The sequence below is a fragment of the Saccostrea echinata genome, unplaced genomic scaffold (genome assembly GCF_033153115.1).
Source record: "Saccostrea echinata isolate AGI-Se365-2 ecotype Australia unplaced genomic scaffold, CSIRO_AGI_Sech_v1 ptg000002l, whole genome shotgun sequence".
Taxonomy (NCBI): domain Eukaryota; kingdom Metazoa; phylum Mollusca; class Bivalvia; order Ostreida; family Ostreidae; genus Saccostrea; species Saccostrea echinata.
Window position 1 is genome coordinate 28656528 of NW_026889751.1, and position 72089 is coordinate 28728616.

At 34.0% G+C, this 72089-nt stretch overlaps 8 protein-coding genes across 9 annotated transcripts; 7 read left to right on the top strand and 1 right to left on the bottom strand.

Moving 5' to 3' along the window:
* Positions 1 to 3001: 3001 nt before the first annotated feature.
* Positions 3002 to 6213, top strand: LOC133176492 (inter-alpha-trypsin inhibitor heavy chain H3-like). The gene has a single exon (XM_061311614.1). It carries the CDS (start codon positions 3248 to 3250, stop codon positions 5234 to 5236), a length of 1989 nt encoding a protein of 662 aa, XP_061167598.1. The 5' UTR covers positions 3002 to 3247; the 3' UTR covers positions 5237 to 6213.
* Positions 6214 to 14297: 8084 nt separating this feature from the next.
* LOC133202377 (H2.0-like homeobox protein) lies at positions 14298 to 19420 on the top strand. The gene is made up of 4 exons (XM_061338195.1): positions 14298 to 14770; positions 14909 to 15076; positions 18357 to 18544; positions 19208 to 19420. Exons 1-4 carry the CDS (start codon positions 14392 to 14394, stop codon positions 19406 to 19408), a joined length of 936 nt encoding a protein of 311 aa, XP_061194179.1. The 5' UTR covers positions 14298 to 14391; the 3' UTR covers positions 19409 to 19420.
* A 5853-nt stretch (positions 19421 to 25273) lies between these two features.
* On the top strand, positions 25274 to 28046 carry LOC133202388 (galactose mutarotase-like). Its single transcript, XM_061338207.1, has 8 exons — positions 25274 to 25390; positions 25501 to 25631; positions 25876 to 26051; positions 26441 to 26650; positions 26781 to 26868; positions 27057 to 27201; positions 27350 to 27524; positions 27907 to 28046. Exons 1-8 carry the CDS (start codon positions 25320 to 25322, stop codon positions 27988 to 27990), a joined length of 1080 nt encoding a protein of 359 aa, XP_061194191.1. The 5' UTR covers positions 25274 to 25319; the 3' UTR covers positions 27991 to 28046.
* Positions 28047 to 29671: 1625 nt separating this feature from the next.
* On the top strand, positions 29672 to 33417 carry LOC133202398 (galactose mutarotase-like). The gene is made up of 8 exons (XM_061338218.1): positions 29672 to 29775; positions 29873 to 30003; positions 30099 to 30253; positions 30467 to 30676; positions 30763 to 30850; positions 31662 to 31809; positions 31948 to 32122; positions 32796 to 33417. The coding sequence occupies exons 1-8, from the start codon at positions 29705 to 29707 to the stop codon at positions 32877 to 32879; spliced, it is 1062 nt and encodes a 353-aa protein (XP_061194202.1). The 5' UTR covers positions 29672 to 29704; the 3' UTR covers positions 32880 to 33417.
* A 972-nt stretch (positions 33418 to 34389) lies between these two features.
* Positions 34390 to 38172, top strand: LOC133178229 (uncharacterized). Its single transcript, XM_061312975.1, has 2 exons — positions 34390 to 34393; positions 36154 to 38172. The coding sequence occupies exons 1-2, from the start codon at positions 34390 to 34392 to the stop codon at positions 38112 to 38114; spliced, it is 1965 nt and encodes a 654-aa protein (XP_061168959.1). The 3' UTR covers positions 38115 to 38172.
* A 2752-nt stretch (positions 38173 to 40924) lies between these two features.
* Positions 40925 to 44442, top strand: LOC133178230 (uncharacterized). The gene is made up of 2 exons (XM_061312976.1): positions 40925 to 40928; positions 42446 to 44442. Exons 1-2 carry the CDS (start codon positions 40925 to 40927, stop codon positions 44440 to 44442), a joined length of 2001 nt encoding a protein of 666 aa, XP_061168960.1.
* A 2933-nt stretch (positions 44443 to 47375) lies between these two features.
* LOC133178231 (uncharacterized) lies at positions 47376 to 49628 on the bottom strand. The gene has a single exon (XM_061312977.1). It carries the CDS (start codon positions 49293 to 49295, stop codon positions 47481 to 47483), a length of 1815 nt encoding a protein of 604 aa, XP_061168961.1. The 5' UTR covers positions 49296 to 49628; the 3' UTR covers positions 47376 to 47480.
* A 4342-nt stretch (positions 49629 to 53970) lies between these two features.
* Positions 53971 to 63426, top strand: LOC133176504 (cap-specific mRNA (nucleoside-2'-O-)-methyltransferase 1-like). 2 transcript variants are annotated; one of them, XM_061311631.1, is made up of 23 exons: positions 53971 to 54031; positions 54269 to 54402; positions 54745 to 54906; positions 55135 to 55227; positions 55355 to 55426; positions 55749 to 55843; positions 56095 to 56167; positions 56286 to 56478; positions 56624 to 56742; positions 56940 to 57036; positions 57177 to 57309; positions 57592 to 57777; positions 57943 to 57999; positions 58100 to 58157; positions 58258 to 58326; positions 58601 to 58741; positions 58851 to 58952; positions 59290 to 59319; positions 59623 to 59714; positions 59891 to 60007; positions 60247 to 60365; positions 60682 to 60790; positions 63140 to 63426. In XM_061311631.1, exons 1-23 carry the CDS (start codon positions 54010 to 54012, stop codon positions 63276 to 63278), a joined length of 2412 nt encoding a protein of 803 aa, XP_061167615.1. In that variant the 5' UTR covers positions 53971 to 54009; the 3' UTR covers positions 63279 to 63426. The 2 variants fall into 2 exon arrangements, with proteins under 2 accessions (XP_061167615.1, XP_061167607.1); XM_061311623.1 differs by lacking the exon at positions 59290 to 59319 and having other exon boundaries at positions 58851 to 58982.
* Positions 63427 to 72089: the final 8663 nt, after the last annotated feature.

Here is a 72089-nt window from a genome sequence, read left to right on the forward strand (position 1 = left end):
TCAGAATATCAATGAAAGTGTTCCTATTAACTCGCTCACTGAAATAAAGATTTATGAAAAACAAATTGTTACATGTATTCAGCCTCAAGTCATGAACCGGAACGGAAATCGACAAGCCTTTTGTAGAGAAAAAAACAAGCCCGGCCCTATAGGTCAGATCCATATTTATATAGAAGTGAACCTTTCGTGATTTCAAATTTTTTAAAAGGAACTATTTAAAAATTTTCTAAAAGGAACATTTATAAACATATTCTCAAGAACAGCAGGGTTGTAAAAAGTGATATTCTCGGCTAGTGCAGATTCAAGTTTGTTCAAATCTGGGGCTGGGGTAGGGTTGGACCAATACAGGACAGCAGTTATTTTGTTCAAGTCATGGCTATCTAGGGTATGGTGAGACAAAATAAGGGATCAGTGTTTTACATAGGAATATATCTGTATAAATTAAATCTTTTTTTAAAATCCTCTCGATAACAGCAGGACCATGATTAGTATTATTAATACTAGTGGGTTGAGTAGACAAATTTCATCAAATGATAGCACGGAGTTGGGGTGAGGCTACAATAGGGTATCGGATTTTTACAAGTGAAATTTTAGGAATTAATTTTTACCAAAGTTAATGGAACACACACATTAAAACGCCAACATTCCTAACTTTTGTAAACCCCCTTATTTAAAAAAAAGGCCAGGGGGTCAGGATGAGGAGAAAAGTTACATTATGCATTTTTGTTTTTCATGGATTCAAATTAACTACTTTGATCGTTGATGTATGAATTAAACATTCTACATATAATTGGGGGAAGGGCTGAGTATGTGGATTGATCGTAAAGACCCAAGTCTCTCTGTGATATGCTACAGGTATCATAAATGCAGAAGCTTTCAAGACACTTTATAAGGGAAAAAAATATATATTCGAATGCACAAGATTATAGCAAATGTTGTGTAGATTTTCTATTATTGCTATACCTTTACAGTGTTAATATTTGGGACTTTTTAATTGCATGATGTTTGAAATAAACATTAAAATTTTCTGCAATGATTAACGACTGTGTATGAGAAGGGGAATATTATCTTGGTAGACAGAGATTTATTACACAGTATCAGTTGATGTTATACTCCAAATCTGTTGACTTTTCATGGCTAATATTTTTGTTTTATTGCTAAGATTGTGTGCCCCCTTCTTGTGCGTTCTCAGTTGTTTATTCCTTTAATATAAACTCATTTAATCGAGAGTTCTTACAGATGTTCATAAATCATTCAGCTTTATTCCGCCGTAGTCTTTGAAATATTCCAAACGTTGACTCAGTACCGGCTGAGGATCATGTAAACATTATCATCAATTTTCCTGTCATTAGTCAGACCTGTAAACTGGTAGCCCCGCCGGCGGACGGAGACGATACCAGGCAGTAGCCATCCGAAATGGTTCCGTCAACAAGGCCACCAATCAAATCGGGAGATGATTAATTAGTTGTTGAACAGTGCTTTAATTTAGCACGGGATAGCACTTATAGCATCTTTTATTACCCGTGTACAAGATTTCTCGTCAATTTAACGATAATGACGTTCTAATGGGATTTCGTGATAGAGATGTGCGTTTCCTGTATCATTTAAACTATTTTATATATATTATTACAAAGGAATATTGCGACCGAGTAAACTTTTTTACAATCTCAAAATTTGTCTTTCCTTTAATTAAACATTCCAATAAAATGAACTACTTTATTATGCTTTGTTGAATGAAAAGTAAAAACATCGAAAGGAACCATGAAATCATATTGTAGGGGTGCGGGGGTAAATGATGAGCCGAAACCGAGGACTGTATTTTGATTCGATTTTTAAAAAAAAAAACACAACTTGAGGATGTGTAGACATAGCGCATTTCATTTGAAAGGCATCTTCGCGCACTCTAGTAGTGATTTCTTAAATACATTTTTTTAACCAAAATTTTATCATTCAATCTTAGTTTATACATGTATAAATTCAAACTACACAATAGTGATATTTAAATGTTAATAATTCCCTTATATGATAAATATGAAAATCATCGAGTTTGTATGGAATATATAGTAAATATAGAGGTATCCTCCTAACGATGACAAACTTTCGCCAACGACCACCCTTAACCAGAAAAAAAAAAAAAAAACTTTTGAATAATTTTATTTGGATACGACTGCACTTCATTTCATTTAGATAGTCTTGAAAAAATGGTGAACATATATATTCAGTTTTTCTTGTCGTATTATCTTAAGATTTAGCAAGTCGCTTTAATTAATCCATTCAACATCAATGACTCCGTGGCGCAGTGGTATGATTGCTTAAATGTAATGTGGTGATTCCGAGTTCGAGCCCAACATTTTCCATTTGTGCCTTTTAATTTTGTTTTCTTTGTGTATATTTTCCACGTTTTTTTTAATTATCTTTTATAATAAAATTTCAGAAAGCTATAATATACGCATTACACTTAGAAAGTATCTGGGGGAAAAGACAGTCTTAAACTATTTCATTAAATTTTACGTATTCATAGCAACTTGTTTTATATTCATTGATTTTCTAAATCTTTTGTCTCGGAATTAGAGTACTGAACATGTAAAATGATTATCATATGACCTACTTGCAACTATGAAAATATAACACTCGTCCACAAATGATATTACATAGGTTGATCTTGAATTGAAAAAGTGTATCTATAAATAGGAACAGGTGATTTCCTTTTGTTTTCTTGAGTCGACCGTCTCATCGGTAAGGCAGCTATATAGCTCTTTATTATAAAGTAACAATGTTAGGAGGAATTTTAATCGGTATTGCAGATACAGTACATTTGTACAAAACGTAACATATTTTCATTGAATTTATTTAGTTGAACTTTTATTTCCATGCGATGAAAATTTCTACATTTCAGTGAGGCCACATAACAGTTTAGGTATTCCGGAAGAAGAGGAGTTTACCCACCAAACCTTACATTTTATAAACAAAAATCAATACAGCGCTAGACAATTTTTCACTCGTCATATATTTTTAGATTGGCTTGACAGGACTAAACACCTATATTTTGTTGTGTATTTCTGCTTGCTACACAGTACTCTCTATATGCCATGAACAACACTGTGCACATTCTTATGTGGACTAACTACACCTCGGTTTATAAAGGAATGTGAAAACGAAAGTAGAAGTTCCATTGCGTTTCTTCTTGTAAACAAGGGGTATCCTATGTAAACAAGAGGTATACACCTGTAAAAGATTCATTAAAATTATGTGGCTGTGGAATTTCTTCACTTTCTTTGCTTTTCATCTTTATGTATTCGGTGAAGACAGTATCGCGTTGCCTCCTCAAATAACAGAAATGGCCATTGTCGCCAAGACTTTTGCACGTTTTAGCGAAGTGACTGTCACAACAGTGGTAAAAAACACTAACAACAAGAGTCATGAGGTGATGTTTGCCGTTCAGGTTCCCATGTCGGGTTTTATTTCTGGATTTCAAATGACAACAAACAACAAAACCTTGCGAGGTCTTGTGCAAGAGAAGTCTGTAGCAGACAAATCCTATGACCAGGCCAAAACATCTGGCACTTCTGCTGGTAAAATCAGTCAGACTCCATCTATTCCTGGCCGAGAAATGGAGAATTTTGCCGTCTACATAAATGTAGCAGCAAATTCCACCGCTATGTTTCAGCTTACTTATCAAGAAGTAATAAAGAGGAAACTTGGACAATTTCAGCAAAAAATCCACGTGGAACCGATGCAGATTGTTCCCAATTTGTCGCTTTCTTATACAGTCGAGGAACCAGAAGGGATTCGGGCCTTAACTTACATCCTTCCAAATCAAACACAGCAAAGAGACAGCTCCTCGTCTGCAGTCGACATAAGAGCCACGCCAAAGAAGAGGGAGATAGAGTTCCGACCCACTATAGAACAACAGCGAACATTTAACAAGGGGAAGGGGATCATGGGAGACTTCGTTATATCGTATGATGTCAATCATCAAGATGATGGTGGTATTGTTTTGGTTCATAATGGTTATTTTGTTCATTATTTCTCACCAAGTGGGCTTGAAACGTTGCCCAAGAATATTATCTTTGTCATTGATATTAGTGGCTCAATGGGTGGATTCAAAATAGCAAAAGTCGGCGAAGTGATGCATATTATTTTAGGAAAACTTCGAAAGAAAGACTACTTTAACATTTTGTTGTTCGACGACAGAATAACGTTGTGGCAAAGTAAACCACAAAAAGCAACAGCCTCAAATATTGAAGTAGCGCGAGGGTACGCTAAGGAGACTCTTGTTGCCAGGGGCAGTACGAATATTAACTCAGCTTTACTTGACGCTGTTGATCTTTTGTTGAATTTACAAGATACCCAAGATAGTAGAGGGAAGATAATCGTGTTTTTAACCGACGGTCACCCGACTGCAGGAGAAACTAATCCCAAAAATATCCAACTAAACGTAAAGAGAAAGAACGAAGGTTTGGCGTCCATTTTTGCCTTAGGATTCGGTCATAATGTTGATATGTCTTTTCTAGAGGGGTTAGCGTATGAAAATGGGGGATTTGCTCGAAAGATCTATGAAGAACGTGACGCAGCTGAACAGCTGGAGACTTTTTACGAGGAGATCTCAACTCCCCTACTAGTGGATGTCCAAATGGAATATACACCCACAGTAGTTCTGGACGGTGACGTCACAGAAAGAAAGTTCCCACAATATTTTAATGGCTCTGAGCTTGTCGTGGCAGGAAAACTACGAAAGAACTCACCTGCCGAATGGCAGGCCAAGGTGATAGCAGAAGGCGAAAGCGGACAAAGTTCTGGGCGTCTAGAATTTATTACTACGCCAAAGAATCTGCTGAACATACCGGGGGTTACCACTGACTTTGCCGAGAGATACTGGGCATTTTCAAGAATTAAAGAACTTTTAAAAATGGAACTAGTGGCTGAAAACGAAATGCAGAAAAACCATTATCACGACCTGGCTTTAAATTTGTCCTTGTCGTACCAGTTTGTGACACCACTTACATCAATGGTAGTGTCCGAGTCCGTGCACGCACGTGAGGAAAGTTTGACAGAAAAGTCTCTAATGATGGATGCTTTTGCTTTAAGTCCCAATCGGAAGGTCCCTGGAGGTAAAGTGCATGTTTATGCACAGAGTGTTGATTCATCCGGACAGTTGACTTACCGTTTTGATGCCACAGTACTTTGTTTGATTTTTGTCGTGATTACAAGAAGTTTTGCTCTAAGATTTGTTTAACTCTGTTTAATTTTTAATCCATTTCGTATACGATCAAAAGAGATGATGACAAAAACATATTCGATTTTAACAGTTAAATTCATCTTTTACTGTGATAAAAAAATGGGTTGTTTTCGTTGTCTTACTGTCCTCATTGTCTGTGTAATAACTTACTGATGTAACCTCAAGCCAAAAAATGGAGAAATTTGAATTTTATTATTTTAACCTGTACTGCAATATCATATTTGGTATAACATTTTAATGGGGATTTTTTTAAGTGAATAGGAAGTATTAACAAATATACATTTTGATAGGGAAACCCAAACACTAACCTGATACAGTATGTATTGTTGACTTACTTTAAAAAGAGATCCTTTAAATTTAGATAAATACACATTATTTGCTGAATTTATAGAGACTTTATATTGGTTATCTTTACTGAGGTATAAATTCCCTAGAGATATAGTTTTATTTTCTTTAGTACTTCATAATACATGTACATTACAATGCAATCAGTTGTGAGTGGCTGTAAATTATTTAATTCCTTGTATATTATGTAAATTACCAATTACTGATTTTATAAAACGCTTTGATTGCTAGGTATCTTATAGATTCTGCTAATTTTATTCATCATATTGAACATTATTGGCCGAACATGCCTTCTTCAGAACTCATGAGAGTCGTATATTTATTTTTTCTAATTGAAATATCCAGATCAAGGAAGGTAATGCAATCCACTTCTCAAATGTCAATGTACTAGTAATAAAAACCATGACATGGGAATCGAGTATATCTACATCTACATGTAAACTTTAATGATGAATATAACATGCACACAAAGTGAAAATTTGACCTCAATCTTGATTGGATTTTCACTTTGTATACTTCTTAATTTTTCTTATTTTTGATACAGAAAACAGGTTGATATGTAATTAAGTGGCAAAATTGTTTGTATTTTTTATCGCTTTTTGTTACCAATAAACCTTCTTACAAGATGATTTACATTTCTGAGCGTCTGAGCAAATGTCAACAAATATTTCCATCTCGGAGAGTCATCAGCGAAATTTTATCGTCGTTCATATCATCGTAGACATCATTACTGGCCGTATCTATGTGAAAAGACTTTTATCCCTCAATTTTAATGTGGTAGGGAGGGAAATTTCTTGCTCTCTTGTCAACCTCGAGTAAAACTGACATCAATGCTGTCAGTAACATTTTAGTATTTTGAAAATTTAAATGAGCACGCTGTGCTACGTGTAAAGATACACATTTCTTTGTTGCGCAAGATGAATATACTGGCGAACTTGATTGATATAGTGGGGGATAAAACTACAAGTTGTCGTTTTAATGGGGTACTCGGTGGCTAATTAAATTGTATGTGGATCTTTGCAGGTGCGTTATCTCGCCCCAGAAGTGAGAGTTTTTACGGAGACGTAAACAGCATTGACACGAAGACTCACTTTACATCACGTTTCTGATAGTATTACGACCATAAAATCCACCATTTTGTGCAATTTTCGAACGATATATACTGCAAAGCAAAATGAAGAAAGTTATTTCATCACAAGATGTTTCACGATCCTCAACCCACAAAGTTGGGGGTTAGCGTAGGGTTTACGAAGGAATCATATTTTTATTCGGTCTTTTTGTCCGTCTGAGTAAATGATAGAAAACAATAACATCTCCGCCTAGATTGAGTGGTGTCATAACCTTGATCCAAGGTCATCTGGACAAATTCAAGGTCACCGGCGAAAAAAAAATTGGTAGATAATGGCGAAACATTGGAGACCCATTGAAAAGATAGCTGATGACCTGAGGTGGTAAGATGAGCCTGATTCAAGGTCAGTCATGCAAGGTCACTGGGTAAAAAAAAAGAACAAAGAGCTGCAAGTATTGTGAAACACTTATATTATCCTATGAATTTGAATCAAGATTATAGCGATCTCCTTAAGATATACATATACCTTATAATGGGTATTTTTACGTGGTATAGTAAACTATATCTCTAGTCGATAATCCCAACTTAAAAAAAAAGCTTCCATAATTTAAGAGGGTTTTTATTTTAAGCATGCATGTGCTATTGTTTATTTTTGGGGTACGTCTGAAAGGTTGATTTTAAACCAAATACACTATCGGTATAAATGAAAGTCATTTTAAACATTTCTGCAAAATCTATCGAAAATGCCCGATATAATTCATTTTTGATTACAGATGATTTTGTTGTAACTGTGATTTGGTGTTACGTTCTAAATTAATTGTTGTGTGGTCTAAGTTCCAGTAAAAATGGGACCGGAAGTCAGAGAACGCATCTGGCTGATGGTGGCTCCACCTGTTGCCGAGATTCTATAATCTCGGGCAAGGTCTCGAAATGGCATGTGTTGGTATAGATAGTGTTTAGAAGGTTATAATTTTCTGTGTGGTGCATACCTATTACAATACGGTATCAACCTTTTGCTGGTTCGATATCTTAGCATGATTACCCAATCACGGCTGGATAAGTATTCCCGTGAGAGCCTCACTTTCTAATGAATATAAATAATGGGTATTAATTTACTACCTTTTGTAAACTTCTCTGAGAAATATATTCCAATACGAGCGCATGTATAATTTGTGCTCACATTGAATATACTCGCTTCCTTACAATATGTTTCAAATATTTATTGCATATTAATGTTCATATTTTATTTTATTAATAGTTTGTTTTTCTTGAATTGTAAAGGGGGGTTGATGTTTTGTCATATATATATTCATTTCTCATATAATTTTTGTATGAACGGAGAATTTATTGTTCTGTTTATGTTCAACATAGTTATTAATTAAACTTTATTGGTATTAGTATGTCTGTATATTTGAAGAAAAAATTTAATTACTCGGGTATGTATTGGGGTTTAAACATCAGCAATTATCGAAATTTACAATTAAAATCGATTAGAAACAAGATATTTCACAAAAGAATCAAAAACTTGCGATTTTTAAGCTCATTGAAGAGGGTTCGATATGGAATCAATCTGTCGATCGCCCCTCCAAAACCGTCGGCTCACTCGCTATCTTGATTGCAGATGGGGGTATAAAAACCGGAACAATTCTGGGAGTAGACATTTAACAGAACACTAATTTTGTTTTTATAGTTGCTAAAACTAAATCTTTATCAAAGCATTTAAGATAACATTTCACAGATATTTGAGCAATATGTAAACAAGCTCCTTAATGACTGTTTTAATTGCAGAATCTGTTACAACCCAACACGTGGGGCGAGCGGGATGACCGCTCCGTCGAAATAACAAACAGACCGGATCCAATAGGACAGATTCCGGAGACCGATAAAAATCACTGATAAATTTTAAACGATCATTATGATATCCAACCCACAACCAAATAGCAATTACATTTTTATGACTAAGAATCATGTCAAAGCGGTTTTAATGTGCGTATACACTGCAGAAAGTTTCTGCATTGCGAATAATTCCATTGCCGTTATATGAAATGCATGGCTTTCACAGACGGTTTTCTGTTGTTTTCTTTAATATCCGTATCACTTCAATCATAAAAAAAAAAATTAAGTTAAACCTTCATAAATGGGTAAAGTAATTTTTTTTTATATTATTGCTAATGTTGCTATAACTTAGACACAGTAAATCGAATAATTGGATCGTAAATGAAGCCCCAATAATTAAGACTTTTGAATTAAAAAAAAAACGGGAAGCATTAACATGATTTAAAAATTATTTTTGATTTAACAAAAAGCTTAATAGAAGAGCTCTCTTTCTAGGTCTCTAGAAAAATAAGAGGAAGAAAAGACTTCATATAGATTTCTGCAAACATTTGTTTGTCGGAAAAGACAATTTTTCCCAATAGTAAATTCTTTTTGAAAGTACATGTGTAATGTAGTAAATTATTTTCTATGAATAAAGAACCTGCTTACATATGTATTAACTTAAAATGTTAAGAGTTACACAGCGTCAATTCAAATGGTTAATGACCTTTTTTCTTGGTCCTTTTTACAAAATTATCATTTATTCTTAATTGATTTTGTTTTCTTTTACGAAGATTACTTAATGTTAAAATTCATTCCCCCGAATTCTTTGGAGGAATACTCTAGGAAAACATTTTTCTAGTCTGGGTTTCATCTATTTCATTTAAACAATATTTTACTTCATATAGTGGAAATGCATTAATTCTTTGAAATCTTTTCTGTTCCTGGGTAGTTAGCAGACAAACTAAGTGCATTGGTATGTTATTCTTCCAAAATTGTTAAATTCATGGCCCCTGGGTGAATGATTCTGGTCAGTATAGACGGGGTTCTATTGATCATTTAGTGAAAATACTTAGTTTAATTAAAATCTTTTTTTTCTCTCCCTGTCTATTTAGCAAACAAACTAAGTGTATGGGTATGATGAGCAAGGGTGTCTCTTCCAAAATTGTGAAATTCATGACCCCTGGGTCAGGGGTTCTGGTGTTCTGGCGGGCTCAACTGATCATGGAGTGAAAAGGAATTAATTCTTTGAAAATAATTTTCTCTGCTCCTGAGTATTTAGCAAAAAAGAATGGTTTTGATGAACAGGGGTGCCTCTTGCAAAATTTATGGCCCCCCGGGTAAGGAGTGCTGGTGTTAGGGCGAGGTTCTAGCATGATTTGTTACTGAGTACCAACCACACTACCCGATTGCCCTTTTGCTTGTTTTTGGCAACATATCTTCACCTATCATTTTATTTTGTTTTATTGTATGATTGTAAAACTGCTTGCCATTCTTTGGATCCTGCAGAGGTTGTATCATATTCAGGTGACCATTAAGGCCCCTGGGCTTATTGTTTCATTTCAAGAAATTTCAAAGAGTTATTTTGCTTTACATGTTACATACAAAACATTGAGTTACTTTTTCACTTTCATCCGGAGAATTTGCCGAAACGGCTATAAATTCTTTATCGATGTGAACATTTTTTCCCCTGATTCTATGGAGTGTTTAGAACAGATATTATCAAGCAATCCAAATAAATTCATTGTTACATAATCTTCCAGGGAGGTGTGCATTCTCTTTGATGTCTTTCCAGCGATCTGATTGTCTAAGTTTTCGTGCTTTACCTATGCTATAATATTATCGTTATACATACAAATCAGTTGCTCTCTATTTGTGATGCATTCTTGTCTTGGAATTAAGATAAGAATCGTTACGACGACTATAAGATTATTTAGAAAGGGGAGGGTTATAAATTTTTATTCAATGGTTTTTTTCTTTTCTTTGTTTCTTAGTATATTGAAAAGGAAAAAGAATATCACTGCTTATAAATGTGAGTGCATTTCAATCGTCAAATTTAGAACCCGGAAGCTTAACAACAAAAATGCTGAATATAATTTCGAATCTTTTGACTATATCACAAAAATGTTAGTTTTTACTCTCTAAAAGATATATTTGTATTTTGTCAGTTATGATAATTGTTATGTATTTTATGTATCTGAATAATCATTCTTCACTGCTGATGACGGACGATTTCCAGTCCGCGTTCTTAACTTCTGAGAAGATCCCGAAAATCCCAGAGCCATATGAAGAGGTTGTTGACGTACAAAGACAAGGGCCCGTCTCCCTAATGTATTCATTTCACTTGTGATTGCGGCAATATAAATAATCCGTCAGTAATGGATCTTAATGACAGGAGGAGGCTGATCTGATCGGGTTCGGTAGAATGTACATTACAGCCCGTGTTTACTCTATCCTGTGACATATGGACTCCGAGCTGTTTGATAAATAACAATATAAAGAAAATACTTTTATTGCTTGTTTCAGAGGCTGGAATTGAAAAGAATGTGTTTACATTTGCAAGGTTTCAAAAATCTTACTGCAGTGAAAACTGTGTGAACGACTGCTGTTCTATGTAAGATTTAGTCCAATATTTCAGTTCTCCCCTCTTTTTGTCTTTGATTACGAATGTAAGGATAAACCAACAGTTCGATATTTCGTAACTGTTTATATCTTTTCTTGTCATTGTCACGTTTTTAAAGGTGTTCATGTTGATTATGCTCATTCTCTTCTCATCTGGTTCAGATCTCTGTTTTAAACTGAGGAATTAGTGCGTCTTATATTGTAAAGATGTAAAACCACGTAGATGAGTCAGGGAAGAGTGGTTTTCTATATGTTTGTACAGTATATTTTAAATTTGCACTAATATTAGCACGATGAAATTTCATTTGTTAGTTCTTCGATCGGCCAAGGTTTTTGCGGTACTTATAAGATAATTTTTTATTATTTTTTTTCTCCATTTTCTCTCTCTCCGTTTCTACATGTTCATCATTCTGTGTCCAGCGTACATGTTCATTCTTACATATTGATTTTTAGAATTTTTTCTCACATTTTCTCCATTTTTTTCTTTTTAAAATGTAATTTCCTTCCTTTAAAGTTGTTTTAGCCTGCATTTTTATTCCTCAGAATAAACTATTTCAAGAATATAGCTGGGTTCATATTTCATAATTGGGAGGAAATTAAATAAATCGATGAACCACGGAAACTAATTCTTTTATGAAATAATTTTTCATTTAATACTTTTAAATATGATTTGTGATATTTTGCAAACCTTTTAGGTGTCCGATCCTCAGGTTCTAAAATTCAGCAGTTAAGTAATTGAAAAAGCTCACAAAAATGTATCTGAATTCACAAAGTAATGTGTATTTACACTGTACCTATGGTATTTATTCAAATTTCATAGTATTGTTAATCACATTATTTAGGGAAAATAATCAAATCTCAAATATATTTTCAGGTAATGAATAAAAGCACAAGCTATGCATTTTTATATTAAAATTCATCAGCAAATATACATGTATTTTAGGATTAAAAAAACTATAGGTATCCAGGCAATCAGAGAAAATTGCATGTTTGTATACTTATACTACTGTTTAAAAATACAGAGTGTACATCATTGCAAGACATCACAGATCACTTTTTAATTCATATCGTGCTAATAAACTTTGGTATCAAAGGCGAAATTTCAGGAAATTCGATTTCTTTAAAAATGCATTTATTTTTGTACCTTTATGGGGAACAAATGTTAACTTTTTACAAGACCATTTCTAAGACATCAAAAACCTGTAATTATATTGAGATGCATGAAATAAAAATAGTTGGACGAAAAGATTTCAATTTCAAGCTTCATTTTAAGACTTTTTAAATTTAATGATAATTAAACAATAATTTTAGGATTTATCGTTCCTGACTGAGGAGTGGGAAGTCTTAAATTTATTTGGGGGGGGGGGGTGGTATTTTCAAATACTAAACAAAGGAGGGGCCTCTTGTTAAAATTGACTTAATTTTATTTTATTTTGAACTCCATTGATGTTTCACTGGTTTTGATGACAGGCATTTAGAATTTTCTTTTAAACTTATTTAGAATTTCTTTTATTCTCAGATAATTATGTTTACGAAACATGATATGAATTTATTTGTCAGTATTTGCTGAAAAATAATTCTTAATTAGAGTTAGGGTTGTAAAAATTTGGACATTTATATTATAATTACTCGTAATTCCTGAAGATTTCATTTTATTGCTTGATGCATTACAGGCAGGAACTCGGTTTATTGTTGTAAAATAATGAACGTAGGGAGAAAATTCAAAGTCTATTGGAAATCAAGGCGATAAGCAGATAGGCAATTTCATATTTTCCTAATAAAAATTATGATGTCTATCATAAAATAAAAATTATAATGTCTATGATATAATAAGAATTACAATGTCTATCATATACATAATATAAAAATTATAATATCTATAGGAAATCTTATTTGAATTATGTATCACCCAAGTTTCGTCTTATTCTGACTCTTAAAAAAATGTAATCACACTTTAAAATGGCATGTAGTGATAGGAAGTAGCGTATACATGTAATACAATTTGTTATTTATTTCAGCGTTAACGTTTAACTTGAATGATTTATTAGTAATATTTACCGAAGAAGAATTCTTCTTTCTAAAAAATATAGTATGTTACAAGTCTATACTGTATTTATCCTGATTCGGACATTTTTTAAAAATTATATTTAGCTCTATATTGCCATCTCCTAGGTGTTTAGTGCAGATAAAATGTATCTCTAAAAAAATGTTTTATAAAAAAAAACTACTGATTAAAGCTGAAATGCCTAATTTTTGTTGAAATGCTAACAAGACTCCTAAGATATCATACCTTTAAAAAAGTTGTTTTTACCAAAAAATAAAGTTCATATTTCTGTTGTGATATAATTATAATTTTCCTGATACACTTTTGGCCAATAGGTCCGTAATTGCTGTGTATTTTTATGATGTTCTTTGGCGTTCGTTGTGTGGCGGACTGGAAATGAGGCATGCTATGGGAGGTGAACGTAACGATAAGTACTGTATCTACAGCAGCGATAATCCGCGTACCTCTTCATGTAGTTCTTTATCGCCGGGACTGCTAAAGTAACGAAAGTGACATCTTTATCGGCGCTCAGAGACATGTTAAAATTTTATCCCACACGTGCGCCATTTCCACAGTAGTGCTCACGACTGAAATACAACGAAAAGTTGTTGAATGAATGATACATTGTTTAATATTGCTCAAAAATTGATTTATTGCACACTTGCAAAAAGATTTAATTTTTTTTCTTTGTTATCTATTTTGGTGAAACAAGACGGTTCATTACTCAATGATTTACTTGCACTTTGATCGTCTTCCCACATTTCTAGGGTTTTTACCGAAAGTTATTCATTAACCCTGGTGTTCATTCATTTAAACAATGATAAAATCATCAATAAAATCAATTAAAAACATAAACCAGCATGAAACATTTTATGCTATTTGGTTACAGATGCACATATTTCAAATCTGGATGACACTTTTTATAAAATTTTCAATGAATAAGTCGGTTTGGGTGGTTTTTCTTATCTACTTCCATACCCAAATTTCATTGGTCGAAATAAGCAACACTTGTCGCATTAACACACGCTAACAACCAATCAGAACACAGATTTTATCTCGTTCTTTTGACGAGATAAACAGCATCCCAACTTTCCATTTTCACAGAAAACCTAAAATCTAAATATTGAAACAGGATTTCTGCAGCATTTGACCCCATGTTAGCGATATATTAAAATAAACCAACGGACTTGTTACTTTTTGTCGGAATTATATTCTGATGCCGTGTGCAACATTTTACACTAAGTGGATTTCTTTGGCATGACTATGTTCTCCACAAGTTGTGGCGCTTTTTTGTCCCCTTACCCAGGGGCAATATGGGCGTTCCCCCATCTTAACAGCTCTTTGGCTGCGGTATCAAGAAAGAATCCATCATTTCGAATATCGGACATATTAGATGCCCAAAAACCCCCTCTACCTTTTCCTGTGTACAAAGTTCCTGACACTTCGGTCGGGGGTTCGGGGTGTCGTACCCAGTCCGCACTTGGTCCCCTGCAGGCATTCTGTACCTCTAAAAGCGTCCACAGCTTCGTGTCGGATTCCTTGTCGTCCAGAAATGTGGAACAAAGACCTCCTAAACAACTTAAGTTTGGAATTAATACGATCTTGTCAGAGGACTTCGGAAAGAAATCTGAAAAAGGTAAACCAATCATCCTCAGATACTTTAGTATCGAGTTGAATAAACGATTAGCTTCTTAATCTTTCTTGCCTCAATGAAAGGATTTTCTTTTCACTTTCTGGATGATTTAAGTTTCCAATAAAATGTTAATTTTTGTAGAGGACAAGGCCCCTACTCGCTACCCTGGAGGTGGACCCTGTGGTTGTGAGAGTCAGAGTATTTCCTTCTACCACAGAGGGGGGATGTTCCCGTCCCAGGGGATTCTATCGACCCTGCCCACCCCTTCCTTCTCAATGACCTCCGCCAGTGGCATTGATTCACTACCAGGTAGGTCCTGTTACAGGGGTGGAGACTGTATGACTTTTTAGCTACATTTAATTCTTTATTTTATTCTTTTTATGATTACATAGCATTTCTTGATCCATTATTTACATCATATCCATTGGCTAAATTAATTCATACAGGTCAAATCCATCAATAGATTATATACAAATCTATATGAGAGTTATCTGGTAACATCGTGAACAAGTTGTCTAGAGTGAAAATTAATCGACACTGATCAGAATATTTTTTCAGTGCTCATTAGTGCATTATTCATCAATATATAAAGCAAATCTCAAATAGATATATACTCAAATAAACAGAATACGGGATTTTATGTTATATGTATTTATTGAATTACAATTATTTGAAAAGCAAAGACATGTACATACTGGTAACTAAATTAAATATTTTTAAGAAGATTGTAAAAATTAACCATTTTATTTTTTGGTAATAATCCTTTTTAAAATTCAAAAGTATTCTTGAAGTAACTGCCCTAAAAATAATTTTTCAAGAAATTTTGCATTCTTAATTCCTATAAAGAGTGATAGTAACAAGGAATAATTTTTTTTTATCTTTTAAAAGGCAGATTTAGGTATTTGTTTATAAATCTTGGCGTCACTTTGGATTTCTGATAATACGGAAATAATGAGACGACGACACATTATCTGTTTATTTATAAATCTGTTATCCCGGGTTAAAATCAATCAGTTTCTTTTAGTATCAAAATGAACAGATTAAAATCACTCACTTTATTTAAATAGCAAATCAAAGAGACCAACATAAATAAATAAATAAAATATCTTTATCATTCTAAAATAGTCAATCAATTAGAAAAAAAAGAGAGGAAAGAACATTTTTATAGCATATACACGCAACAAATTTTTTTTCCTCAGTTTCATAAATTTAGAGAATAGTTAAATTGGTGTATAAATTTGTTTTTAGTTGAATTCTGATATATCTATATTAATATGTATATTAAAGAAATTATTTTGATTTTATACCATTGATTTCTCAAAGGACTCAAGAAAAATAAAAAGAAAGGCCTTTTATTTTCGCTTTTTTTTTTTTTTTTTTTTTTTTTTTTTTTTATCAATAATGAAGTTACAAAAGATATAAAATATAAATATTATTTTTTGTTCAAAATATATGTTTTTGGCGAACAAAGAAATATGATAAGTTGAAAAAAAAAACTGCTTCAAGAAAAATAAACTTCATATACCTTTCATACACACCCCCTCCCTAAATTTTTATAAACAGTATCGAAAAGAAAATTAAACGTTTGAAAATTGTATTCCTTAAATATGAAAATAAATTACGTTTAACAAAAAAGATATGATTTATTTTGAAGCATTGTCAATTTAAGACTACAGTATCCCATTTCATATTTCTTGCTTTTTTCACGTTTATTTTTACTTAAGTTATTTATTTTTCATTTATATTTAATATAATTCATGTCAAAGTGTATAATCTGTAACTCCATACGGATCTTGTATTCATAAATTCCTTATTTCTTACCTCTATACTTCAAACTTTTTTTAATCACTAAAAATAATATTTATCCTTCGCCTTTCCTCATTTTTTTAATACAAAATTCAAGATCAACACATTTTATGCAAACACCTATATTTTATAGATTTGTGATTTTTCATTCGATATGATTTAATGTTACTAAATTTAAATATATTTCAATGTTTTGTCACCGCGTCGTGAACGTTTCTCAAAATTTCTCCATTTCTCACACGGTCCATATAGTGCACCGCCCATTTCTTTTTTTTTTTTTTAAGTCTTCATTACACTTGACAGTTTGCTAGCAGTTGTTCGATGAGTAGTATAATCAGAGTTTTCAAATTCTTTATGACCTAACTCTCTTTCACAATTTCCGCAACAGTGATCTGCACATCACTATCCAAAGTAAAAGTTTTATCTGATATGTGTTTATTATTTTATATTTGATAAACTTCAGTTGTTGTTACTAAACAAATCACCGGCTTCTTCCACCTCCCTTGCAGAGCTGTCGTTTGTTCCTCGCTCAGACAACCTCACAATGGGCTCGCGTCAAGATTTTTGACATAAAGTAGTAAACATTATATTTCAAAGATTTTTTTTCAATTTAAACTAATACTTCTTAATCTACTTTGTAAATATCTACCTTAAAAGACAAACATTGGAGCAAGTATTTAATTTCATTGAATTGATACAGACGCACTATTTCTTGTGCTCATCACTGTGATATGCGCGCAAACGACAGAGGTGAACGTATGATCGAGCTGATGGTAGAGAGTGAGGTTTCATCTCTCGGTTTTTACTAATCATCTTCCATGCCAAAATCCGGTGTCCCTTATAAATGTACTGGTATTCAGACAAGATCATAAATATTTATGACGGTCAATTGATGTCAATTCCCGTTTACTTAAACCGCCTATTTTAATCTTATTCATTGAACAATTGCTAACAGCACTTTTTACAAATATTATTGATATGCTAAATAGAATATCAATAAGTTCCGATTGAAAACTGTTGAATACGAATTAACTTGAAATTCTTAAAGATATATTTTGTGCAAAATTACTACAAAACACGAAATTTATAGCTTCTTGACTTTTAAGTTCACAATTATATAACATAAAAGGAAAATAAAAATATACCGTACATCCGGGGGTCATCATAATAACAAATATATATGCAATTTTATTTAAAAAAAAAAAACAAACATTTTGTCTGATTGGTGTAGACAGTCATGTGACAGAGCAAATAAAATACCCCCTTGAGAGCTTCTCGCTTTTTCTTGTATAATAAGATCGGTGCATTATGTTCGGAAGACCCAAGAAAATTCATATTCATAATTTGATTTTTGGTGGATGAATAAATTTTTACATCTCACACTATCATGCAATGCATGTATAAATTATATTGTTATTACGACGCTATGTCTAAGGAACCGGATATGAACTGACTGCTTCACAGTCCATCACAGTCCAATGATGAAAAAAAATGTACATCCTACATTGATAATAGTTTAAACAAAATTGTGTGTGAATTAAGAAATACCAGTGTAATATACAAATAACAAAATGTTATAGTATTATATAAAAGCAGTGAAACCTGTCTAATCCGACATTCCCTGGGAGACAACCGGAATAGACAGGGTATCGGATTATACAGTAAAATGAACATGGAAAATAACAAAATTGGAACGAAAATAACGGTAGGAATTCACAGTGAAACGGATTGAACAGATGTCAATTTAGACAGTTTTCACTGCACAAATTCAAATTTGTTTTAGGACCTTATTCAATCCTGAATGATGACGTCAGTTTGGGACACCATTGTAAGAGGAAGCGGTCTTGGTCACGTGCCGTGTTCTCCAATCTTCAGAGGAAGGGACTCGAGAAAAGATTCGAGGTTCAGAAATACGTCACCAAACCAGACAGACGACAGCTTGCCGCCATGTTGGGTCTCACAGATGCACAGGTAGAGCTACAAGCTCCCGCTTAAAAGAACAATTAATGACAGAAAAATATGCCAATTGTAAAAAAAAAAAGGAAAAGAACACACTTCTTTATTAGAATTGAATTTATGTTATCGAATACCATTTTCTTTTCTCTTTTTAGACCCTTCTTTACTTAACTCTCAAATAAGCGTTTGGTAGGATTTCTGATTTTCTCTTTTTGTATATTCCTATTTTTTATGATAAGAACACAAAAGTCGAACTTTGGGAGGAAAGCTTTGTGTAAATTTTCTGTACAAAACTTGATGAGGCATAGAGGGTGCACTAAGTGTAAAGATTCACGGTATATAATCGGATTCCGTGTTTACTTTTTTATTGTAGGCACATGCAACATGCCTTTCAATTGATAAATGTCTGAATCTAATGTAATAGTCAGCGCGAAATCTCCCAGAATTAAGACATGATAGATACTGTTTCATTAATCTTACCAAATGCACTTCAAGTGTCATTTATATTAAGATTTTACTTGATTCCCATAGCTATTTTTTCCTATCTAAACGAGGAAAAAACTGAATCCCAAATAACTGAAATGAATATTTTGAAATTAATTTCTTTTCAGTTTTGTCGATAATTACTGTCTTTGTCAAGTATTGGGCCTAATCGTTTGTATTTATATAATTATAAAGGTGAAAGTTTGGTTTCAAAATAGAAGAATGAAATGGCGACATGCTCAGCAAACAAAGGAGAAATCGAATTCTGAAGGCACCAGTTCGGAACCTCTCCCAGAAGAACCACTGGTTAATGATGTTGATACTACGGATAGTGATGACGTCAATGATGACATCATCGAAGAGAGACTTGAAGATTGTGATGACAAAGATTCCTAGGGAATCTGCCTATTTTTTGTAATTTCTTAGACTATAATAAAATATTGTTGTTTGTTGTTAGTGCAAGTGTGTTTCTTATTTGTTTGTACTGATCAAGGATTGACTCACACATGAATTAAGGTAGGAATATTTCTTTTCCTATATACATAATGGAACACTGCGATTTCTAGGAATCAAATTTAAAGAAAATTGAACATTTTACTAACTAAATGAAGATTAACTTACAATAGATAATAACGTAACATATCAGTAAATTATTTTTTAAGGGGAGGGGTGGATAACTATTCTGATTATTAAATATATTCCAGTATATGTACATGTAGGACTCGGCCAAACTCTTGCAAAAGTCCGATGGCTTGGGGTCGAAACGGACTCCAAAGTCCGATGGTCACGCCAAAATCCGATGGCCCGTTTCCTATGAGACGCGCTGCGCTAAGTGCGATGGTGCAGAAAAAAAATTCAACGTTTATGACGTCACAATTATCAAACGTCATTTAACGGGAATGAAAGCTTTTGATTGTGATGTCATAATAGAACAATGCATAAACACTATACTTCGTGACGTATTTCATGTAATAAAACTCAACAAAATAAGATGTAAACATCAAACAAAAATGCATAAATATTGCATTAGAATGGGAATAACTATCTTCTCATTTGTCTTGGCGTGGCGCGGCATCTCAATATAAGGGGCAGTAGTAATATGACGTTATACAGGCCCGTAGGAAGCAATTTCAGTTTGGGGGGGTACAGCCATACATTTTTCAGTTGACGTTGAGGGGGCTCTACCAAAAATTTCCTGACAAGCAAAAAAAAAAAAAAAACATTAACTACCAAAATTCCTTAAAAAGCTAAAAAAAAAAAAAAAAGAAAAAAAAAGGTCATCAGACTTTTTTATTGAGGGGGCACAAGCACACATTATCTATGTTTACTATAGTAATCTATATATCGGCAAAATTATTGGGGGGGGGGGGCACGGCCCCCCCGTGCCCCCCCCCCGGTTCCTACGGCCATGTTATAAACGTTGATTGGTTTTTTCCCACACCATCGGACTTAAGTGTGTCAAACCATCAAGGTTTGGCGCAGACCGTCGGACTTGGAGTCCCATCGCACTTTGGAGTCCAACATATACATTATCAAATAAAAGAAGAATTCATCGGGAGGAAGGACTTATATAAGAATAACTTTGATCGTTCGTCTGTTTGTCCGTTTGGGGCTGTTTCTTAGTAACGGAGAAACAGAAGTATATCTATACAAATCGTCACACTGAATGAAGGTCATTTGATAAGGGCTAATGGCACAGTAATCGGGAGTGTAAAATCGTCAAAACTTTATAGTGAAAAAAAACCCTCATTCTAAAATATACAAAAGAAGCTAAAACCGAACAGTTTGTCATGGTCTAAAATAAACGGCGGGCATTAGAGAAAAGTCAAGGTCAGAGGGAAGCGCTGAATATTGCACTGTATAACCTATACTTGGTAAAATGGTACCATGTCAAAGTCATAGGGAACATAAAATCTCATGTCTGAAAGAAAGGTTCCTTATAACTTGATAATGTGATGAACCAAGGGTTTGAAATGTCAAGTGTGTGTTTGACCCTTAAATCAGTAATGGAAAAGTAGTCCATGTTGCTTATGACAGAAGGATCATGACTTTAGATAAAGGTCATTTACCGTATAATAGTTTTATGATACAGTTCTTACATGCAATATTTCAAACATGCATTGCTTTTTATTGGGCCATCTTTAAAAATTTGTTTGGTTGCCCTCTCCCGACCGACTGGATAAAAATGGCCAGACTCAGAACTTTTTTAACCTCCGAGAAACAATTATTTTTTATGCATTCCAGAAAATATATTTTGATTGATTGATTGATTGTATGTTGTTTTACGTCCCATTCGAGAATTTTTCACTCATATAGAGACGTCACCATATACCGATAAGGGGCTTCAAATTTTGACCTTTACTCGGCACTTAGGGCCATTGAGCAGTGAGGGATCTTTATCGTGCCAACGCCTGCCGTGACACGGGGCCTCGGTTTTTAAGGTCTCATCCGAAGAACCCGCAACTTTCACTTCAAAGTGCCGAGCGCATGGCGAAGGAACAGTTGCTACCCATTTTTTATCTACTTAGGCCAGTCGCGGCCGAAATTCGAACTCCCGACCTCCCGATCAAAATATATTTTGAAAATTCAGCATTGATATTGATATTTTCTGAGAAAAAAGAATTTTCCTCCTACCTACCGACCCATTTTTTTCATCCTGAGTCGGGAGAGGGTAAACAAACATTATTTTAAAGTTGGCCTTGCATAACTTCGTGATATTTTTCCTTTTTGCACAGCTCTAGTAAATTTAATATGCAGAATAAAGAATATCCGTCTCGAATATGATACTAGTACATATAATGACGACTAAAAATCCAACAAATGATTTTTTTATGACTAGGTGATATCTTCCTAAAATTTAAAGTTTTTCAGGAAAACAATACTCTCCTTCATGTCCTCTATTATGTTTATATTACAGATAATTTACTCTCCTTTTATGTAATAATAGTGCAGGGTCTTGTGTTCATATTACAGGTAATTTAGTCACCTTTTATGTAATAATAGTGCAGGGTCTTGTGTTGTGTTCATATTACAGGTAATTTAGTCACCTTTTATGTAATAATAGTGCAGGGTCTTGTGTTGTGTTCATATTACAGGTAATTTAGTCAATTTATGTAATAATAGTGCAGGGTCTTGTGTTGTGTTCATATTACAGGTAATTTAGTCACCTTTTATGTAATAATAGTGCAGGGTCTTGTGTTGTGTTCATATTACAGGTAATTTAGTCACCTTTTATGTAATAATAGTGCAGGGTCTTGTGTTCATATTACAGGTAATTTAGTCACCTTTTATGTAATAATAGTACAGGGTCTTGTGTTGTGTTCATATTACAGGTAATTTAGTCACCTTTTATGTAATAATAGTGCAGGGTCTTGTGTTCATATTACAGGTAATTTAGTCACCTTTTATGTAATAATAGTGCAGGGTCTTGTGTTGTGTTCATATTACAGGTAATTTAGTCACCTTTTATGTAATAATAGTGCAGGGTCTTGTGTTCTGTTCATATTACAGGTAAATTAATCTCCTTTATGTAATAATAGTGCAGGGTCTTGTGTTGTGTTCATATTACAGGTAATTTAGTCACCTTTTATGTAATAATAGTGCAGGGTCTTGTGTTCATATTACAGGTAATTTAGTCACCTTTTATGTAATAATAGTGCAGGGTCTTGTGTTGTGTTCATATTACAGGTAATTTAGTCACCTTTTATGTAATAATAGTGCAGGGTCTTGTGTTGTGTTCATATTACAGGTAATTTAGTCACCTTTTATGTAATAATAGTGCAGGGTCTTGTGTTCATATTACAGGTAATTTAGTCACCTTTTATGTAATAATAGTGCAGGGTCTTGTGTTCATATTACAGGTAATTTAGTCACCTTTTATGTAATAATAGTGCAGGGTCTTGTGTTGTGTTCATATTACAGGTAATTTAGTCACCTTTTATGTAATAATAGTGCAGGGTCTTGTGTTGTGTTCATATTACAGGTAATTTAGTCAATTTATGTAATAATAGTGCAGGGTCTTGTGTTGTGTTCATATTACAGGTAAATCACTCTCCTTTATGTAATAATAGTGCAGCTCCTGTGTTTGTGTTCATATTACAGGTAAGTTACTCTCCATTATGTAATGTTAGTGCAGGGTCGTATTACAGGTTAACTTCCACTTCCACCAAAATCGGTAATTTACTCTTTTTCTTGGATTTGCACTGTCTTTCCAATCTCGTTCCACAAGACATTCGGCTCTCTCCGTAAACTCCGACCAGCAGCAGAGTCGGAGTTTACGGAGAAAGCCGAGTTTCGCATGATAGGACTAATTTTAGTAAAATATACTGTTTAAGGTTGTCGCTAAAGACGGCCAAGCTTTTTGAAAAAAAAAAAAACTCTACTTCTTTTCATGATTTTATCAAAAGTAAATTTATACCATGATTACTTAACTAAGCGGAACTCTTTCGCGGTGGAGGTAGGAAACGTCTGTTGGCTGGGGACTACAACTCGAGATTTTTTAAGGTATTCAATGTATAATGAAGGGATTGTGAACAATTTTGAATCATCTCAGACTAGTTAAAAATGCATTGCTAGATAACGATGAAAGTGAGATGAACCAAATTCACATGACAGATAACATGTAAGAAGCCAGTCATTTTGCACCTTAAAAGTTTTTGAAGAGTTGTCTGCTCTTGATGAAAAGAATAAAATTTGAATTTTTTCAAAATATCTATGGTGGATTATTCATTTTATTTCATATTATAATAAAGAGAGAGTTTATGCATATATTCACCAAGAGATTTGTATGAAATTCAAATTAATTTTTACAATATCTTAATAACACATGTGCTGGCCATAGATTTCAATGTCAACTTCAAGGTACAATTAATTGTACAATAATCAAAATTTGGTAATTTCCTTTGGTGGAGTATTTTTGTTTGATAACACCTTCAAAATGCTACCATGATTTAAAAATCGGATCATTCATTTCTTAGGTACAAAAAATGGCCGTTATACATTGAATACCTTAAGCCGGACACAAGTCCATATGATGAACTAATAGGTTTTAATTAGCCAAGTTTTGTAAAACTGTTCTTAAATTATTTCATGCCTGAACTACCTACAATGTAAACATTAAACGATTCTTCTTTTCTTTTTTACAACCGTCAGTACTGTCCATATCAAAGTTCTTTTTGTGGTTCATTATGTTAACTGTTCACATGTTGATTTGTCCAATTGTTAAACTCTTATTGTACTAACATACCCCATGTGGAGGCTTTAGTAAAATAAAAGTTTCAAAGTTTCAAGTGAACATAATAAAACTTGAGAAGAGCGAAGAACTACTACTCATTTGTTACAGTTTTGTTGATATTTTTCACTAAGCTGACTCTTCTAATATAATTCAAACATTTATTTCTTATAGTCGTTACTCTTGGAAACTGATCGACCTAAATTACTTTAAATAATTAAAAACAACCTTCTATATGGAGTTCAACCCTCGGCAATGTATTTTACTTTCGGCGGGTACTGATTGAGAAAAATAGGTAATGATAACGGACAAGTTTTCAAATTTTTTGGTAATGCAATGCAGCCCTAGTTTCAAGTTCCTGGGGCCCTTTTACAAAAGAACTTACGACTAAGACCAAAAACTTCAGTTGATTGTAAAATTTTGCAAAATTAATGATTCTGTTTAAAATTGCTAGAGTAAAAATATATTACTACATTCCTTTTAAAAAGATTAAATCCATTTTCAATATAAAGTAAATTTAAAAAGTTATAAGCAGAATTATATTTTGGTCTTAGTCGTAACACTCTTTAGAAATATATTTCATGTAGGATCCTCTCCCATCGGCACACACCACGTCCAAAATGTAGGATCCTCTTCTATCCTTGCAAACCACGTAAGATACTCTCCCATTCTGAAGCCGTAGAGCAAATATATTCGACACTCCGGACTGTGGCCTGAGACAATGGGAAAAAGTAAATACAATGATTTTCCTAGAAAGGGATCTAAAGTAAGGATACATGTATCATGGTTCAATCTAATGAAAAATGCAAAGATTTAAAAAATCAAGTTGGATCCGCCCCTGAAATGTGAAATTATTATTTTATTTTTTAAGTATTACGTACATACAATTTTATCAAATTCGATTCATATAATTACTCAAGTGTTATATAGCTTATCGTAAATGGAGATGTTTATTGACTTTATTGACCGCCCCTGATACTCGGAACGTAGCCTTGGCTGTTGAGGGCTTACTCGAGTGGAACGCGTCTTCCTGATAGCGACACTATTTCGGACAGGATTCTGTGCACAGTCCGGACAATGAGTCAGTCTCCAGTACTTCCGGAAAAAGATTCCTACGGACAGCTTAGTGATGGCAGGGACGTGTACAGGTGAGAAAAAATTGTGGAAATCGACCGGCCTTTGTTTTCATGTTCTGTTTGCACCGGCGACTACCGCAGCTCGTTTCTGTCATAAATACTTCTGTAGGGTTATTTTGCAGGTACTCGTTTACCAACAGTGAAAAGGTGACGGTAAGAGTGATCGATTATGGCTGTGTAATCACTGACATCTTAGTACCTGACAAAGATGGCAACATAGACGATATCAGTATTGGATATGACAAAATCGAGGGTGACTAAAGAAAAGCATTTCCAACATTAATTTTTTTTTTCCATCACTGTTATCAAAACTGACATAAAAATATTATAGTTTTTTTTATTTTTTGTTTTTTTAAAAATATTTTTTGAGTAAATAATAAAAATTTAAAAATGTCATCGTAAAAAATGCCTCACTGCATAAAATTACATGTACATGTAGTATTCATTACAGAAAATATAAATAATATCATATTAAATATAGATCTATTATTTTTAAGACTATGAACCAAACCCGAGATGTTTTGGCTCCATCTGTGGAAGAGTTGTTAATGTGATTTCTAACGCCAAATTTGTCCTGGACGGAAAAGAGTACAAACTTCCTGCTACATTCTCCAGCTACGAAAACGAGGAATCCAAACATGCCATCCACGGGGGAGTCAAAGGCTTTCACTTGGTAAACAATCCTTATGCTATATTTACATCCACTGATTATTATCCTCTCGCCACAAAGTTTGAGGGTATATAGTAACGCACTTGTGTGTGGGGGGTGAGTGAATGATGGAGTGAATGCTTGCGTAACGGAAGTTACACAAATAATATTCGCGGATTTGCGGTACTCTTTTTCGAGGGGTTGCCTTTGTTTCTTCTTTATTTTTTTTATGAAAACCATTCCCCTTAATCAGTTCACTAGCAGTAAACTAGTTAAATTTCTGCAATAGTTGCAATTATTATTTCCTGCATTGACAAAAAAAAGAAGGATTTTTCGTTTTAATGAATTTCGAACATTATCAAATATGTCTGAGTTGGTTTTTTCATTCTCTATATGCTCATAATTGTTTTCAGAAATTGTTTAGTTCGTGGATTGAAGGGGACAAAGTTAATATGAAGTACGTGAGCCCTGATGGAGAGGAGGGGTACCCAGGGGAGCTAACGACTATTGTTTCATACCAACTGACCAATCAGAACGAGCTTGTGATCGAATACAAGGCTACTACAAACAAACCAACCATAGTGAACTTTACAAACCACGCCTACTTCAATTTGCAAAAACATGTACGTAAAACACGCATATAAAAATTCATCAAAATTTGCGCAAGAACTCTTCATCTTATAATAAAAACAATATTTTGAATATCTGCGTGATTGGATTTAAGGAGAAAAAACTTTTATAAATCTTTTATTGGATTACCCAAACATTGACGATCACGTCCTGCAGATCAGTGCAGAAAAATACACAGTCAACAAAGAGGACGATATTTTTATTCCATCAGGTATTGGAACAGAAATATTGATGTATATGTATATACACGTGTCATTTACTAATTAATGAATTATTATAGAAATTCAGATAATGAGTACAGAACATTTAGTGTACTTAGTGCTTGCAATATTCATACCTAATAACGAGGAAAAATTATGAAATATGTTAATTATACTGTCTGATCATTTAATGTTTCAGGAGAGTTGCGGGACGTGGCTGGAACACCTTGGGACTTCCGGAAACCCGTGAGGTTCCGAGATAGACTGAAAGATGGGCCGCATGGAAAGGGGTTCTTCCACAACTTCTGTTTAGGAGAGTCAGGACCCCTCAAACATGCAGCGACGTAAATCTTACAAATACATCAATCAGTGGCGGGAGGAGGGGAGGGGTTCATGGATGTAGTTAATAGTTATATTTATATGAGGGTGACACCATTAATGTTTCACTGTGCAAGTGCTATTTACAATGATGATGCCATATGTTCCTTTTAGGTTAGATCACCCTCCCACGGGAAGACGAATAGAAGTGAGGACGACAGAGCCAGGAATGCATCTATACACCGGATGTAACACCATTCCCCACACCAAGGGGAAAGAGGGCGCTGTGTACGAACCTTTCTGTTCTATTTGTTTAGAGACACAACACTATCCGGACTCGCCTAACCATGTACGTACTATATACCTGTAACCCTTATTACTAGTAAACGGTTTTATTTACATGTAAATACATAGTATATGAATATGCATTTGACCAAGTAAGAAGTGCATGATAAATGTGGATCTTTTTTTCACCTGTTAGATACATCTATTGAATATCATTTCTCCAACATAATCAAGATTCGTTCAGGTTATGATTAAACTGTAATCTTTGTGAGTCATATGCGGAAAATTAATGCGTAAAACAGAGGTTAATTACCATACATTTTTAGTGTACATGTATCTAGCTCATTTTTTATGTTTAGCATACATTGCACTTACAAAATATTTGTTGACCATACAGTTTTACCAAAGAACGCTCTTGATCAAACTTTTAATTAAATTAATTTCAGGAGAATTTTCCAAGTATCGTGTTGAGGCCAGGAGAACAATTCTACAGCAAGACCATCTATAAATTCACTTTGATACCACAGTGATCTAGATTAACTTTATCAAATGTAATTATTATTTTTTTGCAATATTGAAACTTTACCTCGAAATAAAATATATTTTAATAGAAGGTCGTTTTACTTACTTTTTTGGAACAGGAGTTCGATATTCAGCCGTTTATCTATTTGTGAACAAAACTTGCATATATATACTCGGTAGCTGCTATAGTTTAACCCGTATACAGAGTACACTATTATTTTCCTTGTACAAGGGGTCATGGATGAAGCAGTTTAATTCTTGGCTTATGTCCCTTTATTGTACTTTAAAGGAATCCACTTATTTGTATTTTAATCATAAGCAATGGCATGCAGGTCTAAACAGAAACGATAGGGTGCCCAGACCTCATAAGAATTTTCAAGTTTATTTAAGATGGTAAAGAAGCAAACTAACATGTGAGCTCTTATAAAAATCAATGTATATAAAGTAATTCTGTCCATCCAGCGATGAAGCATACCAAATATTTGATTTTTAAATCTTTTCTATCCACTACCCTCCTTCCCAACACACACATCCAAGCATGTACATGAGAAAAGTCAACCTGAAAAGGAGGATTTGGACCTCTGGAATTTTTATGAATATTTTGTCTTGATGTCTTGGATATGAGCTGCAACTCTCCCTCTCCTGCCCTCCACCAAAATAGTTATTTTCCCCTTTCCTTGAATATGTTACTATTGTATTCCTTTTTAGAAAAATAAAATCTGGATCCACCTTTCAAATTGGTGCTCAATTTTTTAACATTTTCTTCTAAAATATTGTATCCCTCTGTAATAAAAAATCAAACATGTTTGTGAAAAGGACAAGATATGGTAACGACCGAATTTGGCCCCTGGTTTGGGGTGTCTTACAACGATGAAAAAATATACTTGTAGTTCATAATCAAAAACCACGTGTAATGAGTATTGATTCTAAAAGATATGATACACAGAGGTCACAGGAAGATCACAAAATGTATCATCAATTTCTGAATTTTCTCACTTTAATTCTAATTTTTATCAATTCTAAAGCTCATATTGTTTCAGAAAACACTTCTTACAAGTTTGTCTTTCTACCAGATTAATATATTTCATGCACTAGTATCAAATACTATCTTGTGTATGAACATCTCAGATATACAAGCTTATGCTCTATGTTTCCCGAAGTGAAAATTATCTTAAATTTGACGACATTCTATCAGAATTGAATTTGTCTGTAAAATTTTACTCTTTGTCATCCTCTTGTGAATTCCGTGTATGATTTGAATCAAAATTCATGCTGGTTTTAAAATAAGCGTCATTTAAAGTTACCATATCCTGTCCTTTGGCTAAAATGAAAAATTCCGAAAAGTGTATGACTGAAAAGTTAGCACAAATCATACACAAATTTGAGCTTCTAATTAAGTTTGTTCAAAAGGATTGATTAATTGTTTATTGTTTAACGCCGAGTCGGCAATATATATTTCAGCCATATGAATTTCGACGGATTGTTCAGAAGGAAAATCAGAATTAAACTAAAAGACACAATTTTTTACTGAAATAATTCTGCTTCATTTTTATTTTCTTCTAAAACTTTACCATTATGTACATAAACATACAAGCTTAACGTTATCATTTGTGTAATGATTCTATGACACGAGTGACGGTCCTTGATATTGTTGAAGTTGAGTAGGGGGGTGTGCGCGCTCTGTGTAAAGCAAAAGTACAATTTTTAAACTTTTGAATAACAATGAGTCAGTCACATGTGATACCCAGAAAAGATTCTTTCGGTCATTTCACAGATGGAAGGGAGGTTAACAGGTAGCAATATTGTTTAAACAAAAATATTTCATTAAAGATATCAGAACTTTGATAGAGCTTACGGAGGACAAGTACTGTCAAAATTCATTATTTTCAGGTACACTTTCTGTAACCAGAATGACGTCACGGTGAGGGTGATTGAGCTGGGCTGTGTTATCACGGACATCCGGGTTCCTGACAAGGAGGGAATAGTGGCTGATATCAATCTCGGATATGATGCTGTAAAAGGTAACCCCACCACAATTTTCACTGACATTTATCAAAATTATTAGACATTAGTAACATATTGTAAGTTTTTTAGGGGGATATTATTTCTTTCCTAGACTACGAGACGAATCCTTTGAGTTTAGGGGCTATATGTGGCAGGGTCGTCAATGTCATTTCCAATGCCAGATTTACTCTGGATGATAAGGAATATCACGTGACTAAAAACTTCGGAAATCATTGCATTCACGGAGGAAAGAGATCGTTTACACATGTAGGTATCCTAAACATTTTGTTCTTAAATTAAATCTTAAGTTGAAAGTTAAAGAGACATATAAAGAGACATATACGGAAAAGCTTTTCTTCAGAGAATTTGTCCCTTATTTTTAAATGAATCGTTAGTTTTTATATCACATAATACGAAATAAATACCAAAATGTGCATTCAAATCTTATTAAATTCTAATTTAATTCTCACTTCATGAAAGCAACTCTGGAGTTCATGGATAGAAGATGATAAAGTGAAAATGAAATACGTGAGCGCTGATGGGGAGGAGGGATTTCCTGGAGAGTTGACGACCATTGTATCATATCAACTGACCAATCAGAACGAATTAGTGATCGAATATAGCGCCTCCACGAACAAACCAACACCTGTCAATCTTACAAACCACGCCTACTTTAACTTAGCAGGACACGTAAGATAAGGATAAGTTTCTCATTCAACTTTTTAAAGATCAATTGTACATATTCTGATATTTTTATTTTTTTTTACTTTATACAGAATTACCCAAACCTAGATGAACACGTGTTACAGATTCTTGCAGACAAATTCACACCTACCAAGGAAAATGATATTTATATACCATCAGGTAACTTTCAAGATCGCAGCAGCTACGAACCGCTACTTATGTGCTATAGCCAAGCTGCCATTCAAATGATATATTTAAGTAATTTGGAGTTAACTTACACATACATTTTCGCGTGATTTCGCCTCTATTCGGAAAATTATTTGATAAGGACAGAGGTATTTGTCGCCAATGTCTCACACAAGGTGGCGAGTTGAGCCGTTCGTTCAGAAGAGCTCATATGTTCTTTGTATGTGTACAACAACAGTTGCCCTTCATCTAGTTTTCTTGCTGATGCCTTTTTTGTTTTGGTCGTTTACTCTTTTCACTGTGATATGAACTTACGGACAATTTCCACGACTGTGACACTTATATTGTAATCGGCTTTGGCCGATCACAGTTGACTCCATGTGAGACATCCGGCAAATGTAATCATTTGCGCACACATGACGCTACGGACTACTTTGTTTATTATGCACAACTTCATGTAAATCTGCCATAACATATTTGGTAGTAAGGTGCCTTTTTCAATGCATTTACTTTGAGATGCAAACATTCATACAGTTACTTGGTGAAGAAACATTTTCTTTGAACACAGTATGCGCAAGAATATCTTTAAATTCTGAACCTTCTTCCTATTAATATAGTAAATTTATTCGTTCATTGGTGTTTCGAGTAAGTCCAGGGATCTAAATACGTCCCTGATAAGTCCAACTCATTTGACTGTTCTGTTCATTCTGTCCATTATTAGGCCGCAAGTTGACACCTGAATATTACACTTCCCGATCGCTTCCTGTAAAAAGGAATACTAGTACTTGTTCATCTCTTAATTCAGGTGAAATCCGTGACGTCTCAGGAACAATGTACGATCTCCGTCAGCCGGTCAGACTGGGGAATAGGCTCGGCAAGATGCCCCATGGGAAAGGATACTTCAACAATTTCTGTGTGACAAATGTCGATGGAAGTCTGAGATTAATAGCAAAGTATGTCTGTTTCAGACTGTCCATTAACTGTATACTAGCCATTCTTTTCATATGAATTCGTCTTTTTGCATTTTTATTTCTTTTATTCTAACCATTCAGATAAATAGATTGATTACCCCCAGTATCTTGTTTCACCAGACTGGACCATCCTCCCACGGGCCGCCGTATGGAGGTGTACACTACTGAGCCTGGGGTGCAGTGCTACACGGGAGGAGACACGATCCCCCACACCCAGGGGAAGGAGGGGGCGGTGTACGAGAAACTCTGCTCCATCTGCCTAGAGACGCAACACTATCCAGATAGTGTCAACCAGGTACACAACATAATAAGGAATTTTTTATGTACTGTAAACGCACATGACTTAGCACTTAAAATTTAGCGCAATCGTCCTCTTCAACTGATTAGCGCAATTAAGTGCACTATACAACCTTATTATACACGATGTCTCTTTAATGCACTACTAGTTACTTTATGTAAATAAACAGTTAGGCCTTCATCACATTCGCACCAAACTTTACTCTGTCCCTTAATTTGAAAGTTTTGAATACTCTATTTGTAAAAGTCGAGGAGAGTCCGTATTTGGATTCTTTTACACCAGAATACACAGGCTCGGATCTGTGATAATGGATATTGTAAATCATAGGCTCTATTGTTATAACAACGACATGTGTAATGTTTAATCATATAATTATTAGCGTGAAGATAAAATAGCGGACAAGAAACAGCGCGAAAAGGCGCTAAAATATGATTACCGCTAAAATAAATACGTTTACAGTTCATAGACTTTGTATATTTCGCTTCGAAAAGCACGCACACTTAAATTGCATTGACAAATATTTTGAGAATACTTTTCTGATTTATAAACGGCATATCAAGCACAGTGATCAACATTGATGAAAAAACGCCTTTAACAAACAGTCTGGAATTATTCCAATGAAAACGTTGAAGAATAGCTTTTACATCTCAGTCTTTTTTATATTTCATAGGAAAGTTTCCCCAATACAGTTCTTCGTCCAGGTCAGCAATACCATAGTAAGACGGTTTACAAGTTTGGACTGCTGGATAAGTAACCGGAAACACAGCAAACCGTGAATTATATTTCCCTTTTATGTTATCATGATTAATTAAGGAGAATGAAATACTGCGCACAAAATGAAGTTTTCCTGTAATAATTACAAGGTGAAGAATTAAGTGAAATCCAACCAACTTTTAAGTAAAATATATAGGGCAAATCTGAAGTAAATCATTGTGGAAGACGAAAATTTTGTAAGGAGACCTCCTTGATTCCTCATTTCTTGAGTTACCTATGTACATATATCTGACTGGGTAGAAAGCTATTCTCCGTTATTAAATTATGATCGAGTAGCTGAATTTGGTGTTTGCGTAATATAAAAATTATAGATGTCCAAAAGTGCATTTATATCAATTTCAAATATATAAAGGACAAACTGTTTCTGTCTATATGCATATGCTCAAATCAAAATCAACTACTCTGTAAATTAAAAATATATGTACATCCAGAGATATTTAACATTCGTTATATACATTGTACATGTACCCAAGATATCACTGCAAAGCAAAATATAAAAATAAACTTCGTCTATACTCTCTTAATCTTTTCTTATAGCTAATTTAACCCTATGACCTTGACCTTGAAGTTTATCTTACTTTTCAATCACTGGTTATAACTTTTGAATGAGATTTTGACCTTGGTCGTATCTTTTTTACCTGAAGATAGAGAGGACTTTCATATTGGTTCACATGTGCATTACCTCTGACAAGACCTTTCCGAATGTACTAGGATTTTTGACCTAGTGACCTTAAAGTTTGACGTACTTTACAAAAGCTTAAATCTTGGCCGTAAGTTTTTGCACCAGAACGTATTAGTTCGAAAAATATATGACCTTTTTGTATGATGGACAGACAATACAGTTACAATATGCCATATATCATTGCACCCCAACCAATAGGACCTCGAAAGCGGGGAACCACAATTCTCTGAATTTCCCTGTTACATTTTCGATTTTTTCAGAGGAACCACGGGGCTGATTTCAACCAAACTTTCATAAAGCATCCATAGGTAATGAGAATTCAGTTTATTAAAATAAATGGCCACATCCTTTTCCAAGGCGAGATGCATAAGAAATGGTGCAATTTCTGGAAGGGGACAATTAAAGTTAGTGTTGTAACCCATGATTCTCTTATTTAAGTGATATACATGTATTCCCAATGTATTCAGTTTTAAACCCGTTAACTTTTATAACAAAAGAGTAGAGTAGACTGATACTTTATACTAAACAAGAACTCATCGACTGTGTACTGCTTGTAAGAGGAGCGGATGGGTTCTAGAATCACATTCTGTGGTTAACTTAACCACTAGCGGATTTAAATAAGTGGAAGAATTTATGTCGGATTACCTTAATCTCGGATGACCGTCGCTGCTTTGACGTTTTAACATTTATAATCTAGAACGTTAATTTTTAATCTTTATATAGCAGGATATATAGGCAAGCTAGAAAAATGAATTTTAACAAGAAGAAAATAATATAGAAACGCTACAGAGGTAGACAAAAAATAGGAATGGGTAAGTCTATTGTATCGTGTTCTCATAAAAGGTTTGAAAATGGTTATGTTATATGATTGTCACTTATAAAAATCGAAAAAAAAAAGAAAAGAAATCGTTGATAAAATGTGATGGGAGAGTCATATCTAAAATTTCAGTTCTCTCTTAAAGCAGATGAGTTATCATTTCTATACTAGTCTTATTGTTTTTAGCATGTTATCAAGTATTTTTGAATGAACCAGGTGCAAGCAGGGATGTATAGAGAATTTTGAATCTCGTGTAAATGTTACGAATATTATTTACGTGCTTTAATATTAAAGCATATATAGAAGTTTGACTTTATCTATAAGAGACACAATTTTTACAATATCTATATAATAATGTATAATTTGCACAGTTCTTTCAATCAATTCAAAGAAGTATTCAAAATTTCGCAAAAATAGAGAATGGATGATTTGAAGTTTAATGATTTTAAAATATTGCAAATAATAATGTAAGTCATTTAATGATTATTAAAGACACGATTATGTAAGAAATATTTTTTTTTCCTTTTTCGTAGAGTCTCGTTATAAATTAGAAGTTTTCGAAATCTCGTCAAGAACATACAATGTATTGATGATTTTGGGAAAACATACCTGTAATTTTCCCGATATTTCTAATACAAATATATATCACCATTGTTAAAGACATCTTGTAATATTGAGATCTGTAACCGAGGATTTAAATTTGTTTACAAAGTCAACCTGATATAGGAAACACTTTAAATCGGTGTCCACAATACACGTATGTATTTAATAATCCTTACAACGTTTTATTTTGCACAATCTACTTATTATTCATTAAAGGACAAGGTACATGGTACTTGTTTTGGTATATTATGTGTGTACCTCTCGTACCGTATCTAGAAAGATTTGATTTATCAACAATTGTGATAATTTATTTCCTTCAATTTTCTTATTGTTTTAAACTTAAAACACGACATCAGTATACATATATTTAAAAAATTGGCGAGAAGACATTTTTCATTTTAGATTGAGAAAGTCAAAACACCAATTTACTTGTTAAGATATGAAAATTTAGATAAGCGTAAAGGTACATAAAGGTCTATTAACCCTTAATGGGGGAAAATACTTTAGTGCAATTCGTTTAAGAATAAAATATACCTTCTATCTGATTCCAAAATATCCTGGTACAAATAATAAATTCTTAAAGATTTGTGATTCTCCGTTTTGATTTTATTTATTTTAAAGGACAGGGAAGTTATATATTTACCTACATTTCTTGAAAATCTTAGCATTTTCCCATTTTAACAATTCAAATGAAAAAAAAAGATTAATGACTTTCAAATTGATTAAACATTCAAATGAGGAATTTCATACACTGTGTGTGATTTTCATAAAATCAAATGAACTATTCTTTAGACTGGGTTTTTGGACACTTTTTTGCAGGCGTTTTGTCTAAGTACAAACCTATATATTCCTGTTAAATTTCTACTTCTTTCAATCTAGAACTACTGCGTCAATTTACTATCAACCAAAAGAAAAAAAAGACATTAAGAGTCAACAAGTAGTTGATTTATCCTTAATATGTTTTTATTAATACCTGACGGGTAATGTATTACTAGTATTTCTTCTGAAATTGTTTAACATGAAGGGTTGCAACATACCCGATTGTTTACCACATCTCATGATAATTAATCCCTACAGTATCACTTCATATTTAGCCTTCTTTAGTGAGTTTGTGCTTATGTATTTATTGTCTTCATCCTTTTCATTCTTTAGCTCCGGCTGAGAAGAACGAGTATCAATTGGCGCGAAACTATGGCCTCGATATCAGCATGCCGGAAGCGAACTTTGCGGTGGCCTCTGCCGCACAGAAGGAATATCAGAAACAGTGCACCTTCCTGTATCGAGACTTTATGAAAAACATGAATTCCTACATCAAACAGGAGCAGAAAATCAAAACGGAGCTCCGCAGCTTAAAGAAACAAAAACTTCTGAACAGCCAGTACTCACTTTACCGTACTGATGGCAAAGATTTGTTTTCCAATGCTAAAAAAGAGAGAGAAATGCTGCTGAAGAATAACGAATTATCAAACTCCTTCTTTGATGATATTTGTTTTAATCCGTGGGGTCTTGATTCCATCCTAGACGAAGACTTGATCCGCCCAAAGACCGCCCCGGCAGATATGAACGAAAGTGGTCTTCTAACAGAACAGGATTCTGCAAACTTTCCGCCGAACACAGAAACGGACCACGTACAGCCGCCATCACTGGCGGCGACACTAGATTCTAAACATGTTGACACTCATGTAGCCAAGGTAGAACACCTCTTGGAATCTCAGTCTCATACAAATCCGCTTGTTCCTCCGAAATCCTCAGATCTTCCGAGTCCGACGCATCCGCGCTTACCTGTCAAACCGCCTGAAGCGCCAAAACTTGAACATGTTCCTGATGAGCAGGACACAGTAACTGGAGAGAGTGTGTGTGACGGCGAAGTGGACATTCATACGGAGAGAACACGAGCCAGGAATATTGTCATCGATAGATATAAATTTCTAGAGCTCCAGAAAGGAGAAATCGATGTAAAGCTTCGGAACAAAAATGGTGCATTCCTTATCAGACCAGTAAAACTCAGCTACGATCCAACAGGTGTTGATGCAGTTTTTACCGCTAAAGATCCATCAAAGGAACGAATGGCCCTCGTAAGAAAGAAAACAAATTTGAGAACACCAACAGCATCGGCAGAGTTAAAGATAAACAATAGAATAGCCATTCAAAAATCGCTTGTTGGGAAAGCAGCTAAAAAGACCACGGTGGCTGAAATCTTTAACAGCGCTAGGGATAGGAAAACACGCCACTTCAGAATCATTTCAAAGACCAACAAAGGCGAGGAAAATGAAGATGAAGCAAATAAAGATACCAAGATAAGGATAAGACCAGCTTCGTCCCCTGTGGTAAGAATCCCTAATGCTTCTGAAGCTATAAGAAAAAGTAGCGTTTTGAAAAATCGAAAACCAGACAACAGGCCACCAATTGTGATCCGAGAAGCTTTCACGGAAAGGGCTTCAAAGGAGACGATACCTATTGTGTCTAGAGAAATTAATTTGAATGACTCCTGTAATGGTGCTCAAAATAAAGTCTTGTCCAGCTCACGTAATTCAATAAACTTAAACTTACCGATGAACAAAAGAAACGGCGATTCTGTGAGACCTGTAGCGCGATCTACATCACAAACTTCTATGGAGAGCCATGATCTAAGTACTTCGGGTCATCATAGAGTGACATTTGCAAGGAGGGGATCACATGACTTATCACACCTAAATAGGTCCGCCTCCTCGACGTCAATGAGAGAGGGGAATGTCCAGTTCATGATGAGTGACGTCGACATGAACAACATGCTTCAAAGGTTGATAGAAGGAAAAGGGGAGGAGGGTGACTACAGTGCGGTCCAAAACCAGGAGAACGCCATGGATTTACAAGATGCATTGAAAGCTATGACGTTCATCAAACGTTTGAGTAGAATGTCGAGCCGGAACAAACGAAATTCTCCGTCAGAGGTCGCTTCTAGTACCGGAACAGCCAACACCTTACATCTCCCACCACGCCTTTCCAGCCGACAGGAAACAAATAAACTCATCCGAGATGCGAAGCAGAAGGACAGCGAGTACATACAATCCATGTCCTCAATGAGACGCCGGGTGGCGCTGGGCGCCTCCAAATCCAAGAGTGGTTTGAAATAGAAGCATTTTGTGAAATGCCTGATCTCAGTGGCTAGATGTTATGATATGTATCTAACAACGCGGCATTTGAACTATCCAGATTCTAAGATCTCATTTCGCACTGATGTTTTGTTTCCATTCAGCACATTTTAAAGCAAGGAATTCTCTATGTTTAGCACGATTCTATTACTTGTGTACAGAAATGATTTAATAAAACATTTACCTGATTATGGAAATATTAGCAATTTTTCAATATTTAAACATGTGAAAAAGGTGGAGATAACGAACAAGGTATATATGTAAGGTAAGACAAAATATGACTTGAGTAAGTAAGAATATGTAAAATCATTTACATTCGTGTGGTCAAATTTTCGTGGTTTGAGGAAAAATTATTGGTTGTGGGATTTGATTTCGTGTTTGTTTGACAAATGCAATTTAATGATACTGTAGTGTGTTGTTTAAACTTTTTTGCGGAGGACATGAATTTGTGAGTCTATTTGTAATACGAAAAAAACAAAAATTATAACCCCACGAAATTTAATGGTTTCACAATTATAGGATTCGGGTGTTGCATAATTATATATGTACATGTACCGTGAATCACCGAAAACTATCATTGTCGTTTTTGTGATTATATTAAGGTAGTCGGATCCCCAGGTTCTGAAAATCAGCTTTTAAGTAATTGAAAATGCTTACAAAAATGTCTCTGATTTCACGTAGTAACATGAATTTACCCATGGTATTTCTTCAAAGTTCACTATTATAGTTAATCATATTATATAGGGAAAATTATCAAATCTCATATACATTTTCAGGAAACGCGAATAAAAACACCAGCTATGCATTTTCTAATTCAAAATTGATCAATAAATATAATTCAGGATAGAAAAATATAGGTATTCAGGCATTTGGAGAAAATTGCACTTTTTTATGCTTATACAGTATTTTTAGTTCTCTTTACTTCAATTGTTATATAATAAGCTTGTGCTATCATTGCATATCACATCACGTATCACGTCTTTCATATTATGCTAATAAGCATTGGTATCTAATGCTAGCCTAAAAGAAATTCAATTTCTCTTAAAATGAATTCATTTTTTTTCTTTTATGGGGTACAAATGTCAACATTTTACAAGACTGTTTCTAAGACTTCAGAGAACCTTGAATCATATTGAAATGCATAAAATGAAAATTGTTGCACGAAAAGATCTCAATTTCAAGCTTCATTTTGAGACTCTTTTAATAAAATAATAAATTTAATAGTTATCCTTCCTGGCTAAGGATCGGATTTCCTTAATAAAATAAGTAGTTTTATTAAATTGTAATAATATATAAGCGAAAATTAACTACATTGTAAGTATACGCAGGTAAAAGGGGATGGGTGCTTTCATTTACGTTAGTCCCTGTTGTGCAACATTCAGACAATTTCGGAATATTTCAAAATGCAAAATTTCATTTCAAATGCTATAGTTGCAAAAGAGTAGATTTCAAATATTATCAAGATAAATACGTTCGATATGTACTAGTATAATAGTAGCCACATTTTCTGTCATCCCTTGTTAACATCCTGATATCAAGAACTTGTATATAACTTATACTAGTATCTTATCATATAAAAAGAATCAGAAAAAAAAGAAAAACACACACAAACAAACGAACAAAAACAAACAAAACATAATCTGGTACATTGTGTCAAACAATGTTTCTATATAAGGATCTTACTTTTTTATGGGATGAAATGTTAAAAAAAATGTCTTTTTTTGTATTAATTCTGCAAATAAAGACTGACCAACAAAGAATTCTATTGCAAATGGGTAGAACCATATTAATATGTGGAGCATTTTCTCCCCGTGTTTTAGAGATTAGAAACACGAGTAGACATCCAGTCTACATCCAGTCCACGCATCTGTACAACGTGAAATAGGAGCAAAGGTTCCGAATATCAAAGACGGTTTAAAGAAAGTTAATTCTAATTGTAATATCAGGGACCAATATACTACGTCCTTAGTGAAATATTACAGCACATTTTGATTCCAAACAATTGAAATACGAATGTTAAATCTACTGTACATGTCTAGAAGGAATAAAAACAATCAGAAACAATAACCACGTTAAATGGAATTTACTAAACATCACTTTAGCTAACATGTACATGTAGTCTGAATAATTATGTTCTTTCTCTCTATCTCTCTCTCTCTCTCTCTCTCTCTCTCTCTCTCCTAATTAATTATGCCTTTGGAGACAATTCTACAATCCTGATCAGCATATGTAAAGTATGCAGTGGTTATTTGTTATTTCCTGATTCCAATGAAAATTTATCCGTATCTCTCAAAATAAAGTGGAATAATATTTAGAGACAGTGACTAGCATTGTTTTAATTTCTTTGAATTGATCCGGACAACTTAAAGTATATTGCAAAACATTGGTCGGGTTCTTATATCCTAACGAGAAAACTGATATACACATGTTCTGGTGAAGTCCCCCCCCCCCCCTCTCTCTCTCTTCCAGTTTGTATAACCTTTTAAAGGCTAGCAAGGCACAGGTATCCCTAGAGATCGAGCATTACCAGATCTTTAGAAAAAAATTCTCTTTTCTCTCTCTCTCTCTCTCTCTCTCTCCGATGACTATCCTTGGCCAATATATTTGCATGTATCTGTGTAAAAAGGGAGATTACTGGTCCCATTAGTTGCAGCTTTGCACATATAATCCATAATCCTTTAATCCACGTAAACTCCAGATGCCCCGACAATGTGCATTGTTTGTTTTAATTCTTTTGTAAGTGCCAAATAAATAATCAGTTGTTTCAAATGTTTAGTTAAGGGAACACTATCATGGGTAAGTCTGTCTATATGAATTTTGTCCAGTATATTTTATTGACAATTCTACTATTACAACAAACATATGTTATTATTACTTCAAACACAACTGCATTGCCTTGAAAAGAGAGTTACATGTATACGCCTTATGACCAGCATTATTCTGTTTAGATATTTATACACCTTAGTATCTATTATTCATATAGTATCTATATATACTTCATTATTTCAAGAATATGAATTATATCAACATACAGATTGACGCGTCAATAGATTCATTTCACCAATTGTACGAAATATAGTTGAGTCGCCTGCAGAGCAGAGCGATACTTGGGGATCACTTTACCCGGCGTCTGTTTGTCTGTCTGTCCCGTTTGTCACACTTTATATCTCGAGAACTGTATGAGATATGGATAAGGTATTTTACACATTTATTGCATTGCACTGTGGCTTTTGTAAATTACCATAGTTTCCGACCTCGTGACCCTTGACCTTGACCTTTGACCCACTTTTCAAAATAGTTCATAGCGCCGATGTACCGCAAAGTTTTGACATTTAAGAGGAGATGCTATCTAGCATGTGCACTGTTTGAGATAAAACAATGTGAAAAATCCACTTTACCTTGACCTTTGAAGTACTTTGCAAGATATATCCAGGGCAGTTAAATTTAACTTATGACTTTTGAGAGGCAGAGTTTTAATAATCAACATTAATACATGCTTATGAGCTAATGATACTCACGTTGAAAATGTATGATATTCAGTTACCACACACTTATATTAAAATACTCTGAAAATACATTGGGATTGGTATTCCACATCGTGTAGACCAAAGACAAACTGAAATCTTTAGAAACACGTATTAATAAAATGATAAATAATTATTTCGAATAATTTCAATTTTATTATTCATTTGAGAGTTGGGGGACCATATTTTCTTTGTCAGATTCTATCTTAGTCTTATACTATCCGAGGATACTCTTTTTTTCTCTGCAGACAAATGCATGAAACTATCGTGCATGCTAGTAGTAAATAAATAGCTAACCACTCTTAGATTTATTTAGATCATTAATGAAGCTACAAAGCAGGCGACACATGCATTCCTTGGAACACTCTAAGTTTATATTTTTGTATCATCAACAATATCAAAATTTGCAAGGGACTAAATCAACATGAACAGACTACATGTATACCACGGAAATAACCACTGAAAAAACAGACTTTAATACAGACGAGGAATCTCTGTTTTATAACATGTAATTGATATCGCTACCTCTTTACTGGCAATTCTTTATATCCTAGTTCCCCTTTAATCTGTTTTTCTCTAAGGATTATTCAAGGACTCAAAGTATCCATAAAAGCGATTTCTTGTAAACGGATTCATTATAGTTTCAATGTACTGGTTCAAAAGTCAGAATTGGAGGTCATTTAATAAATTGACTTTCTAGATACTACTTATTAAGATACGTCTTACTCATGTAATCTTATAAATTCAGTAAGAAGTAAATGCTTAGTTTAACAAGTTAACATATTTCAGCTCCCACAGAGAAAGATTCCTACGATTTGGCCCGGAACTATGGACTTGACATATCCATGCCAGATGTCAACCTTGCTGTGTCAACAGCAGCTCAGAAAATATACGCCAAAAAGTGCAACAACCTCTACAAGGAGTTTCAGAAGAAACTATCCTTCCTCATCAAGGAGGAACAGGTGGTCCGCCGCGATCTAATGAAGCTGAAGAAAGAGAAGGCGGTGAACAGTCGTTATTCCCTTTATAGGACGGAAGGAGCTGATCTCTTCTCCAAAGCTTGTCAGAAGCGGAAGACGTACAGGGAGAATAATCTGGCCACGATATCACCTCTTCTTGAAGACTGTTTCGATTTCACGCCGTGTGGGATTGACTCGGTGATAGCAGAAGAGGATGAAACAGAGGAACGTCCTAAAACTGCCCCCGGTGATAATTCTCAATTACCTGTGGATAAAATTGTAGGTGCTGATGTGGATTCCGTGTTCGAGGACAACAGGCCTAAAACTGCCGGGATTTCACTAAAGGAAGGTAAAAAGACATCTAAGGCTGATGTTAAATCCAACATCATTAAACCTCGTGAAAGGAAAAATTCTGAACCCGATCACAAAGACAGTAAAGGAAACGAAAGAAAGAGTCTAGAAGAAATAAAACTGCCTGAGCAGAAAATCGCACAAATTGATCGACTATTGAAATCTGCTAGTCAAGTTAGATCCAATCCCATAGACAATGAAATGACGTCACTTCCTGAATTGAAATCGGAAGAGGAGAGTGACAAGGAAGATGGAGAAGTTGATGTACAGACTGAACGAACAAGGGCAAGAAAAATTACGATTAAAGCAGAGAAATTTCTTGAACTTGAAAGAGGCAAAACCACAGTGACTTTAAAAGACAAAGAGGGTGAATTCATTTTGAAACCCTTAAACATTAACTATGAGCCAGACGAAGTGGAAGCCGTTTTCTTTGCAAAGGATCCAACACGAGAGAAAATGGCTTTGGTACGACAAAAAACGAGCTGGAATTCGCAAACAGTAGCTTCAGATCTCAAAGTCAACAACAGAATGGCTATTCAGAAATCTTTAATGGGATTGAGTTCAAAGAAGACAACAGTGGCTGAAATTTTTAACAATGCACGGGACAGAAGAACCCGCCATTTTAGAATTATGCTTAAAAATCCTTTGTTAAACGCTGAAAATGAAGAAGCTGAGAAAGACAGAAAGAAATCGATCATTGTAGTACCTCCTGGTATGACCAGATGGAAGTCTCTTGCTGTTGCTACCAAAGTAGCTTCGTCATTCAAACCAAAAGAAGAGAAACGACCCGCTACTACAGCTGTACATCTCTACAAACACCAGAAAAAGATGGTCTCCAAGCAGGACGCTAAACCGTCCACCAAAGCTACCAGGACAACGATGACAAGGCCCCATGTAAAGTCGGAATCCGAGTCGCTGTCAAAGCCAGAAAGTGCCCCTATCAAACAGCATCTCAGAGTAACCATCACTTCACCTAGTGGTGCAGACAAGAATGTGCCACTGCAAACAAAAATCAATAAAAAGGGTAGCGATGATCATTCTGAACTTTTCCATCGAGTAAAACATTTTCCAAAAGGTCAAGACAGTAAACCTTTAAATCGATCTTCAACATCAATGTCAAATCGAGAGGACATCCCACTTCATCTCTCTGACAGAGATATGACGGATATGATACGAAAGATGGTGGAGGCAGATAATGATAGCCGAAGCGAAGCCCCGGATGTTAAGAAAAGGAAAGGAGGAAATCGATTGCAGAAAACTCCGACAGCAGACAATTTATCTGAAACGGATTCTATATACTTTGGCAACGTACGGCGTCTTCTGTCTAGCAATCAGGCTCGACAAATCATTAAAGACCTGAAGAGGCGGGATCAAGAATATGATGACGCGATGCTAAACATGAGACGCAGGGTCGCTATTGGAGCACAAGGTCACAACTTCATGAGACGCCCCAACAGCGTGGCAGGTTTTAGATAGTCCAGGAATTTATGAGCGTTTCAAGATCCACATAGTCACAGAAATTCAAGAGACTCTCCTTCAAGAGCATGGCAACATTCAGATAATAAAAGAATTATGTCAAAAAATTACAATGTAAACTGTGCCAGCTGTTCTCAAAGGAGATTTAAAAATAACGATATCTTGTATGCCACGATTCTATTCACAGAGTCGAATACATTAAAAGCTTGAATATATTTCCACGATGCTAAAATTCACCTTTTCCTCCTGAGTTTTATTTAATGACATAAAAAATAGGGAGTGATTATCTATAAGACGGTTATTACAATAAATTTCTTTTGTGAATTTAAAATCGACTTTTGAACACAATTTTAAAAGGACTTCATAAGTCGCAAGATTTAAATGGCTTTAATGAATTACTTCTTTTTTCAAAATTCGTTTTGATGGCGTTCTAAAATTGATGTTAATGTATCCTTTCCACTTGACCGAAATTGATGACTCGATATAACAGAAGAGTAGACAAAGAATTTAATTTGATTTAAAGTAGCTTGGAATGTTTTACATAGCTTTCTGTGTTAAATTTTCTCCAAATCACAGGGGGAAAAAACCGCTTCATTTGTTAGTTCAAATTTAAACAAGTTAAATTTTGGAGTTTATTACATTTCAACAGTGAAATACTGTAATTTATCAGTTACTTAAAAGTGACTTTTTACAGGTGTTATTTCTCAGAATGTTGAAAATAAGTGTTTTTTCACGGTGTAAAAATACATTCGCGGTAAAAACCATTGCTTTGAAAATTAAAATAAAATACTTCCTACAGATAATGAGATAAATAAACCATCCTGACGTTGACCAAAATAGCCAAAGTTTTTTGTTTGTTTGTTAGCTCTACTGGTCAGAGACCAGAAGAGCTTATGCGATAGTAATGTGTCCGTCGTCCGTCCGTCTGTCTGTCTGTCCGTCCGTCTGTAAACAATTTTTCAAAATGCTACTCCTCCTACAGTTTTGGTCTGATTTCAATATGACTTGGCACACAAGTAGACTACACTAAGATACATAATTCTGTGTATCGGTTTTTGATTTCGATGAACGGTGTTGCCATGGTTACTAAAAATAGAAATTTCTGTGAAAAACATTCAAAATGCTACTTCTCCTACAGTTTTGATCTGATTTCAGTATAACTTGGCACACAAGTAGACTATACTAAGATGCATAATTCTGTGTATCGGTTTTTGATTTCGATGAACGGTGTTGCCATGGTTACTAAAATAGAAATTTCTGTGAAAAACATTCAAAATGCTACTCCTCCTACAGTTTTGATCTGATTTCAATATAACTTGGCACACAAGTAGACTACACTAAGATACATAATTCTGTGTATCGCTTTTTGATTTCAATGAACAGTGTTGCCATGGTAACTAAAAATAGAAATTTCTGTGAAATACTTTCAAAATGCTGCTCCTCCTACAGTTTTGATCTGATTTCAATATAACTTGGCACACAAGTAGACTACACTAAGATACATAATTCTGTATATCGGTTTTTGATTTCGATGAACGGTGTTGCCATGGTTACTAAAAATAGAAATTCCTGTGAAAAACATTAAAAATGCTACTCCTCCTACAGTTTTGATCTGATTTCAATATAACTTGGCACACAAGTAGACTATACTAAGATGCATAATTCTGTGTATCGGTTTTTGATTTCGATGAACGGTGTTGCCATGGTTACTAAAAATAGAAATTTCTGTGAAATACTTTCAAAATGCTACTCCTCCTACAGTTTTGATCTGATTTCAATATAACTTGGCACACAAGTAGACTACACTAAGATACATAATTCTGTATATCGGTTTTTGATTTCGATGAACGGTGTTGCCATGGTTACTAAAAATAGAAATTTCTGTGAAAAACATTCAAAATGCTACTCCTCCTACAGTTTTGATCTGATTTCAATATAACTTGGCACACAAGTAGACTATACTAAGATACATAATTCTGTGTATTGGTTTTTGATTTCGATGAACATTGTTGCCATGGTTACTGAAAATAGAAATTTCCTTGAAATACCTTCAAAATGCTACCCCTACAGTTTTGGTCTGATTTTAGTATTACTTAGCATACAAGTAAACTACACTAAGATACATAATTCTCTGTACCAGTTTCGGATTTCGATGAATGGTGTTGCCATGGTTACTAAAAATAGAAATTTTCTTGAAATACTTTCAAAACGCTACTCCTCCTACACTTTTTGTCTGATTTCAGAATAATGTGGCATACAAGTAGACTACAGAGATACATAATTGGTGTTATTGTTTTTTGATTTTGTTGAATGATGTTGCCATGGTTACTTAAATCAAAATTTCAGTAAAATTGTTTTAAAAGGCTACTCCTCCTACAGTTTTAGTCTGATATAATAATAAATCTTGCCAAAAAGAGACTAAACCAAGGATCATTATTCTATTTATTGCTGTTGAAAAGTTTCAAGTCCAAGTGCTACTTTTATCTTCCTTTATAAATACAACCAGTAGAGCTACAGTCTCATCAGAGACTTCTGGTTTTTTATTGTTGTTAAAATTGTTGTTGAAATCCAAGTTTAAAATAGCGCTTAGCTATAACATCATACCTTACTCCACTGCATTGAGAAGAAGCAACTAAAAGGCGATTAGGGGCATAAGGAAAACCAAACAAAATATAATTAGCAGAGAATTCACTGATGATTTGCAGTTGGATATGGAATTCGTTTTACTTGTAAGACATAATATTTTTTTAAATTTTCACTCGTGTTTCGCATTTGTCTTCGTACTCGTGAAAATACATTAAAAAATTTGTCCCACTAATGAAAGAGAATCCATGTATGCAACTACAAAAGAAAACCCTGAATATCCTCAATAAATTACAGACCGTATGGATATTGCTATAAATAAATTTATTTTAACTTAACCGTTGAAAATAAATGGACAGTAATATTCAATAGGAATTAAAGGTGATGTCATTTAAAATAAATGCATTGCACATGCAGACTACTGTTTCCAAATGTTGGTAAAATTACTGATGTCGTTAACTGGAGTTAATTCCCTTTTGCCTAAGGTAAGAACAAGTTTGCAACGTTGACCACCATTTGGTCTGATAACTATCTTCCTCCCCAAGATCACGTAGGGCAAGTTCTTTTGCTTTCATTAACCCTGCTGTAGAAACAGTTTTTAGCCATTTCTCTAGTTTCATTTTCTCTTTCTCAAAGTCTGACTTTCCGTCGTCTTGGTTTTGTGAATCATGTGTCGGAAGATCCTGTTTTATTGCAGTGAATACATTTCCCTTCCCAGGAGCAATGCTACCTAAAAGTGTCCTCTCTTTCTGAGACATGGTCCACTGACCAGGGTCAGTCGTCCTTGGCCGAATGTCACGTGCTGCTTCCACCACTGGACTATGCGTCGTTAAACACTGGGCGGTGTTCAGATTTCTTCGGTTGGTGATTTCTGCCAGACGAACGATCCAAGGGCTAGCGCGAGATCCGACGTGATCTTGCTGAGCGCTTTGTTTCCGGTGAGAATAAAATTCTTCTGGGTGCTCCTGAACGTATTTGAGATAATGAAGAAGAGGCTGATAATCCACACGAACGTCGTCCTCATCGTCACCAAGGACCTTCTTCTTTTGTCGAGAAATTTTTCTAGAACTTGTAGGCTTGTTCGGAGACGTCTGTGCCTCTTGTAATTTTGATATCACTGTGTCATCCTCATCCTCGTTTTTGTCAGTTACACTCTTCGTGTCCACATCACACTCACTTTTATTGTCCTGAGTTGTATCTTGGTTTTCCTCTCTAGCCACTGTATTCTCTGTAACTTGTTCTTCTGGGACAGGGTTTTCGAGCTGGTGACGTTTTTCTCTCATTTCTCTCTCCTTTCTAATCTTTTCGGCAACTCTTTGTTTCATTTGCTCCATTCTGTTCGTGGTCTCAGCAGTTTCTAAGCCAGCGTCTTTCAGGGCTTTATCATGACAATCAAAAAAGCTCTTCCTTGGCAAGTACCACTCCAGCTCGGCCTTCGTGAACTTGAACGGGTCACTTTGGGACCTACTCACTTTTGACTTCGGTCTTTCCACTGCGGAATGTGATCTCCTTAGATCCTGTTTTTCTTTAAAAGATTTTTTGTCCTCGACACAAGAAAATGAATGTCTGCTAGATCTTCTAGGCGAAGAGATGAACGAACCACTGGATCTCCTTAGTTGCATACTTTTTTCTTTATTTGAAAACTTTTTGTACGAGCTCCTGCTGGAATTCCTAGTTTCCGCTCTCTCCTCGCTTTCTTCTACTATCGTTCTAAGGTCGTTCCTATTGCCTTTCATTTCCATAGTATCGTTCAAATCCTTCGATTCTGGCGAGAAGCAAGCCTTCTTTTCTGCTGCGCTATCCACTTCGTTACCATCTGAATCTGTTTTAATATCAGTATTTTTGTTTTCTGTGTATGTCATGAACTGAGTTTCTAAGGAAATTTTACTCCTTTCTTCTTGATGTATATCACCCTTTAAAATCTCTCCTGCACTTAAATTTTCACTGTCGTTTATCCCTGAATGCTCTGTCGCCTGCTTGGATTCACTGATTGAAACATTAATTTTATTGGGTTGGCTCTCTTCAGTTATTGCCACTTCACTGATACTATTGTCCAGTTGGTCAGATTCATTTATGTCCAGATCGTCGCTGCTGGAACCTCTCTCTAGAGGAGCCGCTGGAATAACAATGGTTTGTTTATTTATTTCGGAATGATCTCCAGAATTTCTCCGAGATACCTTTGTCTTTTCTGTGCCAGAATTCCCATCGCGCTGTTTTGTTTGTTTTAAATGTCTACGAGGACAATCTACTTCTGCCTTCTTTTGTTTCATGGCTGTCACTTTATACCTTCCTTCTTAAATCCAGCTCAAGTTCCTTTGTTTAGTGTTCCTCTGTTTTCATTAATATTCATAACTCACGTTGTATCCAATTGTGAATTGTCCCAGTCCAAACAGTAACTGACAATACCACTATTGTCCTTCCAAAAATAATTACTCCTCTGTGAAAATTCTTGCGCTGTTTAAAGTTTACGGGTTTAGGGTTATTATCAGATGAAATCTATCCATATAAGTCCGTGTTTATACTGGAGATATTGGTGGGAGATAAATGTCTTGTGTCGTAACACTTTCCCACGTCAGTTATTCTGCTAGATCTCTTCAATCACCATTTCTCCTCACGGCACCGGGAAATACCCTTCTTTTGAATATACCCGGCTCTTCACTTTTTTTATTAACAGAACAGCTCTTCTCAAACGCTTGGTAAACTGAAAAAATAAAAAGTTCTCAATTGTTTGTTTTCTTTGGTAATTGGTTTAAAATTGTGGAGTTAAAAGTGTTTGATTTAGTTACGATTATATAAATAACGGAGTCATAAACAGGCGTATTTTGGCGATTAAATCTTGTCATTTGAAACATAAATTGGAGTTATTTTGACATTTAAAATGAGAGTCGCCTGGACGATAATGTCTTTTATAAATATTTACCTACACTGTGTTAAATGGTTTGTTGTAGACAAAATGGAATACTTCAAACCTACAGAAATAAAACCAAGTAGTAAGATCTAGATTAAGGAAATACTTATACATAATGAGTTTGCCAAATTCCTGAACTTGCTAAATATCTCTATCAGCAGATATTTTATTTGTTTCCTCAAAATTAAAGACCACGGAGAATTTTCAAATCAAATTGTTTAAAACACCATGAAAACTTGAATACAAGAAACTTGTAGATAAATCAATTTCGTGTTCGTGTCATATTCTAAAAATGTAGAATAGTCTTCCAAAAGTTTTCGTATATGCATTTCTGTGCTTGGCTTTTTGTAAAGTTTTACGCAAAATAAATTGAATTGCACTGTAAGGATTATGTGTCCCTTCTGAAATATAAATGTCTCCGGGAAAATGTTTCGGTGAATTGATAAATAAAAGTTTATAAATTTTATGATTTCTGAAAGACATTCTGATTTTAATTTATTATAAAAATTTCCTTTCGGATTTTTCCTTAATGTAAAAAGAAAATCATTATAAACTTACTTCGATTTCTATTTGTTCCTTGGGTTTCAGTATCACTTTTAACTAATGAGTGACCCGAATCTCAGTTTAAATTACAGATTATTTACCAAATGGAATACAAGACGGAACTGGTCAACGTCCCTGACACTTTAAATATCCACGGGGAGTTAATTATTTCACTTCTTGTTGTGGGGCGAATCAAACACTTCAGCACGGAACGTCAAATTAAAGTCAATAACAGATTTATTTTTTCTCAATAAAAGTCATTTCACGGTTGTTATTTTTAAAATGAATTGTTAAAGAAAGGTAATCTTAGACAAGACCTGGATTTCGACCGACTTCAACAAATTCTAGATCTTATCAGAGATTATATGTTAATTTTTAAAAGAAAATATATAATCTTCACTTGTTTTTCTCTGATCGAATCGTATACTTAGGAGAATGAGATTTCTGTCAAAGCAGTTGGTTTCCTACATCTATAGAACAAAATCAAATTTTTTTTGAGACACTTTAAAATGAAAAGTCAAATACCATGACTGCACTTTGAAGAAGATTTCTTGCAATTTTACACATATATTTCATTATTTACAATAAATTTAACTTAATAATTATTTGAGTGAAGTCGGTGCAAAATATCAAAAAGTTATTTAAACTGAACAAATATCGATCACAATCCTATTGATCTATAGAGCATTGAAAAGTAGCAATTTTCTGAAGAAATTGCGCAAAGCTAAACTTTTTGTACGAGAAGAGAAATTAAAGCATGAAATTATTTCTCGTACATTGACCCCAAACTTCGTTAAAATTCAATAAAAAAAAACTTGGCCTTACCTCAATCATAAAATATTAAGCTCCTATATTTACTTATTTTTGCCAGTTCTCTGAACTTTTATATAATCCCATATAACAGAAATCTAAGGTACACTGTCTGTTTGAACAATGTATAGTTATCTGGGATTGGGCTGTTAGAATTAATTCCTTGGCACGTCCGAACCCTCAATTTGTCATCGATCTCCCTCAAGGACCTGACAAGTTATGATCAAATTTTACTTATCGGCAGAGAACAGTCAGAAAAAGCACGTCTAATACAAAAAGTCGACCTAGTCCTGTCGATTTATCAGATGGATTTAAAAAAAAAAAAATGCTTGCCTCGCCAGGGTTTAATTAAGAAATCTTGTATGCACTCCAGAAAGTTTTGAAGACCTAGGGAGGGGCTCTCAATGAGTATGCTTGTAGTGTCGTATATTTCCCTGACTTTTAATAAAGAACTTATTTATGCGTTAATATAACTGAGTGTCAATATCGACATGATCTTTCCACCCCTCAATTACAGTGTAAGAGCAACTCCGAAAAATGGAAAAATTGTGAGAATTTACTTCATTGCCAATATATTGTGTGGAACGCTATATTTTGGTCACATTGGTTAAATTAAGTTATACACGTGTACTAGCACTATCTGTATGCCAATATTAATTAGGGCCCTGCATCAAAATTTGATTGTTATATAATAGTCACTTTGTCTATCTGTCTATCCTGCAACACTTCTGAGCAATAACACTGGTATAAACTTTATGTTTTTCTTTATTTCATAGGCTTTTAGAGCCACTTTATCGAAGGTCAAGGTTACATGTACTATTTTTATGACATTTACATATTACACATTATGCAATAACTCAATTTTTTAAAGTTGCATAGTTTATATCACTAAATATAAGTAGAAAGATACGTATAAGATATTAAGATTAATATATTGTTAAGTCATTTGGTCAAGGGTCAAGGCCATAGATTTGGATACTTGTTGTGATCATTATAATGCAATAAATTTAATGGATACTTTTATAATCTGACTACTTTACACATTAATATTTTGCAATAAATAAGGACACCTATAGATTCTGAGATCATTCAGGCAAAGGTAAATGTCAAAATTACATATTTCCCCCAAAATACACAACCTTTTACCACGTTATGAATATGAGGTCTGTGGTTCGATATAATATTTTATACATAGATTCATATTTTGTCAAATAAAATGTTAGAAAAGAATTTGATGCCGGCATATTTTCGCTGCCAGAGGCTTAGTTGTTTGTTTGGTTGCTTGTTTTTTTTTTTGTTTTTGTTTTTGTTTTTTGTTTTTTTTTTTTTTATTTTTCATTTTTTTTTTTTTATTTTTTATTTTTTTAAAAAAGGCAAAGGTAAAGATCAAAAGACCTGAAAAATATCGTCGCGTGGGCCTTTATCACTTTGCTAATTTTTTTTCAGAGTTGCTTCACTCATCAGACTTGAATACATTTTAGTTTTCATTCACTGTTTTTATGCCCCTGGATCGAAAGATCCCGGGGGAATATTGTTTTTGTCCTGTCTGTCTGTTTGTCTGTTTAGCTGTTTGTCTGTCTGTTTTCAACTTTAACCTTGCCCATAACTTTTGATTGGTTGGAGCTATGACTTTCATATTTCACATGTGTATTCCTTGTGACAAGACCTTTCTTTGGGTACCATTATATTTGAGCTTCTGACCTAGACCTTGGAGTTTGACCCACTTTTGCAAAATTTTATGAGACTTTAACCTTGACCATAACTTAAGATCAGTTGGTGCTTGGGGTTTCAAACTTCACATGTGGATTTCTTGTGACAAGGTCTTCCTTTTGATACCAACAACTTTGACCCTTAGACCTTGACCTAGGAGTTTGACCTACTTTTGAAAAACTTTAACCTTGGCCATAACTTTTGAATGGTTGGTGCTAGGGCTTTCATACTTCACATATGTAATCCTTGTGACATCACCTTCCTTTGGATACCAACCACTTTGACCCTTTGACCTTGACATAGGAGTTTGTCCTACTTTTGAAAATCTTTAACCTTGGCCATAACTTTTGAATGGTTGGTGCTAGGGCTTTCATACTTCACATATGTAATCCTTGTGACAAGATCTTCCTTTGGATACCAACCACTTTGACCTTGACCATGACGTTTTACTTACTTTCAAAAAAAAATTAACCTTCTCCATAACTTTTGAACAGTTGCAGCTAGGTCTTTCAAATTTCACAGGTATATTCCTCGAGACAAGACCTTTCTTTGGGTACCAACATTTTTTATCTTTTGGCCTGGATTTTGACATGCATTTGAGAAACTTTAACCTTCGCCATAAGCTGCCATACGGGGCATCAGTGTTTCACAAACACATCTAACTTGTTTTTTTTTTTTTTTTTTTTTTTTTTTTTTTCAATTTACATATTGTATCCATTGCCACGGTATTTTTGGTATATGCATGTCAAAGGTACACCACAAATAATAATTCGCCTTTTCTTACTGGCTGCGGGGACACTTGGTCAATAAAAATATATTTCAGGAATATATACACTAAAACTAAATGAGTTGGATAAAGCAACCTTTTTACTGCAAATATGGTTTGAGTCAGAGATTGAGAAACGAACGATAACTCTGCTCACTGTTCAGATAGTACTTTGGATCTTCAACATTAGAGACGGAAACAGTCTATAAAAATAAAGTGAAAGTAGAATTTCTTGTAAACATTCGGTATGGCGTCTCGAAGTTTATCAGGTAATTTATTTAAAAGACACTCAAAACATTTTTTCCTCGGCTCTCTAGTGTGGCGAGTTGTTTGTTTTGATTACCCTTATCAAAACAAGATGATTCAATTGTTATTTTTAGGATACAAAGTACATGTGAATTTCATTGAAAAAGAATGAAACACAACCTGACCACACTCGCGTTGTGTAGTTCATTGATTTTCAGTACACTTTTGCTATTTTGATTAATTATACCGGTGCTTTGTAGATTCGGACTCAGAACCCGATGATGCACTACACATTGGATTTAACAATGATGAACCAGACTCTGACCAACCTCCCACGAAAAAGAAAAAAGTGGAGAATGCGGGCTTGTACAACGCTTTCTCAGCCAGGATGATGGTTGGTTACAGAGCATCAGTGCTGCTGTCATTTTGATATAATATTTTACCATTGCAATATAATTTTGATACAATACAGTGCATATTGTTTATTTTTAAATATATGTCATCAGGGACGTACACTATATATTGCATATAGGTCCCTGATGTTATGCATTCATTACCTTGCACATGTAACAGGTGTGAAACTTACATGTACATGAACAGAAATATTAGATAATAAATAATGAATAAAATTCACAACTACTTAACATTTAACAAAGCATGAATTAGCTTTCCATATGGCAAAATTAGAATTACATTACAGCATTACTGTACACTATTTAATCTTATTTTTTAACAGGCAAAGATGGGCTACAAGGAAGGCCTAGGTCTCGGTAAGGAGCAACAGGGACGAGTAGAAATCGTGGAGGCTTCCAACCAGAGAGGGAGGCGGGGTCTGGGTCTAAAGATCAAAGGACTGGAACCATCGCAGGAAGTGGACTGGGAATTTGAGACAGAAGAGGTTTTATTCAGTTTTTTTTTCATTTTTTTTGTAACATGTTTAAGTAAGCTCTTAGTAAACTAGGTCCGTAATTTTGCTTTAGAGTAAAATACAATGTTTTATTGTCCAGACAATTATGCCTTTTTTTTAATCTAAAAGATAACAGTAATTTAAATGTATTAAAGTAATAAAATTTTTATATCTACTGCATGATTACCGTATATTTTAAATTTTCAATTTAATTTTAAGATTATTGAAAAAGAAGATGTATCTTGGATTCCAACTTGTGCTGAACCTGTTCCCAGCATTGAAATATTGAGAGGATGGAAACATATTGGACAGGTGGAAATTAGTTTTAAAATGTGTATTTTTAAATAATTATTTGCCTGTTAATAATGAGGAACACAAAACCCATGACAATGTAAATGGCTGAATATAAAGTATCCTGGTATATTTATTCATATTTCAGAAAAAATTAACTATAGATGATGAGGCAGAATTTTGTGATGAAGATGTTCTATCAGCTATTTTAAACAGCAAGGTAAGATTATTATCAGAATGTATGTAACAGCTTGGACACATAATGATTGCAAAAATGTGCTTCCAATATTTTACAGCGAAGGTTCTGTCAGTGGTAAGCAAATAACCATAAAGCACTAGAGAAAAGAAAATACTTTTGATGGCCTGTAGATATATACATTTAAATGATATACTGGGCACATTATAGAATAGGTAAAAAAAGTCTTTCTCATGCTGAAATAAAATCTTGTGTATAAGACAAATCTCTCTTTTAAGCATTGCAATTTTGATATGAATGATCTTTTGATGAAGTTTACTTTAAAGTTGTATCTTTTCAATGCTAGAATGTCTTTGATGAGTTGGAGCCAGAGGAAATGAGAAGAGCTCGAACACGATCAAATCCATATGAAACAATCAGAGGCGTGTTTTTTCTCAACCGGTAAGTCATGTTCACAGAGCAGCTCTCTGAAGATTATTTATCTTTATTATAAAGTTGTCTTTTTTTTTTTTATTACAAGCTTCATTTTTCTTATTTTTGAATCTTCATTCTGTATGATCGCAAAAGTAAAATATGATGTTTTGCAAAATATGTATAGTAAATTAATTTGTACTAATTAATATTTTGTCCTGATAAAGTCAATTTCATAAAAAAGATAATCTAACAAAAATATTTCAATTTTTTTTTTCCAGAGCAGCTGTCAAAATGGCTAATATGGATTCAATGTTTGATTTCATGTTTACTTCACCAAAGGATACCAGTGGTGTAAGGTTTTGCCTCAATAACACTTTAATATGACATATACACGTATAACAAAACTCTATTTGATGTACCTTACTCAAAATTTACATGTAGTTCATTAAATATTATCTCTGCATACAAGAGACCCATGCTGAAGCCATCAGATATCTTGTTTTTTGCTGATATCTGTGCTGGTCCTGGTGGATTTAGTGAGTATGTTCTATGGAGAACCAAAGGAGATGCCAAAGGCTTTGGGTTTACCCTGAAAGGTCCATGTGACTTTAAGCTGGAGGATTTCTTTGCTGGTCCCCCTGAAATGTTTGAGCCTCACTATGGTATGAATACTAGTATTTTTTGTATTAATTTTGTTTCAGTTTTTAAATAAAGTTTATCTTTTAGAATTTGAAAAAAAGTGGTAAATGTTTGTATAAATTATATTCCTTTTTACCTGTCCTAGAACTGTTGTTGATATTTTAACAGGTGTGGGAGGGATTGAGGGGGATGGGGATATTTTTAAACCTGAGAACCAGGAAGAGTTTATCAAATTTGTCAAAGAAAACACGGACAACAAAGGTGTCTACTTTGTGATGGCAGATGGGGTATGTTTCCTTATTTTTTTACTTTTACATTCATAACCCGATAACTCCTGTAATCATGTGTTATCAAAATCATTATGTGATGTTAAGCCTCTTGCTTTGCTTGTAGAATGCCTTTATGGAGTCCACTTCTGTTTGAATTATGGTGCTGGTTCTTGATCCGGTAACTATTTCTGAAGACAATCAATTCTGTTTTTCAGGGGTTCTCAGTTGAAGGACAGGAAAACATTCAGGAGATTTTGTCCAAACAGCTTTATCTCTGTCAGTTTTTAGTAGCCATATCCATTCTCAGACCAGGTATGAAATACTATATAATCTGTTAAAAATGCAACAATTTAATTCACCTTTATAGATTGTTGTGCATCAGTATTTTTTATTCAGTCATGATAAAACTGAGTTTTTGAAGTGTGTGTGTTGACATTTTGACATCTTTACAGGTGGTCACTTCGTGTGTAAGTTATTTGACCTCTTCACCCCATTCAGTGTTGGGTTAATCTACCTAATGTACAGAATATTTCACAAAGTCTGTATATGTAAACCAGTCACCAGCAGGCCAGCAAACTCTGAGAGGTAGGTTGAAAATACTCTGCATGCTGGAAAGTTTTTCCATGTGTTGGCCAAAAACATTTTTTTTAAAAGTATTATTCCATTTTAGAATAACTGAAAACCATTTCTGAAGAGTTACAGTTTATTTCACCCATTAACATTGGGGTTAGAAGGAAGATTGAAAAGACATCAAATTTTCTTCATATACAGTAGTGAAAAATTTGAAATTAGTTATTAAATTATTATTATTAGTTATAAATTACACAATTGCTTATTATGTATGAATGTACTTCTCCATGGTAACAGGTATATAGTTTGCCAGGGTCTCCGTGGCGATAGTGACCCAGTCAGACAATACATGCATGAGATCAACCTAGATTTAAATCGTCTCCAGGTTTCTACGTCAACACAAGATGTCTGTGGGATAGTCCCTATGGAGGATCTCCATGCTGATCAGTGTTTCTTTAATTATATGTACGAATCCAATGTAAAGTAAGTCAAATCTTTAAATCATAACGATTAGAATAGTAAACTGATATTTTGTTTCGGAATCTGATTTTTTTGCATTAAAATGTTCTATTTACTCGAAGATTAAGTTTTTTTTAAAATTGTATTTAATAAATCCCTTTTTGATGAATTCTATTGTTTTTCTTTCAGACTTGGTAAGATGCAGATTTCAGGCTTAAAGAAAATTCAAGCCTTTGTTCAAAACTCGTAAGTATTATGATCTTTCCTGGAAGCTCCTTGATGAAATAGACCCTGACAACATGTACAGTAGTACGAGATATTAAATTTGATGTGTGTTTGTTTACAGACAGCTGTACGAGACCAGACAGGCAGATGTGAGGAGTGATTGTCTAAAGAGATGGAATGTGAGTACAAAACTGGATGAGAAGCAATTTTACTACTGAGTTAAGCTGAGGAAGTTTGCCTTATAAGCACTTGTCCTCATATTATTCTCTTCATTTTCAGCTCCCAGATGAAGTGAGGAAAGCTCCCACAAAATCAAATCCCAAAGTCAAGTTTGAGGCTCTCACTGAGGTAAATAATCCCCCTATTAGTTTTGCCCTTGTTGCCCTTGTTGCAAGTGGATGAATTTAAAATGGGGCGAATTATAAGTAAACAGTAATACCTGTTAAACAAAACTGTCTCTGGGCAAGTTAAAAATTGTTTCCAATTGTGAAAGGGTGAAAATAACCCTATATACAGTATTTCCTAATCAGTGTATAACAACTAATTGAATTTTTCACCTGTATATTTGGTCAGTTGTGTCTTGCATGATGCATTGATTTACATTGATTTTGTTTTTTCCCAGGGTGATGATGTGGATTTTGTTTCGCACACAATTGAAGATCTTTGTCCCGACACACTCACAAATATCAAGACTCCATATAATTATCGCTGTTATGTTATTGGAAACCAAGAACGAAAACGATGGTATCTTCTAGGTCTAGGGGTATGTGCTGTTCCTACTAATAGATGTACATTGTATGTTTTACTAATTATAAGTAGCTATAGATCTTAATAATAATTAAATTAAGTACTCTTTATTTCATTATGGACAGAGGTCACATGTGTTCAAATGGGATGGAAATCCGTACTCAAGATGGAGGAAATTAGAGGAAGATAACATTCGAGTTGAACTCCCGACAGATACACTGATAGAGGTGGAAATTGTGCAGGAGATGAAAGGGGAGGTAAGTCAAATAGAACTCCTGACAGATACACTGATCAAGGTGGAGATTGTACAGGAAATGAAAGGGGAAGTAAGTCAAATAGAACTCCCGACAGATACACTGATCAAGAGATTGTACAGGAAATGAAAGGGGAGGTAAGTCAAATAGAACTCCCAACAGATACGCTGATCAAGGTGGAGATTGTACAGGAAACGAAAGGGTAGGTAAGTCAAATAAAACTCCCAAAAGATACACTGATCAAGAGATGGTACAGGAAATGAAAGGGGAGGTAAGTCAAATAGAACTCCCGACAGATTCACTGATGGAGGTGGAGATTGTACAGGAGATGAAAGGGGAGGTAAGTCAAATAGAACAACTGACAGATTCACTAATAGAGGTGGAGATTGTACAGGAGATGAAAGGGGAGGTAAGTCAGATAGAACTCCCAAAAGATACGCTGATAGAGGTGAAGATTGTAAGGAGATGAAAGGGGAGGTAAGTCAAATAGAACTCCTGACAGATACACTGATCAAGGTGGAGATTGTAGAGAAAATGAAAGGGGAGGTAAGGCAAATAGTCAAAATTCAAGGCATCCAGAAAGTGTTTTGAATGGAAAATTTTGATTGGACGTGTATTAATTATTATGTTTGTGTACATACAGGGATCAGGACAAAGAAGAATGATGACCTTACATGCCCTGGATGCCATGTTTCTGTATGGTAAAGATGTCCGCAGTTTGACTTTCAGAGACAGGTAGGATATTATCAATCCTTTAGCCTGAAATTAAAACTACAGTTTTTCATTCTGATGCAATGTTTTATCAAATTGTTTATTACCAGTAGTTTATTTGGGATAGGCAGATCCATGGTTGTAATTGACATGTAACTGAGTTTTATATTTTGATGTGTGATGTAATATTTGTTTTTTAGAGTTGAGAAGCTGAGGAAGTTTTTACAGTGTATTACCAAACCGACCCGACCCAATCTGACCCAGATCATTGTCCCGTACATCTATAGGCTGGAGGAGGTGCACCAGGTGTTTGACAGGTGAAGGGGAACCAATTAATAAAACACTCCTACTATGAAACATACTAATTATTTTACATATTCATGTCAATAATTTCTTTAGTTGTCTTCTTTGATGTTTTTCTAGAGAATATGAATAAAAACTCTAATAAAAATGATATTCTGGTTAAAATAGGAATAAAATTTATATTTTGGTTAAAATTGGTTTTGGTTTATTAATAATTCATAAGTTTCATCTTTGGACTGCTTTATCTTAACAGATTGGAGTTTCGGCGAGTTAAAGGCTCAGCTAATCCCAGGCTGTGTTACAGTCCACCAGACAGAATGGATGGACGGTGCTTCCTGCCGTCTGGACTCTGTATCATAAAAATTGTCAAAGGTACCAAGCTTTTATTGCTACAATAACACATATATTACTCTTCCATGGCACTTGATTCCACACCTGATGTTTTCAGAGGTCCGTGTTTGCTCTGCTCTCAATTGGTATTGTCTATTTAAACTTTTGAGCATTATTACTGTTCCATATATTCACATTTTATTCATTACATTATAAGTGTTTTTAACCTAAATATTCTTTCCCATTTTGCTTGGAAGTGAAAGCAAATCAAGGAATGTTAATCCATGTGAATATTTTTTATCCTGCTTTGTTCCATTTTTTGCATATTTTTTATCCTGCTTTGTTCCATTTTTTGCAGATCCATGGACAATGGCTTTAAGTAAATCAGCCAATCAAAAGTACTTTTACAACATACACACAAAGGAGTCCACATTCCACTGTCCTCCATCAAGTGTGGCACACTGCAGGTTTGTTACAGATAATGTGTAATAAAATATCAATTATCACACAATTCAGGTCTGTTACGGATAACATGTGTAATAAAATATCAATTATCACACAATTCAGGTCGGTTACAGATAACATATGTAATAAAATATCAATTATCACACAATTCAGTTCTGTTACAGTTAACATGTGTAATAAAATATCAATTATCAAACAATTCAGGTCTGTTACAGATAATGTGTAATAAAATATCAATTATCACACAATTCAGGTCTGTTACAGATAACATATGTAACAAAATTTCAATTATCACACAATTCAGGTCTGTTACAGATAACATATGTAATAAACTATCAATTATCACACAATTCAAGTCTCTTACAGATAACATATGTAATAAACTATCAATTATCACACAATTCAGGTCTGTTACAGATAACATGTGTAATAAAATATCAATCATCACACAATTCAAGTCTCTTACAGATAACATATGTAATAAAATATCAATTATCACACAATTCAGGTCTGTTACAGATAACATATGTAATAAACTATCAATTATCACACAATTCAGGTCTGTTACAGATAACATATGTAATAAACTATCAATTATCACACAATTCAGGTCTGTTACAGATAACATATGTAACAAAATTTCAATTATCACACAATTCAGGTCTGTTACAGTTAACATGTGTAATAAAATATCAATTATCAAACAATTCAGGTCTGTTACAGATAATGTGTAATAAAATATCAATTATCACACAATTCAGGTTTGTTACAGATAACATGTGTAATAAAATATCAATTATCACACAATTCAGGTCTGTTACAGATAACATATGTAATAAACTATCAATTATCACACAATTCAGGTCTGTTACAGATAACATATGTAATAAACTATCAATTATCACACAATTCAGGTCTCTTACAGATAACATATGTAATAAAATATCAATTATCACACAATTCAGGTCTGTTACAGATCACATGTGTAATAAAATATCAATTATCACACAATTCAGTTCTGTTACAGATAACATATGTAATAAAATATCAAGTATCACACAATTCAGGTCTGTTACAGATAACATGTGTGATAAAATATCAATTATCACACAATCCAGGTCTGTTACAGATAACATGTGTAATAAAATATCAATCATCACACAATTCAGGTCTGTTACAGATAACATGTGTAATAAAATATCAATTATCACACAGTTCAGGTCTGTTATATATTACATTTGTAATAAAATATCAAGTGTGACACACTGCAGGTTTGTTACAGATAACATGTGTAATGTGCAATCTGCCACTGATAAAAAATACAATAAATACAATCAAATGAGGCACACTGCAGATCTTTTATAGATTACAAATGTAATACTATATCAAGATTACATACAGTATTTAATAAAATATCTAGTGGCACATTGATAAAGATTTCATACATGTATATAATAAAACAATTTTTAGGTCTGTTACAAATTATAAATGCAGTATTAGAAATACTGAAAATTGCTTTTTATTTATAATTTTGTTCACAATAACTTTATTTTTGTGTATTTATGCAAGACATTTCCGTTCCCTCATATATTTTTATTATAAAAGATTGTATACAATACTTAACTAGAATTTGTAAAAATTTTGTCTCGCTTATAAGTACAAAATGACCTCACGAATACAGGGTGTTGCAAAAATTTGTTGAACTACAGTATCAAATATGGCACAGATTACAAATGTAATAAAGAATCAAGTATGTCCTAGATTACGAATGTAATTAAATATCAAATAGGTCACATTGCAGGTCAGTGACAGGTTACATACATGTAAAAGGAACCTGACTGTTTACTTAAACACATCATTTATGTAAATTCAATAATACTGTATAAGCCGAGTTTTTAGCAAGGATTCAATTTTGGCATTATTGAGATGTGTTGTCAACTTGAGATTGCTAAAATTGCATATTGCTAACAATTCGCTCAGCACTATGGAGGTAGGGAATATCTTGCAAGATATTGTCAAATCACTGAAATTACTTCTTGCTAAAATTATATTAAGATTTTTAAGGCTAATTCGCTAAAACATCTCGCTGAAAATTCCACTTATGCAGTATTTCATTATTTTTTATACTTTATGAGATAATTGATTTGAATAAATCTTCTTGATCAAATATTTTATCATAATCGCACTGCAGCTGTTTAACTACTGGGGATATTGGCATGTTAGTTTGTTTTTTCCTACAGAATAGCCTTTTTTAATCTGAATCCTATGTTATATAAGCCTAGATCTAGTTTAGTAGCTCACAAGAAACACTGAAAAACTTCTTAAAAGTGGATACTGTTTTCTTTTTTCAGTGATTGCAAGAAATCAAGTTACATTTGGAAATTTGAGGAGGGTGTAAAGATTCATCCAGACCAGACATTCTCAGCCAACCCCAAAAAAATCTCCAAGGACAATTTCTTAGACTACATAAATATGTTGACCCCTCGGTGACCTCTCAGTGGCATTGCTGCCATTTCATCAGCCTCCATTTCACTTCACTCGTATCAGAATCATCAGGAATGTTCAACCTTAATGAACAAAACATTTGTTGTTCTTATACATGTTTGTACTACATACATAAACAATTGTTGATGAATTATGCTACATGTGTTTATCTTTATAATTTTGTTTTTTTATGCTCCCTCAACTGAAGATTAGGGGTGGGGGTATATTGTTTGGCTGTTTGTTCGCTTTTATTAGCTCACCTGAGCTGAATGCTTAAGTAAGCTTTTCTGACCATGTTGTCTGGTGTATGTCTAGCTGTCCATCCGTCTGTCCCTCTGTAAACATTTTACATTTTTGACTTCTTCTCAAGAACCACTGGACCAATTTTAACCAAAGTTGGAATAAAGCATCCTTAGGTTAAGAGGATTCTAAATTGTTCAAATAAAGGTCCCCTGGGATAGGGTAGAGCCACAAAAAGGGATCAAATTTTTATATGGTAAAATATATAAGAAATCTTTTCAAGTACCACAGTACAACCATTAATTTGTTAACATTCTAAGGTTCTGCTGATTATTTTTTTTCAGTGCAAATTATGGACAAGAGGTTAGAGTGGGATATAATCAGGATCAAATTTTATACAATGCAAGTATACAGGTAAAGAATTTTCTTCCCCACAATTGCAAAACCATGTTGTGTTGATGCAGATATGAGTTAGGGTGGGACCATAATATGGTGTCAGAATTTTCCATGGGAATATAAAAATATTTTTTAAAATCTGATGAAAAACAGAAAGGCCAAAGACACCAGATGAGCGTAGTGGCCCATGGGCCTCTTGTAAAAAACTTGCTTAAAAAATTATTTTTTGATAATTAAGCTGATTAGATATATTTTTTTCATAAGTTACTATTTTTTGTGGAGATTCAAATTCGTTCAAATCCTGGGATATATAGGAGGAAAAGTTTTCTAATCTTTTCAATAGCAACTAGAGTGAGACAATGATTAGATATATGCAAGCATCCGCAGGTATAGTGCAGGTTCAAGTTTGTAGGGTGAGGCCACAATAGGGGGATCAAAGTTTTACCTGGAAATATATAAAATAATCCTTTAAAATCTTCTCGGTAACACCTAGACCGCTATTACATGTACAACTTAGTTATATTCAAGTTTGTTCAAGCCATCATCCAGACCGTTCACGGTAGCTCAGTCGGTAGAGCGTTCGCTTCGTGATCGGGAGGTCGTGAGTTCGAATCTCGGCCGCGACTGACCTAAGTCGGTAAAAAATGGGTAGCAACTGTTCCTTCGCCATGCGCTCGGTACTTTGAAGTGAAAGTTGCGGGTCCTTCGGATGAGACCTTAAAAACCGAGGCCCCGTGTCACGGCAGGCGTTGGCACGATAAAGTTCCCTCACTGCTCAATGGCCCTAAGTGCCGAGTAAAGGTCAAAATTTGAAGCCCTTCACCGTATATGGTGACGTCTCTATATGAGTGAAAAATTCTCGAATGGGACGTAAAACAACATACAATCAATCAATCAAGCCATCATCCAATGGGTAGGATTGGATGACAAGAAAGAGAAATTGTTAAACTTAACATTTGTTAAGAGCTAATGTAAAGCCAACAAGTAAGACGTGTCAAGAGTTTTGAAACTGTTAATCAATACCTTTCGTTATTTTTATTTCCATAAATTTATATATAGAAATGTATAAAGTAATCTAAAATAATCATCGAACCCAAATATGGAAGAACATATACAGCTGACAAATTCAGAATTACATCATCATTCTTGAAATATTCATTTCTATTTTTTTACTCAAATTTTCCCTTTTTTTTTTAATTTTTGAAAGAGCTGTTCGCAAAACTGCTTAAATAAAAGAAAATTATTTCTCGCATTATCACCAGTTTTAGATAGGCTTTTAATGAATAAATATTAAGAAGATAAAAATACATGAGTATTATGAGTACTATGATATAGAATTCGTTTGAGTTAAACAAATCATTAAAAAAAATTAAGCTACAGTTCAGGAGGAATCGAAAGATGATGAAACATTTTAAAACAAAATGCACCATTCATTATGAAAAAGGAGATGCTAATAAATGGAATAAATTAAAGCATACACTTTTAAAAAAATATTTTTAACGAGATTGTAAAAAAGAACATGAGATACTGGATACAAAATTTAAACTATAGAAGTTGTCCACTTCTAAAAAAATATTCCCGATTCTATAGATAATTTTCTTCCAATTCATCTAAAAGAGAGAGACGGAGTGGAGGTGGGGGGGGGGGGGGGGGGAGGTAAACCTCGCTGTATAGAGATGAAAAAAAGATAACCTGTAGTTGAGATGCCTTAGTATAACAAATGTATTTACAGTCGGTGAAATTAATGTCATTGTTGTGCAGGATATTCAGTTATGGACCCCCCCCCCCCACTCCCTTGCGCGCGTGAACTTTTAGCTAAGAATCTCACAGGCAATTGAGTCTTTTACATCCTAAAAAAGGAACATCAAATATGAAGTTTTACAAGGATTTCTTTTGAACGTAAATGTACCCCACAAAATAAAACAATTTTTGAAATATATTAATATGTAAATATATTAATATGTATACATGTATAATGTAAGTTTGTATAATTATTTACTTGGACAAATGTATTGTTATAATTACGAAAATAATCTGCTTATAATTTATTATACTCTTAATTGACAAATGAATGGTAGAATAATTCATTTCTTGGTCATTTGATTTAAATGGTCCCCCCCCCCCCCAGAACGGTAGAAATTTATTCACCCCCCCCCCTTTTCCTTGCATTGTAGTAACTTTCGTCGAAGTTTAGAAATAATCGCTTTGAAAAGCATTTATCGCTTTTTAAAAGGCTGTGACGACATCATTGTTTAAATTCCAGCTGAAGTACATACACACATGCAAGTTTTAATTAACTAAATTGTTTTATGGAATCTATTTTAGAAGAATAAAGGTTTTCCAGTTTCCAGCCTTGTGGAACAGGAAAGAGACCTACTTTAAATCAATTAGGATTTATTAAAATGCATATTTAGGACATGCAATTATTTTTTTTTTTACTTCTTATGATGGAAAATAATTATGTCGTTCGCACGACTAATCATCTCGTTCGCATGACTTATTATCTCGTTCGCGCCACATAATTTTCTTCTTTTTTTTTTAATTCTATGCAGACATTTTTATTACCAATCAGCGCAGTACCTTTCTTTAATATGACATTTCATGTTGGAAATGTTTCGTAAATCATGAACAATCAGACTGAACCAATAAAAGAGGGGGTTTTTTTTATTCATGTAACAGCTATGGCAACATTCAAAATATTAACATATCATTTGCAGTATGCATCATGCTTTGGAATGGCTGATACCCTTTTCATGTTATCATTAGTTTTAAAGTCTTCAGTAAAAGTATTAGCTTTGGGGAATATATACATTGTGGGGTGAGGGGTGAGGGGTTTACAGATATTTTCATACTCAAACAACGTTAAGTTTAATCAAGAGAGAGAGGTCTAAATACCCGTGTATAGTTTGTGATTCATTCTAAATAGAGGCTATAGATGTTAACACATGGCATTTGTTTTCCACTTCCTAGTGTTTTCCAAAATGCTCTGGAATACTTTCAGACATAACTGAAGCAGATCAAGCAATGCAAATTTTAAAAAAAGTCAAGGCAGAGGATCTAAGATCCATAATAGATTGTATACTATAAATAAAAACTAATGTGTTTTGTTTAATACCAGGTTTCTGTTAAATATAATATATGTATTTCTAATCAATAAATACTAAATAGAAAATACTTATAAAACATTTAATATTCGAAAAACTACAAAAATATCCCAGAGAAGAAAAGTGGTTGAGGGTAAAACCCTAGACTCTCCATGCTTTTCGATCCGCCAATGCGTTGGTTACTACGCTGTATAATACCCTTTTGTTGGCTTCCAAAATATGAAATAAAATGATTTAATGAGTGAAATAGGCCTAATCTTGCAAGGGACGTAATGTTTCAAACAATCCATCGATCAATCATAACGTTCACGCAAATGAACTCATACCACAGGTTTATCGGCCACAGGTGGTTGTGGACATGAACCCCCACCCCATATACACCCCGGGTCCAAGGATATTTTTATTTGTCTACTTTCATGAATAGTTTATCTAGCACACAGTTACAATGTATTCTATGTGAAAAATCCAAACTAGAGCGTAGAATAAACGTTTTATTAGAAAATAAAATATGTATGATCTTAATAAAACGTTTATTCTACACTATTTTTTTTATTTCTCATATGGAATATAAAAAAGCCGTAAAGGTTCATTTTGACAAGATTAAACAAAATCAACTCGTTATAACGAGATAACTGTTTTGTTATAACTAGTTAGTATCTCGTTATAACAAGGTAATAATCTCGTTATAACGAGTTAGTATCTCGTTATAACGTCAGATAACTATCTCGTTATAACGAAAAAATTAACTCGTTATACCGAAATAATTAATTCGTTATAACGAGATACTAACTCATTATAACGAGATAATTATCTCGTTATAACGAGATAACTATTTCGTTATAACGAGATAACTAACTCGCTTTAACGAGATACCTTCTCGTTATAACGAGATATTAACTCCTTATAACAGATAACTAATTCGTTATAAAGAGAAAATTATCTCATTATAACAAGATAACTAACTCGTTATAACGAGAAACGAACCCGTTATAAGGAGATACTAGCTCGTTATAAAGAGTTTTTTTTTTTTTTTTTTGTTAAATCTTGTCAAAAGTGAGCTTATCCGGCTTTCGTAGGAATACATTATAACTGTCTGGTAGAGAAATAATTTTTGAAAGTAGACAAATAAAAATATTTGGACCCGGGATGTATATTCGGGGTTGGGGGTTGTCCTGAACACAGGCACCTGTTATTCAATCATCTCTTCTACGGAGATATTAATAAAAGACAATTCAGTTGCAGAATTTACATTCTCATGACAATTTTTTACTTTCCCGTCACCATTTGTCCGCAAATAAATCAAAGATGATAAGTTCACAACACATTTTAGATAGATAACTGTAATGCTGGTGTCTTTTCTGCTAAAGAGGAAGACATCTAAAATTATTTATTGTAAAATTAAATTCTAACAAATTAAACGCGTACATGTAGTTAATTTCTTTGACTTTGCAATGGTCCTTGTATTTTCGAAGAAATAACTATATTGAGTTAATTCTATATTTACGCATAGAGTAGTATTATAAGCACACGATTAGAATTTTCCCACTTTTCCCATATCCACTGAAGTCAACTTCTAAACACCCTTAGACTTTGGTCAGTTGGCTGTATTGGCAGTACAAAGTAAAAATTATATCTCATGCAGACGACATAATAAGTCGTGCGAACGAGGTAATAAGTCGTGCGAACGTCGTGCGAACGAGATAGTAAGTCGTACAAATGAGATAATTATATCGTGCGAACTACATAAGTCGTGCGACATAATATTTTCCAACATAAGGGGAGGAAAATCTTTGCAAGTCCTAAATATACCACCGAACATACGGCGCTTTCTCTGGTTGAGCTCTTCCTATTCTTTCCAGTACAGACCTTTTATTACTTTACTTCCTGTCTGGTAAAAATGAGCTCTAGTTTCATCAGCTGTAAGATTCTGACTTAGTTTCCTTAGCTAGTAATGTCCATATATTTTTAAACATTTTGAAAATTTAGGCACTTTTTTACATGATCTCTCTTCCGCTCCATGAATATCTTTCATTCATTATAAAATAATGTTAAATATATGCAATTTATTGAATAATTCTGAACATACTTTTTATTTATTTTTTCTAAAACACAAATACAATGGAATACTTCAGCTGTTTATACAAAATCTATAGCGAAAAAACTACACCAAATTGTAAAAGATGAAAACAAATCAAAATTTTAAACAAGTCAAAAAAGTAAAAATGATTCTATACATTGCACAATATTTATGACCTGAATAATTATATGCATAATTCGGTAGCAGTCCCCTGAAGGAGTTGGACAGTCAGGAAAGGACTATTTTGATGAACGTAAATATTTTGACAGTTGAGCCCTGAAAGATTTACTTTGAGTCGCATACAAAAAAATTTCTACTGGTTTGCTAAAAGCAAATATAAAGTAGACGTACATGTACGTAATAAATATTGATGAATAGGAATGCATAATATCAATGTGATCCCACGATATATAAAGATACACCTTTAAAACAACAATTGGAAACTCTTGCAGAAGGAAGGAACTCCCTAACAGAAAATTGACCTTGAGTAGACGTATATACTTGACCTTACCAGTTTTTTGACCTTTCATTAATATGTCTAGAGCTTTTATCTGTTTGTTCATTACAATATAAAGTACAATAATACTGCCACTATTGATTACAATGGGTAAAAAACTTAAGTAAATTACATTACTTAAAAAGCCAAGAAATTGTGCCTTGATGGTAAAATCCCATGATCCGACTCGTAAAAATTCCGCTTTACACGCATCAATGATTTTAAAAGGGTGTTCTGAGGAAAATTCCTGTACAATTCTAACGGGTGTCAAAGGTATGCTGGTGGGAATTATAAATTGTAAACTACACACAATAATATGAATAAGAGTCCAAACACAGAGCAATTTCTTAAATCTACTGTAGTAAAATTTAAACTTGATGGGGAATAAAAATAAGAGTGCCTGAGTTAGAGTCGATAGACATTTGAGATAAACGGATGTTGCATGAATAACTTGTAAAACAACAGTAGAAATAATCATAGGTCTACAAATCTTAAATTCCAGGAATCCATAATTCATGTCAAAATATTCTAGAAGTCCATCACGGATGCCCATAAACATCGTAAACAGAACGTCGACACACATTACTAGAATCAGGAATCTTTGAGCTGTGCCAAAAAGTTTCCCTTTGTGAAAGATACTCCACATGAAAAGAGTTGTGCATAATGGCAAAACCCAAAAGTAAGGCGATATCATTGTAGAAAATTCCAAACCGAATGTACCGTACAGATCTAAAAATTTGAACACCTGCTCAAAATTTCTTTTGTCCTCAAGCATGTCAAGAAGTAAGTTGTTCATTATTTGAGAAGCATTTTGTACTATGTTCGCCATAATGTCTGTCTTTTATGTAAGGAATGTGGACACTTCTCTCTTTATATAGTCAGTAATTTGTAAATTCTCATAACAATATCACACCATAACATTATATTAAGTAATCGGAGTTAGATTTACGATTTATCCCTTTCGTGATGTTTAAATCCATTATCGGGTTTTAAATTTTTCAGATTAATGTGTTTACAACAATTTTGAACATGGATAAGGCGAGTCTGTAAAATGTGATTTTAAAGTATACAAATCTTTCCATAACTTTTAAAAAAGGAATACCATGATGAAACTATAAAACGAAACCATTATAGTACGTCATTTCGATATCCGAGGAAATAATATCGTGAAACACATATTTTATTAGAAATTGAATTGTAATGACTGAAGAATAAAATTTCACTGACATTATTTAATTTGATAAAGTTGAATTCAATCTCTGTCTTTTTAATGTCGCAAGTCATGTCAACAATGATTAATAAAGTAACTGAGAAGATTTTTTAAGCGTATATACAATTATTTTCATTGTAACAACTTATTTTAAAAATATAAAGCAGCTAGGCAAACAAAATTATTATAGCGACAATTAAATTTGCGAAATGCTGACTTAACATGATCATACTGATGTTGAACCCCTTCCAAGGTTGGAGAATTATGGACCGAAAACAGCTTTGTGAAATAGAGATAAGCAGACAGAGGGACGGACGGGATTAAAAGGCAGAAAGCTGGACAGACAGACAGACAGGTGTGACAGACAGAGCTAGACAGACAGACGGGAGTCAAAGGTAGAAAGCGAAACAGACAGACAGACAGACGGACGGGCGTAACAGGAGAGATATAAACAGACAGACGGACGAACAAACGGCAGTAACAGACAGTGAGTCAGACAGACAGACGTACGGAAGGCACTGACAGGTAGAGAGCCAGACAGACAGACGGACAGACTTACGGATGGACGGGAGTGCGAGGCAGAGAGCTAAAAATGACGGACGAACGGAAAGATGGAGAGACGGTATAAACGGAAAATCATGTTAGAAATAAAACTTGCCACCGTAAGGAAGACAAGCAATATAATGGAGTGAAAATTAACCTTCATGTGAAAAATTCGCTTGAAAGCATTGAGTTTAGGAACTACGAAAAAAGTTTAATGATTACCAGTATCAGTTGCCTTGAGGCACCTAAGAAAGTCAAATTTGTATTTACACAAGCGAACAATTTAACCACCGAAAGTCAACCAATTTAAACGAAAACTAAATGAAAACGTAAAATTTTTCTTACTTCATAATAAAGAGATAACGTCACACATTTCAAAACTAGAGATAATTTTGCCCTTCTTGCACTTAAAACTGCTCTGCTATTTAAGGTTCATTGACCCTCTGAGAAGCAAGATAATGCTCACTGGGTTGGATGACTATTATTCCTATATAAAATTGACAATTTATACTATTTCAGTCAAATTTTGCCCCGCAAGGTACTCTGAAATTTTGCATTTTTTCTTATAAATGAAATTTCTTTTGACAAACTATTAGCGTTAAAACACAATTTTATACGACTCAACGGAGGGAGGATGAACTTTCATTTATTTAATAAATGAATTTAATAGCTACCCAAGTTATAATGTATAACCTGGGTTGGGAAATTTTCGCTTCGCGGTTTATAAAAAAGCGTAAACTGTTCCAACCCA

Coding starts and splice junctions, on each gene's coding strand:
- LOC133176492 (XM_061311614.1), top strand. CDS start 3,248: ATGTGGCTGTGGAATTTCTTCACTTTCTTTGCTTTTCATCTTTATGTA.
- LOC133202377 (XM_061338195.1), top strand. CDS start 14,392: ATGACTATGTTCTCCACAAGTTGTGGCGCTTTTTTGTCCCCTTACCCA. Junction 14,771..14,908: donor CGGAAAGAAATCTGAAAAAG/GTAAACCAATCA, acceptor TAATTTTTGTAG/AGGACAAGGCCCCTACTCGC. Junction 15,077..18,356: donor TGGCATTGATTCACTACCAG/GTAGGTCCTGTT, acceptor AATTTGTTTTAG/GACCTTATTCAATCCTGAAT.
- LOC133202388 (XM_061338207.1), top strand. CDS start 25,320: ATGAGTCAGTCTCCAGTACTTCCGGAAAAAGATTCCTACGGACAGCTT. Junction 25,632..25,875: donor TGGATATGACAAAATCGAGG/GTGACTAAAGAA, acceptor ATTATTTTTAAG/ACTATGAACCAAACCCGAGA. Junction 26,052..26,440: donor GAGTCAAAGGCTTTCACTTG/GTAAACAATCCT, acceptor AATTGTTTTCAG/AAATTGTTTAGTTCGTGGAT.
- LOC133202398 (XM_061338218.1), top strand. CDS start 29,705: ATGAGTCAGTCACATGTGATACCCAGAAAAGATTCTTTCGGTCATTTC. Junction 30,254..30,466: donor GAAAGAGATCGTTTACACAT/GTAGGTATCCTA, acceptor ACTTCATGAAAG/CAACTCTGGAGTTCATGGAT. Junction 30,677..30,762: donor ACTTTAACTTAGCAGGACAC/GTAAGATAAGGA, acceptor TACTTTATACAG/AATTACCCAAACCTAGATGA.
- LOC133178231 (XM_061312977.1), bottom strand. CDS start 49,295: ATGAAACAAAAGAAGGCAGAAGTAGATTGTCCTCGTAGACATTTAAAA.
- LOC133176504 (XM_061311623.1), top strand. CDS start 54,010: ATGGCGTCTCGAAGTTTATCAG. Junction 58,158..58,257: donor ATTGTCTAAAGAGATGGAAT/GTGAGTACAAAA, acceptor CTTCATTTTCAG/CTCCCAGATGAAGTGAGGAA. Junction 59,715..59,890: donor AGTTTGACTTTCAGAGACAG/GTAGGATATTAT, acceptor TTTGTTTTTTAG/AGTTGAGAAGCTGAGGAAGT.